Source organism: Primulina tabacum, chromosome 6 (genome assembly GCF_025594145.1).
Source record: "Primulina tabacum isolate GXHZ01 chromosome 6, ASM2559414v2, whole genome shotgun sequence".
In the NCBI taxonomy this organism is placed as follows: Eukaryota; Viridiplantae; Streptophyta; class Magnoliopsida; order Lamiales; family Gesneriaceae; genus Primulina; species Primulina tabacum.
Window position 1 is genome coordinate 24,916,141 of NC_134555.1, and position 72,089 is coordinate 24,988,229.

The window sequence follows — 72,089 nt, forward strand, 5'->3', positions numbered from 1 at the left end:
ATATATATTGTATTGATTGTAGGTGAATCATTGAGCTGATTGGAGGTATTAAAATAATTTTTTGAATTTAATTCAAAAACACAAAATTAAATATATGGGAATTTATGATTTTTGAATTGTTAAATCGTGTTGGGATGTGTTAATAGCATTAGAAATAGAAAATGATAATTTTTGGTAATTCCTATTAAATATCAAAAATTTCAGATTCGATATGATTGAATTTTTGAAATTTCAAGTTGTAGTATTGATAGATTTAAGTCAAATAAATCGCTATATTTGACTTTGCGATGAGTTTTAGAAATTGTAAAGCTTAAATTAAGGATTTTTGGAATTTTAGGCTAAATTGTCAAATATTGGAAAAATAAATGGAACTTGATATGAAATGCATTATTTGCCAAATGGTCGGGTTCTTCGAGAAATCGTTAGGATATTTCAGTGGTAAATTAAGTATCAGTTGAGGTACGTATGAACTATTTCATTATGACGTCTATAATGCTGTGGAATGACATTAAGTATTTTGGTAATGAATTTTGGCGTGCTTCATGTGCTTCTGTGAATAACATGATTGAATTCATGCATTTATTTGAGTTGATACTATTAGTGCATAGCATTTCGAGCCTTGACTCCATTGATTGCTATCATTATTGATCCGTTGAGTCATCTATGAAGCGAGTAATATCATTAGATCAGTATTGACATCTCATCGATGGAGCGAGTGGTAGGATTAGCACACTCCTAATGACTGTACGAGGACTGACCGGGTAGCTACCGGACCCTCGATGCTACGTGCATGGATGAGCGGCGGCTTGATGTTTCGTTGCTGCATTCTAGACACAGGTGGCCACTATTCCTGTTGCTGATGTATTTCATTTGGACTTTGTTTTGGTACTCGTTATTTTGTTGTTACCGACATGCATTGCATTGCATTGTATTTCATTGCATTTTACTTGATTTTATTTCATGTCAGTTATAATTTCATAATTTTACTGGTTCGTCGTACTGGGGCCTGACACTCTTTTTTTTGTATGTTGTGGTTGTTTTGGATGCCATAGGAGGTTATCCACGAGGCTTTGAAGCGTCTGGTGAATCGTCAGATAGCGGTGCCCAGTAGTTGGTTGTCGATTGAGAGTTCCCAAATTATATATGTGTGTATTATATCATCGAGTCATACTTTTTCTAAGGAATGTCCTGTGTAGCAGTACTATTTTTTTTACGATGTTTTGGATTGATAGTTGTGTGATCAAGCCTTGTCGGCTCTGCATGTGTTAGTCCTGACCAGTGTGGTTGTAGGTTGGTGAATTTATGTTATGACTTTATTTCGAGTATATAAATGTTGTTTGCGTTGTTTGGAAATTTTTGGGATGTCCCACTTATGGGGAGATAATGCCGAAATTTCTATTGGCCCAAAAAAGAAAAATTTTAGTTGCTGTCGCAGTTTACATTAACGAATCTTGTTTGTTTGGTCAATAAACTCTAATCAGGAGCACGGGCCCCCACATAGTGTCTGGCTCATATTATTGGAGAGGCCTGGATGCCAGAAATTTGTGACTTCCACCTGACATATGATGTGAATTGAGTGAAACTCCCATGACTTCGGCTCATATTATTAGAGGAACTCATGACGACCATCCACTATAATTCAATATTGATGGGTCGGTTTTACACGTAAAAATAAACGGCGTCATATTATTGGGTCTTTATTAAAGTTGGGCAAAACATGGAGATGTTGCATAGGAATGAAACTGGATTCTACCTTTTAAAAGTTATGATTGGCTGATATCATTCGGGATCATAATTGTCTAATTGAGCTCTACCCGCCCACTAAGAAACTACAATTTATCTTTTTCATCAGAGGGAGGTGGTGAAAATGTTAAAATAGTGGGAGAGAAATTTATATAATAAAATCCATATTTTATATCTAAAAATTATTTTAAAATAATTATTAACCATTATTCTATTTTCATATCAGTATATTTTTGATTTCGTCATGTTATCCATTTTTTTATTAACAAGCTAACTGAATCTCATTTTCAAGACTGGCTGGAAAAATTGTAAAATGATCGCTTCTATTGGAAATGTAGCTAAAGTGTAATATGATCGCTTCTATGTCAAATGAACTGTAGAGACAGTTTGAGGAAATATTGAATGCTGCTGACATTCGAATACACAGTGGTGTACATATGATTAGGCTTATTGAGAAATTGGTGGGCCTAGAATAGGTGATTCCTAACGAGTTACTTCATTACATCAATTTGTTGTCATTCTCTTCCTCATTCGACGGGTTTATGGTGAACTTCAATTTGAATAAGATTAATGATAGCCTTGAAGAGATAGTCAATATGCTTATGACTTACGAAGCCACCATAAAGCTGGAAAATGTTGTTTCCTAGAGGGCTTCTAGTCACGGATGAAAAATGGCCCACAAGGTAAAGAAAAGAAACATTCCGACTCTTACAAGAAAAACAAGCCCAATAAGAAGCAAACTCCGAAGAACACTTAAAGGGCCCACAAAGCTCGATAAGTCAGAACATATTTGTTTCACTGCAAAAATCTGAATATAAGAAATTATACAGGCCAAAAATATTTTGGAAATGATAAGGGAATGTCCAAGTAAATAAGATTTCAACAACAAACAAAATAAAATTAGATGATCTAAATCCCGCATAAATATGGCATGCTAGACTAGGTCACATTTCCCAAAGAAATATGTACAAACTAATGGGAGAATGCATGTTTGACTTGTCGGACATAAATTCTCTACCTACTTGTAGCCCTGTCTAAAAGGAAAATGACCAAGGCTCCCTTTAAGGGAAATGTGGAACGTGCACATGGTCTACTGAATTTGATCCACACAGACGTTTGTGGCCCGCTAAGTGTTAGCACAAAATATGGACAATCCTACTTCATTACCTTTAATGATGACTATTCGAGGTATGGGTATGTCTACCTGATGAGACCCAAATCTGAAGCTTTTGAAAAGTTCAAAGAATTCATATCAGAAGTATAAAAACAATTAGAAAGAAGTATTAAGACACTTCGATCTGATCGAGGTAGAGAATATTTATGTACTGAATTCTTTGATTATCTAAAAGAGAATGAGATTATCTCACAATGGGTTCCACCAGCGACACCACAATTGAATGGTGTTTCTGAACGTTGTAATCGGACTTCGATGGACATGTTCGATCTATGATGAGATTCACTGAATTGCCTACATCGTTTTGGGGCTTTGAGCTTGAAACTGCACCAATGTTGTTGAATAATATCCATAAAAAAGCAGTGGATAAAACACCATATGAGATATGGATGGGAAAAACTCTCAAATATTCTTACTTAAAATATGGGAATGTCCTGCTTATATAAAGCAGATAGTGGGACACCAACTGGATAGTCGATCTATTTTGTTCTACTTTGTGGGGTATCCAAAGAATTCTATTGAATACCATTTCTATCATCCCAATGAAGCAAAAGAAAAAGTGTTTGTTTCAAGAAATACCATCTTCTTAGAGAAAGAGTTTCTATTAGATAGAAAAGTTGAGATGATAGAACTTGAAGAAATTCAATGCACTCCCTCAACAGTAGAAGTTGAACATGATCCCCATCAACCAGTAGTTGAAGTACACACACCTAGGAGATTTGATAGGATTATTAGACCACCTGCTAGATATACGCTTCTTCATGAACAAGGCCGTGATGAGCATTGTGTTGGATGTGATCCAATGAACTTTAAAGAAGAAATATCTGATACTGATTCATCCAAATGGCTTGAAGCCTTGCAGTCTGAGATAGACTCTATGTATTCAAACCAAGTCTGGACATTGGTGGATCCACACAAGGGAGTCGTTCTCATAGGATGCAAATAAATCTACAAAAGAAAGCTTGGGACGGATGGGAAGGTATTGACCTTCAAAGCAAAACTGGTTGAAAAATGTTATACTCAAAGGCAAGGAATTGACAATGAGGCAAACTTTTTCATCAGTAGCTATGAATTAATCCATTAGAATACTATTACCCATAGCTGAATGGTATGATTATGAGATATGACAAATGGATGTAAAGACTGCATTCCTCAATAGAGACATTAAAGAAATATTTATATATCTCAACCTGAATGTTACACATTAGTAGGAAGTGAACATAAGGTATGCAAACTTTAGTGATCAATATATGGTCTCAAGCAGGCGTCAAGAAGTTGGAACATCAGATTCGACAACACTATCAAGGAATTTGGTTTTCGCTAAGAATCCCGAGGAACTATGTGTGTAAAAGAAAGTTAGTGGGAGTGCAGTGACATTCCTAGTACTTTATGTTGATGATATCCTTCCTACTCATTGGGAATGATGTAGGATTACTGCAATAAACTAAAGTATGGTTAGCAAGAAAATTCTCCATGAAAGACATGGGTGAAGCATCCGATGTATTGGGAATACAAATCTATAGAGATAGATCAAAAAATATGCTGGGACTCACCCAAGTGACTTATATCGATACCATTCTAAAGAGATACTCTATGGAAGAGTCCAAGAGAGGATACTTGCCAATGTGTCACGATGTTACTCTATTTAAAGCAATGTGCCCCAAGACTGATGAAGAGATAGAGATGATGACATGTATTCCATATGCGTCAACCATTGGTAGTATCATGTATGGTATGATATCAACACGTCCCTGATGTTTCTTACGCTCTGAGTGTTACAAGTCGATATCAGGAAAACCCTTGTCCAATGCATTGGAAGGCCGTGAAAGATATTCTTAAGTACCTAAGGAGGACTAAGAACTTTTCCATGGTTTATGGGGGTGGAAAATTAAATTGTACGTAGATGATCCAAAATCGACTTCTAGCTTTGTATTCATAATCAACGGTGCGACTGTCTCTTGGAATAGTTCATAAAATGACACCGTTGCGGATTCCACCACTGAAGCTGAATAAATTGTTGCATCTGCTTCATCAAAAGAGGCAGTTTGGATGAGGAATTTCGTCCAAGAGGGCGTTATTTCTAATGGTAGTTGATCCAGTCCCAATGTACTGTGATAACACTGGTACCGTTGCCCAAGCAAAGGAACCAAGGTCTCATCAGCAATCCAAACATATACTGAGGAGATTCTACATCATCCGGGAGATTTTGAGAAGAAGAGATATTTCAGTCGAGAGAGTCACCTCTGCAGATAACGTTGCTGATCTACTTACAAATCTTTTTCCAGGACCATTGTTTGAAAAGCATCGCGAAACGATGAGATTAAAGTTTATGGGTAGTTGGCTCTAGGACAAGTGGGAGATTGTTAGACTAGAAGCCCTGCAAACCAACTTGGCTAGAGAATTTATTGACTCTAGTGTAATTAACAATCTTTACTTTATTATATGTTAACTTTTCATGGTTTTATTTTAATTTATATGTATACCTATGCAATCAGCATAGATAAAGTCCTTGATTATACTTTAATACAAATTAATATAATTCGATCTTGAAACTAATTTGTAAACATTGTATATTCTAAATTTGTTCCAAGTCGATTCACCCGCCTAAAACAAGGATAAAGGTCGCTTGAGATTGAGACTAGCTTCTGTGATGTTATGTACCGTGTTTCATGGTAAGGGCATAAAGATGTCCAATCATACAGATGGGTAATCACACGATGATTGTACCGAACAACCCTTCTTCGGACTTTCAAAGTGGTTATCATTCATTGAAAGGAAAAGTCTGTGTTTGTGATTGTACATGATTAGTCCTTACGAACCCGGACAGCACTGAGGCTCTGTATACTAGGATTGTGTTTTGACTCGTTTACCAACTCCGCGAGGGTTGCAAGGTGGCGAGGTTGGGTACAATTGTGATATATGTAGGAGCTAGTGCATTGTAGTTCAGAATTCACCGCTCACTTACGGGTGTGGATATCCTTTGTGATCTAACGAAACAATAGTGCATGAAATCTCTGTCCAGAGTATGGGATGTACATTAGTGAAAGAGTTCTCTAGTTGTACATTTAATGACACTATGAATATTTCATGATTGTATCACATTGCTATCGAATTTAATATGCAACCCTCGATGAACCAATGGTTGCATATTCAATTGGGATATATGAGATGAAGGGACCGTGTTGTACGTTAATCATAATCGAATGGTTCTTGCAGGCAGTATCAGTGATAGCTAGGGAATCATGGGGCGATGCTACTGGACGCTCTTACCATGATTCGATGGGTTTAATCAGAAAATTATTTCTGACATTCTTATGAATAAATGTTGGTGCGTGGAATGAGGCAAATTAGGGTAAGCCCGAATGAAGGAAAATATGCTGAATCACAATTAGTTGTGAACTAACGGCTAGCTGTATCCCTGAACCATTGAGGGTCACACAAGCACTGGATCATTTGTTCTTATTGAGAGAGAATAAATTCAAAAAGTTGAATTTATTAAAATTATGATATATTAAATTCAAGGAGTTGAATTTATGAGATAGTAAATTAAAGAAGTTGAATTTAAGATATTTAAAATTTGGAGAGAATAAAATCTAGGAGTTGAATTTATAAAATTTGAGGATTTAAATTATTAAACTCAAAAGTTAGGTTTATTAAATATTGAATTAATTATAGTTGGAAGTATGTTTAATGGGCTTGTAGTAGTACAAGTCCAACATACTAAATAATCAAACACCTAAAAGATAGAATTGTTAGAATTATAGATTTATGAGTTTGAAAAATAAAGAATTGATATTTGCTAACTTATCAAGCTAAACTGGAATTACATATAATTGATCATATAAGATGGAAAACTGAAGTACTTCGAACTGAAGATTAATTAGATAAATGGTTGGATGCAATCGAACTGAACAAAGTTAACTGAATCAGTGAAGTCAACTGAATAATCAGTTAGAACTGACCAAGACTTTTAAAATCAGTCCAATTGATCAGTGGAATAGTCTAACTTTATATCAGTTCGACACATATTCAGTTAAGACAGCTTTAAACAGACAAGTCATACTAAGCAGACTGCAACTAACATAAGGAGTGTCGCACTGCAGATTGAAACATCTTACTATTATCAGAAGAATGTTGACACACTCAGAAAAGACGAATCAATGGATATGTATTAATTAATGCATTCAATGTTACCGTTGGAAGCAAAACTTATAAATAGTTGATGAGTTCAGTAAGAAGAAGTGATTGAGAATTTTTGAAAGAGAGAACACTTGAAAGATCCAATTACTCAAGATCAGTTGCTATATTTACACAGACAAAAGGCTCACATCTCAAAGTCATATTCATAGCAGTAAGGCTATTATTTGAGCAAAAAAACATTTGCACATTGCATTGTTGTATTCGATCTTTTTAAATCAGTTGTGCTACGAAAGATAATCAATTTTGTGTACTGATAATTTGTTAGAAACTAAAAGTTTCAGTTTGACAGTGTTTAAGTCTAAAATGAAGTAGATTATTACATTTTTTTTTAATCAATCAAAGTTTTTTAGTGAAAATCTATCCTTCTGATAGAAATGGTGAGATAGGAGCATTTGAAGTATCCAAACATCCATAAAAATTGTTGTGTTCAGTGTTTCATTTATTCCTTGAGTATTCAATCTATCGTTAGTTTATTTCCACACTTTCAGTACATTTAATTGCATGTCCAATTAACTTGCTTCATAATTGATTACACCCTTAAATCTGATCATTTCATCCTCATTCGAACACCATCTTTACGAGCATAGTCTTGTCGATGCTTGATCAACCCTGGAATTATTATTCAAATGAAAGAAACAAACATAAATAAATATGATTATCAACATGAAATACGAAAAACAGAATATCATACTATTAATTGTTGTGAGAAAATGAGCGGGAGTCATCACAAAATTTTGATTAGATGGTTGTGATAGACTTAATTTAATTGTGGTGATGATAGTCAAAACCAGTAGATCGCGTGAATAAAAACCTGAAGATAGTTTAAAGCAGTTGTTAGTATTAAACCAGTAGTTCCCCTATCATTTTTACAAAAGCAGTACTCTTCGAGTACTTATCCGCTTAGAGGAACAGAAGCTGAACTTGAATTTTACTGAAATCAAAACTTAAAGGATCAAGTCAGTAAGTTTGCTTGCTTGCAAGATAATAGCTGCAATGATTTAAAAGTTGAGATGAGTAAGTTAAGAACTGAGAATGACAGGGTTAATGCAGATTACCAGACGATGAAGTCTGAGAATCATAAGTTATCTATTCTGGTAAATGCATGGAACTAGTCTTCTGTTTCTTTAGAGAAGATGCAAGAGTTGCAGAAGCAATCCGGTGACAGAAGTGGTCTCGGATTCAGCAATAATGAAAGCACTTCTGAAATGAGTACTAAGCCAGAACTGGATAAAGGCAAAGGGAAATTCATTCACTTTTTTAAATCCAGTATGGTATATGAACCTGAAGTACCAACCGTTAGAGTTGAAAGGACTGTAAATCAGACGAATAGAAGGAAGCATTATGGTATGAGTTATGTTGAACCTAAGGGAAGAGTTCACCAGAGCTCTGGATCCAGCAGAGGATTCAACTCAGGAGGACAACCCCCTATGAAGGTTAAAAACTACCAGCACTATAATTCTAGACCTGCTCAGAAGAGATACAGACCAGACAACAAAAACAAAAGGGAAGAACAACATTCTAAGATGCATTCTATTAGAAATATCATACATTCTGTTGCACACACCGCTTTGGATACCCGAAGTACAAGGTCACCTAGAATTGTACAAATGTGGGTTCATAAAGGACTGATAAGGATTGGACCTAAATAGATTGGGTACAAGATACTAAAATTTGTGTTTGGAGGAACAGGAGAGGAAAGCATAAATCAGCAGCTCCACATGGTATCTGGACAGTGGATGTTCCAGACACATGACTGGACAGAAAAATCTACTATCGGAAGTAATGAGTTGTACTGGACCAAAGATAACATTTGGGATTAACTCAAAAAGGTAAAACCGTGGGTAAGGGTAAGATTATCCATGGTAACATTACTATCAATGATGTATTATTGGTTGAAAATCTTTACTACAACTTGATTAGCATTAGTCAACTGTGTGATAATGGTTATTCTGTAGCTTTTCAGAAGCACACATGCACAGTTAAAAATGCTGATGAATCTACTATATTAACTGGAAAAAAAGAAGGCAACACATACAAAGTTTCATGGAATACAAATCCTATTAATGTTCCTACGTTTTTAGTTGCTTTTCTTAGTGATAGACATTGGCTATGGCACAAGAGATTGAATCACCTGAACTTCAAGTCAATCAAAAATCTCAAGAAGCAGAATATAGTTGACGGTTTGCGTGATATTAACTTTGTTAAGAATCAGAATTACTGCTCCGATCTTCAGACCGACTTCTGGAGTTGTCATTTGGGAATCTACCGCTAGGTCTTATGCATTTAGACCAGTGATGCCTATATCATCTTCTGATAAAGACAAAGAAAAGCTTGTTATAGAATCACAATCTCATGACACCACATCTGTTTTCACTGGTGTTGATCTTCACATAGAGGAAATTGAGAGAACTGCCAATGAAGGCATGAAGTTCTTCGATGAATGGTATAAAGTTCGGGTTTTTCATCCTCTCTCATATTTCAGGACAAAAAGTACCTTTGGAAGAATGATGAAGTATGAGGAGAATGTTTTGAATTTGCCAAAACTGATAATGTGATTGAAGCCATGAGCATGCGAAGCTTTATTCTTGAGCAACTGAAGCAACAGAAGCTGGAATCTGTCTTAAAGACTCTTCAGTCTAATTTCAACTCTATGATTCATACTTCTGCTCAAGATCAGCATGTCATTCGCATTCTGACTGATCGATTGAGAATAATGAATGAGCAACTTCTTCCTCAAGAACAGGCCTTTGGAGAGCCTGTACAATATTCAGTAGGTTTCGTTCCAATCTTTACTCAGACTAAGCCAGTTGAGGAACGGACTACAGCTTCACCAAAAGCTAAGGTCTCCAGTACTCCTGCATCACCTAAGTGGCCTAGTCAATCTTCGTCTCTTATTTCTGTTCGAGAATTGGCTTCGATGGATGAAGTCATTGAATCCATTGTTCTTACTGTCTCCGCTGCACCAAAAGTAGTTCAGGCTGAAGATGTAGTCCAACCAGCAGTCCAACCAAGAGTTCAACCAGCAGACCTACCCATGGCAGTATCAGATGCTACTCAATCTCAATCATTGCCAAATCTAGAGATTTTCTCTGCTGAACATCGAGTGGCAATGGAAGCTATTTTGAATGATCCATCTATATCCATTCCAGCCACCAAACAACTAGAAGCCTTGGAAGCTGCAGAACCCCAAGGAAGTGCAGCGCCTGAACTATCTACTGCTGCTGGAGGAACCTCTTATGAACAGCCCGTTGCTATTTCTATTGCTCCTACAGAACTTGTCCCTTCTACTGCACTAATAGTCCATCCTGCTGACTCCCCGACTCATATTGCTCACGTTGCTCATCTTGCTGAAATCCAGCAACGTATGTTGGCCAGAAGCCCCTCCCCAGAAGAAGAGCACTTCAATCTTGTGTTTGAGATCGATACACTGAGGCGATCTATTGATAGAATTTCCGAAATCGTCAAGTAGTTATCTTTTGATCATGCTGGTGAGGTCATTGCAACCGACTCTTTCCGCAAACGCATAATAAATTATGTCCTTAACACGGCAGAATCATTGTCAAAACTTGAAGTTGAATCTGATCTCTTCCGGAAAAATGTCTTGGCAAGTCATGCTGACCTCGTGCTCGGTTCAACTGATGTTCTTCGTACTATCTCTGCTCATGACTCGTCTCTTCAATCCATCTCAACTCAAATTGCGGCTACTGACTCCAAAATCGAAACTATCAACGACAAGATTGAGTCCCAATCTCAATCAATTCAAGCTCTAAATGAACATGTTTCAAATCAAACGCCAATTCTGGAGATACTACATACTGGCCTTATTACTCTTACTGGACGAGTGGATTTCTTACTTACTCAAGTTCAGGAGTTTGATGCCAAAAAGGGGAAAACAGAAAGCAGACCAGAAGCAGAAGGAAGAATGACAGAAGGAGGACATCACGCAGAATCATCTTTAAGAAGCCAAGATCCTCAGGATGAGCATACCTTGTTCCGAGACATTGGAACAGATGATTAAATCTCCTTAACGCTTTTTGAACTCTGATTTACTGTTTATTTTCTTATCAATTGCTTTTAAAGGCTATCTTCTTTTATATTCATCTTTGCTAACCTCTAGGTTTTGGCATCACCGCAAAGGGGGAAATTGATAGACTTAATTTAATTGTGGTGATGATAGTCAAAACTAGTAAATCGCGTGAATAAAAACCTGAAGATAGTTTAAAGCAGTAGTTAGTATAAAACCAGTAGTTCCCCTATCGCTTTTACAAAAGAAGTACTCTTCGAGTACTTATCCGCTTAGAGGAACAGGAGCAGAACTTGAATTTTATTGAATCAGAACAAATCGATCTTATATTAAATGTTACCATTACTCTACCAAGTACGAGTATTAAATGCCTCATTAATGCTGAACAAAGTCATTTAATACGCCTTACCTATTTTGGTATAAAACAAGACTGATTGTTTTGGAGTCTTTTTGCAGGAACTCTTTTATGCAATAAAGCTGATTTTATCAGAAGTCAAGGAAGCCGTTTTGTTTATAGACGTTGGATTCAAGACTTCTATATAAACGCAAGATCAACGACGTTTACAAGTTACCAAAAACTACGAGCTTATTCTCTAGCATACGAACATTGATTTGAGCAATCAGATTTTCTTATTATCTTTAAAGCTCAATATAGAGAAAAGCAGCACACGCTTCATAATAGTTATCTGATATTTTGAAATCATATTGTGCTGACTGTTTCTTACTCTCTCTACAATCATTATCGCGTTATTACATATTTGAGAAGAGTTTGTAAACTGGAAAAGAGCTTTTCCATAACCTTGTTGTATCGGTTTTATTGTGTTGAGAAACTAAGAGTTTCAGTAGGCAAAGGATAAGTCCTACTGAAGTGGGTGTGTACAAGTGGTGTACTGTAAAAACCAAATTCTTTTAATGACACCTCCTGGAAACAGAAGAAGGGGAGACGTAGAAGAATTCATCTTCGAACTTCCATAAACAATTATTGTCTACTACTTACTGTTTTATCATTATACACCCTTAAACCATCAGATGAACAAGATTTGCTATAATCTCTAATAGGATTCTAGCACCCCTTTGCAAAAACGACCGTCAAAGAAAAAGAGTTTATTCATCTCCCCCTCTAAATTCCATATTGATCCCCAAAAGGTTGAATAAATATATTACCGTATTCAATATATTCTTGTTGGGAGTTTTTTTTAAATTCGCATGATTTCACTGATATCAATGAAACAAACACGTGTATGGATATAATGCAAGCTATTGATACTATTTAATTAGAGAAGTATTATGAATATGTTGTACCTTTGATTTCTTACAACACTTCTCTAATGGACCTTTCTTTCGAAGCTTCTTAGGGGCTCCTTTTGTTTTAGTGTACTTTGGGTCAAGAACTTTGCAAGTAGAAGCTTGGGTTGTATCATCAATATGATCATATGGTACTTGCTTGCTCAATATTGATACCAAATGACCCCTTCATCACTGGATTTAATGTCAAAGTACATTTTTCGTGTCAATACTTGTTGAATTTTTTTTATATTTTTTACAATTGTAAAAGAACTTTGAAATTGCTTTCCAGATTGAATCGAGTAAAGCAATGGATCATCTAGGATAAGGCTTTTAATCGGCTTGAAAATATTTGGTGTGCTGTCGTTTCGTTGAGCCACCAAACTTAAATTTCTACTTCCAAATATAACGAGTGTAATGGTGAGTTGGGTCGAATCCACAGTAGACCGGATATTTATTTCTTTCGAGAAAATACAATAAAAAATAGGATTTATTTTTGAATAAGAGCTAATTAAATATTAAAACTAAAATTAGCTAGCAAGAAGAAATAATAAATCTAAACAAAAATTAAAGAACAACTATGAATGATTAACGAAGAGAAATTCAATATTACCATATTCTGATTCAAGGGGGCTTCACTATTCAATTGTATCACTTGTCATTGACTAAAAAATTATTTATTCAAGAAGTTTCAAGTAATTAACCTTAGAATTATAAGGATATCAGCTAAAATTCTTGTGTTCTCCTAATTTAATTGACCAAACCAATCATCCAGTCAAAACTTATAAGTAATCAACTTGGCACGTTAGCGTTCCATATTAATTAAAAATAACATTTTTGTTTTTTGAAAACCGTTAATTCTAAAATCAAACAACCGAGATAGCTGCAATTGATAAATTTACTTTCGTCAATTTATTTGGACTAAATATGCAATGATAGCATAACACATCTAATCTATCGCTACTCATGTATCAACAGTTCATGACAATTATGAATCACTGAATTCATTGATAGCAGTAGAAAATTATATATCGAATAAAATTGTGAGATTAATCAATATACAAGTTTCATAAAAATAAACCATAAACCAACAAATATTTGAACAAATCAAGAATTTTTAATTAAAGCGCAAAAAGTCTCACAATGATGAAATTAAAATAGTAGTAATATCTCTTGAATCAGAAATAAAACTTAGCTTAAAGTTATTGAGAAGAGATGAAAAATTCCTACGTCTCCTTGTGTTTCACATTGAAGAGAGCGAGAGAGAATAAAGAATTCTATCTATTTTGTGTGTTTCCTTCACTTCTTTATGTATAGATGGTTAATTAGGCCTAAGGGAAAAGCCTATTAACCAAAAGAAAATATGTGGAAAATATCTATAAAAAAAAGAATATAGAGTTTTTATGCCATACAAATCTATCTAGTATTCTTTCTCCCAAAAACAACTTCTCTCTCTAAAGAATTATTTTTAAGTCAAATACATAATTATGATTCTAAATTTTGGCATAATTTTCAAAAGTTCCAAGATTCATTCTTTTAAATTATGACAGCTTCAGTTTCACATACAATAGCAAAAACAATCACAAGGCATGGTCACGCCTTGTTCCAAGACTTCTTCTGTTTTTTTTTCACAACTTTATCTTGGTTACTTCAAATATAATAAAAATATCTCTTTAGCTCAAATTTTCTCCAAGACCATAAAATTTCTTTTTACAAAAAAATAACACCAAAGTTTATCAATTAAGCATGTTGGAAGTGAAAATAATGAGAAATATGATAACAAAAATATAAGCTACTATGAGCCTATCAATCTTTCTAACTTTACTCCTCAGAGATCGCTCATAGTGCACCACATACTATTTTAAAGCTGTTTTTTAATGGAGATACCCGTAAAAAAAGGTGTTCATACCCTTACTCCCTTGGGTTGTTGACATTCCTATCCGAAATGAAGTTATTAGAAAACATTGAACCCAATTACTTATCTCCCTAAATATCCCGATCAACCAATCATTATTTTGCAATTCACACATATCAAGCATAGAAAACCAACCATGTCCGTAATCATAAGCACTTTGTGATTCATACAACATTTCATGTACAGACGAGAGTATGGAAGACTTTCGACAATGGTATCCAAAATTTTCAATTCTATGGAATTTTTCATAGCCCTGTCTTGATCAATGATTATCCCCCGAGGTGCCTGAAATTCTGTGCACTCTAACCATGTCCTAAACAACTAGACAAACGTTTCTGTATCCTCGTTAGAAAGTAGACAACACCTAAGTAGTGTATAGTGTCAATGATGATTTACACCTACGAAACGAGCAAAGTACATGTCGTAATTATTAATTATGTATGTTGTACCAAAGTTACTACATCCCCAAATTCTTTATAAGCTTACCTACACCTATTATCTGCCAAAAATAAATTCTTTAATCGACCGTCATCATCCAAATCCAAGCTAAGGAAAAAACCAGGAGAAAGTTACTGCATTTTGGAGAAAAAATCTTGAATAGCAGCGGCATCTCCCTCTCCAAGTCTTAATTTCGTGATCTTATCAATATAATTTCAACATCTTTTTCAATAAAAGTCATCTTCTCATTGTTTGGCTAGGGAATTTATTGACTCAAATGTAATAAACAATCTTTATTTTTTCATGATTTGTTATTTCTTTATCTGTATACTCATGTGATCAACATAGATAAAGACCTTAATTATACTTTAATACAAATGAATCGTAATTCGATGTTGAAACTCATTTGTAAACACTGTATAATCTAAATTTGTTCCTAGTCGATTCAGCCGCCTAAAACATGGATAAAAGTCGCTTGAGCTCGAGACTAGCATCTGTGATGTTGTGTACCGCGTTTCTTAGTAAGGGCATAGAGATGTCTAAACATACAGATGGGTAGTCATATGATGATTATACCGAACTACCCTCCCTCAAACTATCCAAGTGGTTATCATTCATCGAGAGGATAAGTCTGTGGTTATGATTGTACATCATTAGTTCTTACGATCCGGGACAACACTGAGGCTCTATATGCTAGGACTGTGCTTTGACTCGTTTATCGACTCCAAGAGAGTCATCAGGTGGTCAGATTGGGTACACTTGCAACACATGTAGGAGCCAGTGCATTGTAGTCGGGAATTGACCGCTCACCTATGGGTGTGGATATCCTATGTGATCTGATGAAATAATAGTGCATGGAATCTCTGGCCAGAGTATGGGATGTACGTTAGAGAAAGAGTTCTCCAATTGTACATGCGATGCCACTATTTATTCTCAAATATGTGTCACATAGTTATCGAATTATTATGCAACCCTCGATGAACCAATGGTTGCTGATTCGATCAGGATATATGAGATTAAGGGATAGTACTGTACGTTAATCATAATCGACTGGTTCTTGCAGGCACTATTAGTCATACCTAGGGAATCATGGGGCGATGGTAGAGGCTCTTACCATGATTCGATGGGTTTAGTTAGAAATATGATTTCTGACTGATAAAGATAAAAAATTATATATTAATTAAATATTTTATAATATAAATTTATAGTTTTTGTTTTATTAAATGTTTAAATATTATATGTTTTATAATAAATTGTATAAAATATAAGTTGTTGTGTAATTATAGATTTTTACTATTTTTACAGGTTCGATAAAACAAGAATAACCTTGGTGTTGCAAATGAGATTAAGATGATTCTTGGACTTATAGAAAGTTGATGTTAATATCTACAATATTGGTGGAGAGATAAAAATCTTCTCACAAGTGGAATCAAATTAAGCAACAAATAAAGTTACCAAATAAGTGGCAGTTTTACCATGCTCTAGAATTTTGACCATATCTCTCAAAGTAGTTGGTCAAATGGTTAAAAAAATACCACAATTCAAACAACTCAATTATCTACATGTTTTGTTTTATGTGAAAAAGAAAATTCGGATTGAAGATTTTCAAAAGTGATGTGTATTAAAATATAATTTGTTGGAACACTAATGAAGACTTATGTGTAAAAAAATAATATTTTATTTGTAGTTGTCTCCCCAAATTTGGCTATAAATAGGGGTGCATTGTAATGAATTGAGATATCCCACATTTTATGAACAAACGTTTATGTTCATAATATTTCTCTCTTTATTTCTTCATTTAAATATAATTAGCATGTTAATTTAATATTCAAAGTTTTACACTTTGAATAATGAGTAGCTAACTTCCCAAAGTTGAGATGAAAAGGTGAAACTCTTGGCATGATAATAAGGTTACTAAAAGGTTAGAATCTATGTTTTATATTATTTAATCATTATTTATTATTTATGTTATATTTATTTCTTTAAGCATTATTATACCCTACTTATAAGTGAGAGTTTTGATTTATTGTTGCTATATGTTACACTAAATTCTTGGAGCCATTTAAATGATAGTTTGGTATTACCAACGATTTAAGCTAGATGTCTAGATTTATTATATATGAATATATCATAATATTAATATATTGGTACCATTTAACTGATTGTTTGGTATTACCAACCATTTAAAATGGATGTCTTGATTTATTATATATCAATATATCATAATATTAATTTTTTGGTACCATTTAAATGTTAGTTTGGTTTTACCAATCATTTAAAGTGGAAACCTTGATTTAGTGTTTACAAATATATATATAGCACAATAAATACTTGACAACATTTATAAGTTTTGGTATATATACTTATAAGATAATAATATATAACATAATATAAATATGAGTATTTAATATATTGGAACCATTTTATTAAGTGGATTTCAATAATGTTTATTAATGTTAACTTTATTAAAACACCAAGAGTGGATCCTTTAATCTCAACTACTTAAATTAAAATTTGAACAATTAAAAATTACCAATTAAAGATTTAAACAATTAAACGAAAACAAAAAGACATTGTAGTGGACTTGTAATTACCTTAGCTTCCATGTGGATACGATATTCGGACTCACCGAATTATACTACCTGTGGACAACCTGCTCTTGAGAGTGCAACAATCAAAGTCGTATCAAGTTTTTGGCGTTGTTGCCGGGGAAGTATAATTTAATTTCAAGTTTATTTAATTTTGTTTATAGTTTATTTTTCTTTATTTGAATTTTTTTTGCTTTTCTGTGTTTTTATTCTTTTTCTTTTGTATTTGCATGAGCATTTGGTCACGTACACTTAGTGGTCGACTTATTCGAAATAACCTTTTATTTTTACAAAACACGGCGGAAGAACCCATCTAAAAAAATAAAGATGAAATTCAATCTCAACATGATCATGATAGACGAAGAACACTTAGAGATCACATGAATCATACACGTACTAGTTCACCTTCATGTCTAATTTTTCCCCCTGATGCATCTCATTTCAATTTTAAGCTTGATATTATCCAAATTTTACCCAACTTCATGGCTTAGATTCTGAAAATTCATACATGCATTTACGAGAGTTTGAAGAAGTGTGCAACACATATAATGATCTAAATTGTAGCATGAACATCATTCAACTTAAGCTTTTTCCTTTTTCTTTAACAGATAAAGCTAAAACTTGGCTACAAAATCTTAGATCGGGATCCATTCGAACTTGGGATGAATTGCAACAACAATTTTTGAAAAAGTTTTTTCCATATCATAGAAAAAAAAATTTCAAAAGGAAAATAATCACTTTCACTAAAAAACAAGGAGAAACTTTTTATCAGTTTTGGGATAGATACAAAGAATTGCTTAATCTTAGTCCACATCATGATTTTGAAATTTGGAGAGTTGTTTCTCAATTTTATGAAGGCTTAACACCTAAAGATAGGCAAATGGTTGAATTTATGTGTAATGGAACATTTGATGATAAAGATCCAAACGAGGCAATTGAGTATCTCGATTCATTAGCTGAAAATGCTCAAAATTGGGACACTGTAGGTACAATCGAACCATCAAACAAGATTCAATCTCCCACATCTGGTGGAGGTATGTACACCCTTAAAGATGAACATGATCTTCAAGCTAGATTTACATCTTTGGCAAAAAAAGTTGAGGCACTTGAATTGAAAAAGAATGGCCAATTAAAATCTGTTCAAGAAATTGTGTGTCACATCTGTGATACAAGTGATCATTCTACAAAAGATTGTCCCACTTTGCCTCCTTTTAAAGAATGTCTCCATGAACAAGCCAATGTTTTGAGCAATTTCAAAATGCCAAATTTTGAACCATTTTCTCAAAATTACAATCCAGGTTGGCGAAATCATCCAAATTTTAGTTGGAGGAATGATAATGCTGCACAATTTTCACAACCACATTTCCAAAATCAACAAAATTTTCAAAATTATGCACCTTATGTTCCTCCACCGAAAAGAAATTTGGAAGATACATTGAATTCTTTCATTGCAAAGCAAGAGTCTATCAATAATCAAACTGCTCAAACCATGACAGATTTGAAAGATACTCTTGCTAAATTTGCATCTGCATTTAATGTTCATGAAAAAGGTAAATTTTCTTCACAACTACATCCTAATCCTAAGGATCATCATTCACAAACTGGAACTTCTGGAACTCAACCAACGGATCAGGTAAAATCTGTTATTACCCTTCGCAGTGATAAGGTTGTGGATAAATCAATTCTTGAACCTTGTGAAGATAATGATAAATTAACTCCAAAGGGTAAGGAAGTCGAACCCATAACTTGCGAAGAGGAGGATCAACAGATAATGTCACCACCATTCCCTCATGCATTGAAAAATACAAAAAAAATCAAATTTGAATTCTGATATATATAATATTTTTAAACAAGTAAAAGTTAATATTCCTTTATTCGATGCAATAAAGTAGGTGACATCATATGCCAAATTTTTAAAAGACTTATGCACTGTGTAAAGAAAATTGAATGTGATAAAGAAAGCATTTTTATCCGAACAAGTAAGTGCAATCATTCAAAATAATAATACTTTGAAAAAAAAAAGACCCTGGTTGTCCTACTATTTCATGTATTATTGGAGAATGAAAGATTTAAAAAGCCTTGCTTGATCTTGGAGCTAGTGTGAATTTACTTCCATATTCAGTTTATCAAGAACTCAATCTAGGTGAGTTAAAACCTACTTCGGTAACACTTTTACTTGCCGATAGATCTGTTAAAGTGCCAAGAGGTATGGTAGAAGACGTGTTGGTCCAAGTTGATAACTTTGTATATGCTGTCGATTTATTGTTTTAGATACACAACCTATCGAAGCTTGTAACGCAATTTCTGTAATTTTGGGTAGTCCATTTTTAGCAACTTCTAATGCTCTTATAAATTGAAGGAATAGAATAATGAGGTTGTCATTTGGTAACATAACCTTGGAGCTTAATGTTTTTAATCTTTGTAATCAACCACATAACAAAGGAGATGAAAGTGAAGATGAAAATCTTATTGAAACCCTTGTGGAAGAAAACATTCAAGAAATGAGTACTCGTGACCAATTAGATATTTGTTCAATTGATACTGTTAAAGAAAATATTGAAATTGATCTTGATGATTTATCATGTATCACTCGTTACCAGGATCAGAGAAAGAATTTGAGGCAAAATATGAGAACAAAGACGAACCATCCATATTGGAGTTAAAACCCTTACCAGAAGAATTGAAGTATACATTTCTTGGAGAAGATGAAATATATCCGGTGGTAATTTCTTCCAAACTAGCAAGTGATCAAGAAGGTAAATTAGTTGATATGCTTAAAAGACATAATAATGAAATTGGTTGGACACTAAAAGATCTCAAGGGCATTAATCCACTAATTTGCACTCACAAAATTCACTTAGAAGAAAATGCTAAAACATCTCAACAACCACAAAAGAGATTAAATCCACAGATGAAAGATGTTGTGAAAACTGAAGTTCTCAAACTACTTGATGTTGGAATTATCTACCCTATTTCTGATAGTAAGTGGGTAAGCCCAACACAAGTAGTTCAAAAAAATCTGGCATCACAGTGATAAAAAATGAAAAAGATGAATTGTTAACAAGTCGAGTCCTATCTAGTTGGCGGATGTGTGTTGATTATAGAAAATTAAATGAAGCCACTAGAAAATATCATTTCCCATTACCATTTTTGGATCAAATTTTAGAAAGAGTAGCAGGTCATCCCTACAATTGTTTTCTTGATGGATATTCAGGCTATTATCAAATTCTCATTGCGCTCGAAGATCAAGATAAAACTACATTCACATGTCCTTTTGGAACATTTGCATTCAGAAGGATGCCATTTGGATTATGCAATGCCCGAGCAACATTTCAAAAATGTATGCTAAGCATTTTTAGCGACATGGTTGAAAATTGTTTGGAGATTTTCATGGATGATTTAACTGTTTTTGGGAACACATTTGATAATTTTCTTGAAAATTTGGAAAAAGTTTTAAAAAGATGCGAAGAAAAAGGTCTTATTTTAAATTGGGAAAAATATCATTACATGATTACTTCTGGGATTGTTTTGGGACATGTAGTGTCATCTCATGGAATTGAAGTTGATAAAGCCAAAGTTGATGTCATTGCCAATTTACACCCTCCCAAAACCATTAAAGAAATTCGCTCATTTTTGGGACATGCTGGATTTTATAGGAGGTTTATAAAGGACTTTAGTTCAATCTCTAAACCCATTTGTAACCTCTTAACAAAAGACACTGCATTTGAGTGAACTCAAGAATGTCAAAATGTTTTTGATAAAATCATTTAACATTTAACATCTGCTCCTATCATGCAACCACCTGATTGGTCTTTACCATTTGAAATCATGTGCGACGCGAGTGATTATGCAGTCGGTGCAGTATTGGGTCAAAGAAGAAACGATAAGCCTTATGTAATACATTATGCAAGTAGAACTTTAAACAATGCTCAAACGAATTACTCCATAACTGAAAAAGAACTACTTGCTGTAATATTTGCATTAGATAAATTTTGTTCTTATTTGATTGGATCAACGACTATTGTGTTTACTGATCATTCTGCTATTAGATATTTTTTGACCAAATAGGATGCAAAGCCACGTCTGATACGATGGATTTTGTTGCTCTAAGAATTTGACATTGTGATCAAAAATAAAAAAGGAACCGAGAATGTCGTAGCCGATCATTTATCGAGACTAGTAACATGATCATCTTGTGAAATGGCACCAATTAACGATAATTTTCCTAATGAACATCTATTTTCAGTTACTACTACACCATGGTTTGCTAACATAGTAAATTTTCTTTTGACAGGAAAAATGTCACCGCAATGGAGTTCCCAAAATAAAAGAAAATTTTTGAATGAGATAAAAAACTTTTATTGGGATGATCCATATCTGTTCAAATATTGTTCAGATCAAATTTTTCGACGTTGCATACCGGATAATGAGGTAAGTAGTGTCATTAAATTTTGTCATTCAGAAGCATTCGGAGGACATTTTTCTTCAAAGAAAACGGCTGCAAAAATCTTGCAGTGTGGATTTTATTGGCCCACTTTTTTGAAAGACACCCCCAAAATCTATAAGATCTGTGAAAATTGTCAAAAATTGGGTGCGATTTCAAAAAAAAACATGATGCCTTTGAATCCTATCATTGAAATTGAAATCTTTGAATGTTGGGGAATTGATTTTATTATACCTTTTTCACCGTCGTATGGATACTTATATATTTTAGTTGTAGTTGATTATGTTTCCAAATGGATAGAGGCAATTCCATGTCGAACAAATGATCATAAAATCGTCATCAAATTTTTGAAAGAAAATATTTTTAGTTGATTTGGATTTCATCGAGCCGTGATAAGTGATGGGGGAACTCACTTTGTTAATAAACAATTTGCTTCATTAATGAAAAATATGGTATTACTCACAAAGTAATTACTTCTTATCATCCTCAAACAAATGGACAAGTTGAATTAGCTAATAGGGAGATAAAGCAAATTTTGGAAAAAACTGTTAACCCAAATAGAAAAGATTGGTTTCTGCGACTTAATGATGCACTTTGGGCATATCGAACAGCTTTTAAAACATCATTGAATATGTCTCCTATAGGTTGGTTTACAGAAAACATTATTTGCCTGTGGAATTGGAACATAAAGCTTATTGGGCGATCAAAACTTTTAATTCAAGTATGGATGATGCCAACAAATTGCGCAAATTGCAACTTAATGAACTTGATAAACTCAGAAATGACGCATATGAGAATTCAAGGATTTATAAAGCAAAAATCAAATCATTTCATGATAAAATAATTCTTAGAAAATCTTTTGAGATTGGTAAAAAAATTTTGCTTTATAATTCTCAACTTCACATATTCCCAGGAAAATTACGATCAAGATAGACAGGCCCATATGTTGTAAAGCATGTGTATCCTTATGGAGCTGTGGACATTGAAAATCCTAAAAATGGTGATGTTTTTAAAGTTAATGGACAAAGGCTTAAACATTTTTAGAAATGAAATCTTTCAAGAAGAGTTTATTTCCCTTTCTGATCCTTGATTTTTTTTTTTGTTGTATTTAATTTTTTTTGTTTTTATTTGAAGTTTCCTTAATCTTTTTATTTTCCCGGTTAAATGGCGGATAACGGTATTCCGTGACTCTCATAGTCGGTTAAATCAGTTTTTCACAATTGCTGATACAAAAATAAAAATAATAATAATAATTTCTTTTCTTTTCAAAATGGATGAAATTCTCTCAAAAATTTGTAAATATTTTCCCTCTGTTTTCGAAAATGTTCTAAGACAAATTATGCAGGTAGGTGTGAAAGATTGAGATTGCTAATGCAAAAAAGAATTTCAGAAGATATTGGTCTTGTAATAGAAGCTAAGACTCGATTAGGAGGAGAAGTTCCACAATCATTGCTCATTCGATATTTGCCTGAATTAGGAAAAAGCACTTATGCGAAAAAACGAAGGGTCAAAAGGTTAGGGGTTTGTCATAAATGTGCAAGATGAACTTGTGACAAACGATGCATATCTTTGGGATGTGTTTCTAATAACAGAGAAGATAAAATTAGTTTAATTAAAAATAGGCTGAGTAAGGAGTCTTTAGATAACGTCTTATTGACTCTTGAGACGCATTCTAATGGACACGTGCATATTGAACTTCTTCGTTTATGGAAACAATTCCAAGATGAGAGTCATCTTAATAGTCTTGGAAATCTGACTAAAAAAGACCATGTTTGCCAATTTATAAGAAAATTGGATGGGAAGCATATTCTCGACTCATAGAAGGCGTTGAAGCCGTTTCTGGACGTAAAACCAGAGGAAAATTGTGAGCCACAATCACACTACTGTTTATATGCATGTGTGTCATTATTGTTTTTATTGTTTATTCTGCTTATAGCTATGACCCATAGTTTTGTCATGATAACATATTACCCCGATAAAATCTCTCATATTTCTATCTATTTTCGCAGAAAAAAAAGAAAGTAAAATCATGGCTGGATCCTCTGCACAAACATTGAAAAATATTTGTGTATTTTGTGGGTCGAGTCCTAGAAAAAATGAAGTGTTTGTAGAAGCAGCGAATAATCTTGGAAAGATATTGGCTGAGAGAAAAATTCACTTGGTATGTGGGAGAGGTAATATTGGGTTAATGAGATCTGTTTCAACATCTGCTCATCTTGGAGGTAATCAGGTTTTGGGTATTATTCCTACAGCTTTAGCTGATGGAAATATTACAGGAGTTACGATTGGGGAGGAATTAAAAGTTTATTCTATGTTTGAAAGAATCACCAAAATGATTGAAAATTCTGATGCTTTTATCGCACTACCTGGTGGTTTTGGTACATTAGAAGGAATTTTTCACACTGTTTCTTTGGCACAACTGAATATCAATAATAATCCTGTGGGCTTGTTGAATATCAATAATTATTATGACAGTTTGTTGACATTTCTTGATAAAGCTGTGGAACAGAATTTCATTTCAGAAAATTCACGAAGGATGCTCATCTCTGCTTCGACTGCTAACCAATTAATTGATGATTTGGAAGCTTTTGTTTATAAGCCTGATCCAATGATAACAAAGATCAATTGGTCGCAATCAAGCAGTAAGAAAAGAAAGTTAGATCATTGATTCAAAAGTCGTGGATTGTTTGCGTTTGTTTCAGTTTGTTATCTTCAATAAAATTCTAGGTGATATATCTTTCATTATGCACTCTTTATTAATAGTTATTTTGACATTAGGGACAATGTCATATTCTGATTAGGGGGAGAAGAAACTTATTTAAAAAAAATTTAATTTAAAAATATTATTTTAAAATAAAACCATATTTATTGTTTGTATCTTAGTAATTTTTGCTAAAATATCATTACATCACATGTTTGAAATGTTTAAATTAGAAAATGTATTAATCTATCAAAGGCTGTTTAAATTTTTATTTGAAAAAAAAGTCAATTTTAATATTCTGATCACTATAAAAATATGATTTATGAAATCTTTTTGAATGATTAACCATTGTGATATAATCAGTTATTAAAGTATAAGGCCCAAGATATACCTGATAAGAGTGCCTAAAATTTTTAAATTCACACATATTTTGAAAGTGAGTGGAGAGAATTGAGAAAACAGCTTGTGAGCCTTTATTGATCATTAGAGAGGCTATCTATTGTTTAGATCTTGAGTTCTTATTTTGAAAAAAAATGATATTTCCTGGAAAAAAAAGAGAAAAATAAAAGATGTTGATGATCTATGTAATTTTTAAGTTATATGCTACGACCCATTTATCTCTCATAAAAATTTTTTTAATAAAAAAGAAAGAAAATATTTTATATATATATATATATATATATATATATATATATTGTACAAATTAAATAAAAATGAGGTCAAGAAGCATAAACTTAGTCTGATTCCATGATGATTAAAAAAAGATCACGAAAAAATATATAATAAGAACAACTAGATTTTGAATTAATGGATTTCCTATCTTTTGATTAGTTTGGCTCGTTTGTCTGTCTGCATTCTGTAAACCATTTTCCCGAGCATTTATCTGTATTCCAACTCTATGAGAAAAATCGTTCCCATAAATTGAAACATTTAGTAACCTGTGAGGATATGGAGTTGAGACTCTTACTAGGAATTTTTGAAGGCCATGTACATTTATCTACCTGAAAATAAGCTTTGAATTGATCAGTTCAGATTATTTCATAAATTATAATTATAATGATCTTGATATAACTTTGACAGTTTTCAAATTTAATTTAAACACTTGGATAGTTCCGATTACATTTCTATTTAAATTAATCAATATGTTTTGTGTTGCTATTAACGCTTAACTTGTTAGGGACTAGCAATAAGCTGGTTGGGGAGTGTGATAAAGATAAAAAAATTGTATATTAATTAAATGTTTTATAATATAAATTTATAGTTTTTGTTTTATTAAATTTTTAAATATTATATGTTTTATAATAAATTGTATAAAATATAAGTTGTTGTGTAATTATAAGTTTTTACTATTTTTACAGGTTCGATAAAACAAGAAGAACATTGGCGTTGCAAATGGGATTAAGATGATTCTTGAACCTGTAGAAAGTTGATGTTAATATCTACAATATTGATGGCAAGCATGAGATAAAAATCTTCTCACAAGTGGGATCAAATTAAGCAACAATTAAAGTTTCCAAAGAAGTGGCAGTTTTACCATGCTCTAGCATTTTGACCATATCTCTCAAAGTAGTTGGTCAAAAGGTTAAAAAAAATACCAAAATCAAACAACTCAATTATCTACATGTTTTGTTTTATGTGGAAAAGAAAATTCGGATGGGAAGATTTTCAAAAGTGATGTGTATTAAATTATAAATTCTTGGAACACTAATGAAGACTTATGTGTAAAAAAATAATATTTTATTTGTGGTTGTCTCCCCAAATTTGGCTATAAATAGGGGTGCATTGTAATGAATTGAGATATATCTCATTTTATGAACAAACCTTTGAGTTCATAATATTTCTCTCTTTGTTTTTTCTTTATTTCTTCATTTAAATATAATTAACAGGTTAATTTCATAGTCAAAGTTTTACACTTTGAATAATGAATAGCTAACATCCCGAAGTTGAAATGAAAAGGTGAAACTCTTGGCATGATAATAAGGTTATTCAAAGGTAAGAATCAATGTTTTATATTATTTAATAATTATTTATTATTTATGTTATATTTAATTCTTTAAGCATTATTATACCCTACTTATAAGTGTGAGTTTTGATTTATTGTTGTTATATGTTACACTAAATTCTTGGAACCATTTAAATGTTAGTTTGGTATTACCAACCATTTAAATTGGATGCCTTGATTTATTATATATGAATATATCATAATATTAATATCTTGGTACCATTTAACTGATTGTTTGTTATTACCAACCATTTAAACTGGATACCTTGATTTATTATATATTATAATATTAATTTTTTGGTATCATTTAAATGTTAGTTTGGTTTTACCAACCATTTAAAGTGGAAACCTTGATTTAGTGTTTACAAATATAAATATAGCATAATAAATACTTGATAATATTTATAAGTTTTGGTATATATACTTATAAGATAATAATATATAACATAATATAAATATGATTATTTAATATATTGGAACCATTTTATTAAGTGGATTTCAATAATGTTCATTAATGTTAACTTTATTAAAATAACAAGATAGGATCCTTTAATATAAACTACTTAAATTAAAATTTGAACAATTAAAAATTACCAATTAAAGATTCAAACAATTAAATGAAAACAAAAAACAAAAAAACAAAAAGATATTGTAGTGGACTTGTAATTACCTTAGCTTCCCCGTGGATACGATATTCGGACTCACCGAATTATATTACTTGTGGACAACCTGCTCTTGGGAGTGCAACAATCAAATTCGCATCACTGACATTCTCAAGATCATCAATAGTTGATACATAGAATGGGACAAATTAGGGTAAGCGCGAATAAAGGATTATGTCCTGAATCACAAAGAATTGTGAACCCACGGCTAGCTGTATCCCTGAACCATTGAATGTCACAGAAGTACTGGTTTACTTGTTCCCGTTGAGATAATGAATTCAATGAGTTGAATTTATAAGAAATAAGTTTGATATGATCAATCGATAAACTTATAAATAAAGTTTATAAAAGCTTATAGAAATTTTGAGAGCAAGACTGTTAAAGACAGTTAAAGGAGTACACCTGCCTTATTTGGACATTGGTGATCTCGAAATTAAAGTTTGCATCATAATAACAAATAAGTTGAAATTGTCACATCGATGATATTGGATCGTCGATCGGGATTATGATAATATTAATGTAATGGGAGCATGGAACATGAGCTTGTAAGAGTATAAACTCATCATGCTAATTTATTAAAGTTCAAAGGAGCTTTAATGATTAAATTATATTTTAATTGAGTTATAATATAGCTCATTAAGTTTTTATAAAATATGGTATTGATTTATGTAATATGAAAATATTCATGATACCATAATTTTGAAACTTGCACACAAAATAAAATAATTTTGATGCATTATATTATCAAAAATATATGCATTAATCGAGATTTGCCATGATATGAGATGCATTTAGAATCCTTAATAACTTGATTAATTAAGTAAATTAAGGACTAGAAATAAAATAATGATTTTGATTATTATTTAAAAAGGGCATCCGAAAGTTTCAAAAACGAGACTGGCTAGAATGTGGAATAAATTTAGAATCTTTAATTAACTTAATTAATTAGATTAATTAAGTAAATTATGGGTTAGAAATAAAATAATGATTTTGATTATTATTTAACATATACTGCATCCGAAACTTTGGCAAGAGCAATTGAATTTTCGGTTCTTCTCAATTTCAAGTGATGCTCTCGAAATCCTTTTTTTCTTTTGCAAGAAAAATTCGGCTTGAGTCGATTTCTTCTTCGTGTTCTATCTCTACGCAAAATATCTTCTAATTTTCTAGTGCAAGTTAGAAGAAGAACAAATATTCCAGGTGTGGACCGGATTAGTAGATCGAAGAAAATTCGTATGGCTTTGAAGAGCTAGTCAATATGCTTATAACTTATGAGATCACCATAAAATAAGAAAAATCGTTGTTTTTCTAATGGGCCTCTCGTCAGACGAAAATGGCCCACAAGGTAAGGGAAAGAAATGTTCGGCCCCTCACAAAAAAAACAATCCCAATAAGAGGCAAACTCTGAAAGAAACTTAAAAGGCCTACAAATCCCGATAAGTTAGAACATATTTATTTCACTGCAAGAAGTCCGGACATAAGAAATTATATGTGCCAGAAATGTTCTGGAAATGATAAGTGAATGTCCGAGTAAACATGATTTATACAACAAACAAAAGAAAGTTAGATGATCCAAATCCCACACAAATATGGCACGCTAGACTAGGTCATATTTCCCAAAGAAGGATGCACAAGCTAGTGGGAGAAGACATGTTTGACTTGTCAGACATAAATTCTCTACATGCTTGTAAGTCTTGTCTAAAAGGAAAAATGACTAAGACTCCATTCAATGGAAACGTGGAACGTGCACATGATCTACTGGATTTGATCCACACAGACGTTTGTGACCCGCTAAGTGTTAGCACAAAATATGGGCAATCCTACTTCATGACCTTTACTGATGACCATTCGAGGTATGGATGTGTTTATTTGATAAAACACAAATTTGAAGCATTTGAAAGGTTCAAAGAATTCAGATCTGAAGTAGAAAACCAGCTGGAAAGAGTATTAAGACATTTCGATCTGATCGAAGTGAAAAATACTTGAGTGCTGAATTTTTGGGTTATCTAAAAGAGAATGCGATTCTCTCACAGTGGACTCCACCAGCAACACCACAACTGAATGGTGTTTCTGAACATTGTAAGCGAACCTTGTTGGACATGGTTTGATCAATGATGAGATTCACTGAATTTCCTACATCGTTTTGGGGCTTTGCGCTTAAAACTGCGGCAATGTTGTTGAATAATGTCTATACTAAGGCAGTGGATAAAAACCCATATGAGATATGGATAGGAAAAACTCCCAAATATTCTTACATGAGCATATGGGGATGTCCTGCTTAAGTGAAGCAGACAGTGGGAGACAAATTGGATAGTAGATCCACTTTGTGCTACTTTGTAGGATATCCAAAGAACTCTGTTGGATATTATTTCTATCATCCCTATGAAGCAAAAGTGTTTGTTTCAAGAAATGCCACTTTTTGAAAAAAATAATTTCTATTAGATAGAAAAGGCAAGATGATAGAACTTGAAGAAATTCAAGATACTCCCTCAACTATAGTAGTTGAACCTAATCTCCAACAACCAGTAGTTGAAGTACAAGCTCCTAGGAGGTCTGATAGTGTTATTAGACCACCTGCTAGATATATGCTTCTTCATGAACAAGACCATGATGAGTCTTGTGTTGGATATGATCCAATGAACTTTAAGGAAGCAATATCTGATACTGATTCAACCAAATGGCTTGAAGCCATGCAGTCAAAAATGGACTCTATGTATTCAAACCAAGTCTGGACATTGGTGGATCAACCTGAGGGAATCGTTCCTACAGGGTGCAAATGGATCTACAAAAGAAAGCTTGGGGCGGATGGGAAGATAGTGACCTTCAAAGCAAGACTGGCTGCAAAAGGATATACTCAAAGGCAAGGAGTTGACTATGAGGAAACCTTTTCACAAGTTGCTATGTTTAAGTCCATTAGAATACTACTAGCCGTAGCAGCATAGTACGACTATGAGATATGGCAAATGGATGTAAAGACTGCATTCCTCAATGGAGACATCAAAGAAAAAATTTATATGTCTTAACCCGAGGGATACACATCAGTAGGAAGTGAGCATAAGATATGCAAACTTCAGAGATCAATATATGGTCTCAAGCAGGCATCAAAGAGTTGGAACCTCAGATTTGATAGCACTATCAAAGAGTTTGGTTTTGCTAAGAATCCTGAGGATCCGTGTGTGTACAAGAAAGTTAGTGGGAGTGCAGTGACATTCCTAATACTTTATGTTGATGATATCATGCTCATTGGGAATGATGTAGGATTACTGCAATCAACTAAAGTATGGTTAGCCAGTAAATTCTCCATGAAAGACATGGGTGAAGCATCCTACGTATTGGGAATACAAATCTATAAAGATATGTCAAGAGGATGCTGGGGCTCACACAAGCCACTTATATCGATACCATTCTGAAGCAATTCTCTATGGAAGAGTCCAAGAGAGGATACTTACCAATGTGTCATGGTGTTACTCTATCTAAAGCTTTGTGTCCCAAAACAGATGAAGAGATAGAGATGATGACACGTATTCCATATGCGTCAGCTATTGGTAGTATCATATATGGTATGATATCGACACGTCCTGATGTTGCTTACGCTCTGAGTGTTACAAGCAGATATCAGGCAAACCCTGGTCCAATGTATTGGAAGGCCGTGAAAGATATTCTTAAGTACTTGAGAAGGACTAAGAACTTGTTCATGGTCTATGGGGTGGAGAATTGAAATTGGAAGGCTACACTGATTCTAGCTTCCAATGTTACGTAGATGATTCGAAATCGACCTCTGGCTTTGTATTCATGCTTAATGGTGCGGCTGTCTCTTGGAAAGGTTCCAAGCAAGACACCGTTGCGGATTCCACCACGGAAGCTGAATACATTGTTGCATCTGATGCAGCCAAAGAGGCAGTTTGGATGAGGAATTTTGTCCAAGAGTTGGGCGTTATTCCTAATGGAGTTGATCCAGTCCCGTCGTACTGCGACAACACTGGTGCCGTTGTGCAAGCAAAGGAACCAAGGTCTCATCAGCGATCCAAACATGTAGTGAGGAAGTTCCACATCATACGAGAGATTGTGGGAATAGGAGACATATCGGTCGAAAGAGTCCCCTCTGCAGATAATGTTGCTGATCCACTTACAAAGCCCTTGCCAGGACCATTGTTTGAAAAGCATCGCAAAGCAATGAGATTAAGGGTAGTTGGCTCTAGGGCAAGTGAGAGATTGTTAGAGTAGATGCCCTGCAAGCCAACGGTTGTCTAGGAAATTTATTGACTCAAGTGAAATAAGCAATCTTTATTTTAATATAATTTAACTTTTTATGGTATTGTTATACTTTATCTGTATACCCCATGCAAACAGCATAGATAAAGTCCTTGATTATGCTTTAATACAAATGAATCGTAATTCGATGTTGAAACTCATTTGTAAACACTGCATATTCCAAATTCGTTCCTAGTCGATTCAGCCGCCTAAAACAGGGATAAAGGTCGCTTGAGCTTGAGACTAGCATATGTGATGTTGTGTACTGCGTTTCTTGGTAAGGGCATGGAGATGTCCAAACATGCAGATGGGTAGTCATATGATGATTATACCGAACAACCCTCCCTCGGACTTTCCAAGTGGTTATCATTCATCGAGAGGATAAGTCCGTGGTTATGATTGTACACCATTAGTCCTTACGACCCGGGACAACACTGAGGCTCTATATGCTAGGGCTGTGCTTTGACTCGTTTACCGGTTCCACGAGTCATCAGGTGGCGAGGTTGGGTACAGTTGCGACACATATAGGAGCCAGTGCATTGTAGTCGGGGATTCACCGCTCACCTACGGGTGTGGATATCCTATGTGATCTGATGAAATAATAGTGCATGGAATCTCTGACCAGAGTATGAGATGTACGTTAGAGAAGGAGTTCTCAAATAGTACACGCGATGCCACTATTATAGTTATCACATAGTTATCGAATTTATATGCAACCCTCGATGAACCAATGATTGCAGATTCGATCGGGATATATGAGATGAAGGGACCGTACTGTACGTTAATCATAATCGACTGGTTCTTGCAGGCACTATCAGTGATACCTAGGGGATCATGGGGCGATGCTACTAGACGCTCTTACCATGATCCGATGGGTGATATCAGAAATGAGTTCTGACATTCTTGATCAAGGTGTGGATAAAAAGAATGGGGCTAACTAGGGTAAGCCCGAATAAAGGATTATGTCCTGAATCACAAAGAGTTGTGAACCCACGGCTAGCTGTATCCCTGAACCATTGAGGGTCACACAAGTACTGGATTGTTTGTTCCCGTTGAGAGAGTAAAATTCAAGGAGTTGGATTTATATAGTAAATTCAAAATAGTTGAATTTATGATAACTAAATTTTGAGAAAATAAATTCAAGGAGTTGAATTTATAATATAGTAAATTCAAGAAGTTGAATTTATGAAATTTGGAGAGAATAAATTCAAGGAGTTGAATTTATAAAATTTGATAATTTAATTTATTAAACTCAAAAGTTGGGTTTATTAAATATTAAATTTTGGAGGTGATAAAATTCAAGGAGTTGAATTTATAATTTAAATGATAAATTCAAATGTTGAATTTATAATGTATTTAATTTATTAAGCTGAAAAGTTGAGTTTATTAAATATTAAATTTTGGAGGTAATAAATTCAAGGAGTTGAATTTATAATTTAAATATTAAATTCAAATGTTGAATTTATAAGGGATTTAAATTAAATGTAATGAGTATATGTGTAATAGCTTGTAGGAGTACAAGACCAACATACATATTATTAAGGTTCTTAATTGGACTTTAAAAGATTAATTAATTAAACTAGTTGGACTAGAATAATTAATTGATTAATCTCATTAAGTATTTAATTTAATTAATGGTCCCTAAGCTTATATATGTGTGTATTAATCTTAGGGTTAAATACAATTCATTAACAATTTTGAAAACCCCTAGCCTCCACCACCTTGATTCTTATTTAGAAACTTGCATCCAAGAGTTTCATGATTTGGCATGAAAATATTTGTAGAATCTTTAATTGATTTAATTATCTAATTAATTAGGTAAATTAAAGATTAGACACAATCATAAGGATTTGCTCCTTGTTTTACGTGAAGGGTATTCCAAAATCTTTTGGCAAGTTTTAAAAAAAAACATTCGGGTCTTCCAATTGGGATTCACGAGACTTTCAAAAATCCTTCAAATATTTTGGCCACTCTTCAAGAAAAGAGATTTTGAGTCATCTCTCAAAATATTTTTTTCCTACAACGTTAAAAGTTCTTCCAAATATTCTAGTGTTATTTGGAAGAGGAACAAATCATCTAGTCATGGACCTGATTAGAAGAAAGGAGTCTCTTGAAGAAAGTTCGTAGGGATTCATCAAGAGCTAATCCGTTTATACCGGATTAGTTGGAGCCACGTGATCTAATTCACAAAGGTATAACATTTCAACACCCTATGAATGTTTATATTTAAATCATACAAGCGTCCAAAGCAAAATATATTTTGATTGTCAAAATAAATAAAAAATTTTAAAACTTCCGCTGCGTTTGGACGTGTAGAAAACCGAGATCCAACAATTTCCAATGCCATCAAAACCTACATCTACATCAAGTCGAAGTTGGGTTTATACCGAGCAATCCAACCTCTCTCACAGGCTTGTTTCGGTCTGATGTACATATTTTCACATCCAAATGATAACCCAATGTGTCAATCCTCTCAACAACCATATACGAACAAATATAACACGGAGCTAGCTTCCCTATATGACCAAATCTCATGATACCATGGAAAGGTGATACTTTCAAGAAAACATAATCTCCAACCTGGAAATCTTGAGGCTGGTGCCTTTTATTAGCATAATTTGTTTCACGAACCTGCGCTGCTTTGATGTTTTTTTATCAATTCAAATATATCTGTCATTTCTTGCACAAACTCGGGTTTAGACATATGCTGTTCCCCTACGTTTTCTCAACAAATCGGAGATCTGCAATTTTTTCCATGTAAAGATTCAAATGGTGTCGTACCATTGTTGCCTGAAAACTATTGTTGTAAGAGAATTTGATTGGAGACAATGATTCTTGCCAACAACCACTGAAATGCATTACAACTGCTCGTAACATATCATCTAGATTCTAGATTATTCTTACTTACTGACCATCTGTTTGAGGGTAATAAGCAGTGCTCATGGCAAACTTTGAACTCAAAGTTGATTGCAAACTATCCAAGAACTTCGAAGTGAACCTTGGATCAAGGTCTAAAACTACGGTTATTGTCACACCATTCAATCTCATCACGTGATCAATGTAAAATTTCACCAATTTATTATAAGTACAAGTACTATTATAATGAATAAAATGGACTGATTTAGAAAATCTATCCACAATAACCCAAATTGCATCACAACCACAATTGGAACAAGGTAGAGGCATCAAGAAGTCCATAGCAACGTGCTCTCAATTCCATTGTGGCACTTCAAGAATATGTAACAAACCATCATGTTTCAATCGCTCGGCTTTAATCTGTTGGCATGTTAAACATTTAACCAAAAAATCAGAAATTTCCTTCTTCATACCTTTTCATCAATAATGAGCTCTCAAGGTTATTTCCATCAGAAATTTCCTTCTCCACTGTGGCACTTAGTTCATATCTTCCATGTGTCATTCTACAAGAAACAAAGATTACTCCACGAGCAGAAATAATAAATAACACCGAAAAGTTTCAAGAAAAGCTAAAAGTTAGTCCACTAAGAAATAATAAACTAAGTGTCAATTTACTTAGCTACCAACTCTAATTCACATAAGTAAAATAAACTTAACAAGTAAAGCAAATAAGAGCAAGTATTCAATGACATGCAATTATATTATTTATGTTTAGACTTTAGTGTCCTAAACTCTAATTTGAACATACCCTAGTTACGATTTGATACCAACTTTGAGGCCCGTGCACTGATTATCATTTAATTACTAAACAACCAGGATTTCTTAGTACAAACGTCGAAAACGAGTAGTCATTTTCCATTTAGGGTCTATAAAAATTTTGGTATGACATCCTCGTAAATATGATATACTAAAAAATAAAAACAACACTACAACAAATTTATACTCGAAAATAGAGTCCAATAGATCGAACTATTTACCAATCGCATGCAGAGCAACTAGACTCGATCACACCAAATAAAATCCAATATTAAAGTATATGAACATACAAATATACGAGACATCTCTTCAGCAAATGATTCTATACATAGTATAAATATTTGGGTACTCAAAATCCAATACGACTCAAATTGATATGCTCCACTGGTAGATGCTCTGCCAGCTGCATCAGAACCACCTATATAACCTGGTATAGAATCACACAAAAACCCACAGCAGCCCCAAGGGATAGGAGTCAAACCCCATTATGAAAATCAAATAAATTACAACATATATAAATGACATATAATGTAATCAGTGCAATACATATAGGGTATCAAATAATCTCAGGTATAAAAATGGATCCAACGAATTGATAATTACAATTATGTCCACATGTGACAGGAATGTGGAGTGTCAATATACCATTGGCCCTGCACATCTGTGTTAGGGGTGATATTATGCAGAACATCTCGGCCCTTCCGTTAACGATCAGAGGTGTGACGCTAACACGACTTAGGCTCTGATGTTTAAATAACTCATTCAAGAGTAAACAAAAATCTCGAAAACGATGGAGTCATAGCTCAATATGAATGTGTGTTTAACTAAGAATATAAATCCACTGATAATTCCAATATATTTAAGTTTATTTTATGAAATGAAGATTGATCCTAAAATGATTTCAGTAACATAAAGAACATATAAAAGTTTATTATTTGCAACTTGTACCTAGGATCAGTTTTCAGGTCATAACGCATCTCATACATATCCAAAATATACTTACATACATGGTTGTAATCCTTACTCGAATTCCCATATTTCATCTAAAGATCAAAGTAGGATTCAATCATTTCAACACACTCATACACCCAAAAATAAAAACCATGTGCAGCTCAGCTGGTTCTGATACAGTTTGCTGATTCGGCATAAAATAATATAAAATTCATATCTAGCTCATTATTGACTTAAATAAATATCCATCAATTTGAAATGAAATTAACCCAATTTGTAATCATATTCAAAATCTTAATAGTTTGTGTCCATAAATTTACAGAATACCAACCCGCAAATAGAATTCTATAACAGAGCAGTTTCATCAAAATATGGATAACTATTTCGATTCTCAATGAAAATAAAGGATTTTGGCTTCATTTCAAAGATAACACATGCCCTTACAACTTTCATTTGAATCATACTTCGAGAATCCTAGTGCAAAAGCTCATGTCTCCGAACAAAACCTGAGGTTTTCTAGCTACCTTAAATACATGATACGTTTTCGACACATTTTAGTAGAAACTTCATATTTAATCCATAACGTAATAAAATTATATGATTCTATCAACCAATAAAATTTAACACAAAACACTACAAGTTTTATTTGAGCCATAACTACAAATCTTTGTTGTACAAATATCAACAACTCGAAAAAAAGACCTATTATACAAAAAATGTCAACATTGAACCAAAAAATCCAATTTCATGAATAAATTTGAAAACCTCCCTGGGCTCAGGGAATACCTTCAACAACTTATTATATACAGAAATGAAAGATACAATTAGCCTCTACACACTCTAAGGAACAAGAAAAATGGCGAGGAAGAAGTTGGAAAATGATGCAGCAACTTGTGCAGCAGCAGGGGCTCAACAAAGAGTTTGGTTCTCACTTGTTCTTGCTTCAATCAAAAGTTGAGCTGCTGGACTAGATTCATGGAAGGTGGTGCAGTGGTTTCCGGTGGTGAGGAGCTGGGCAGCTATGGAGGAAAAGCTGGGTGCAGGAGAGGTGACAGGTTGGGCTTGGGGGAGAGGAGTTTCTTCTCTGGCAAGCTGAAATGAACATATATGTGTATGTATTTTGTGTTGTGTATAATTAATATGTGTAGCAAATACTATAATGTGATCCGGTCCGATTTATTTCAACTCCCATGTGCTATTAAACTTCAATATATATTTTAATATCGTCTATAATTCTGATATTTTCTAATACATATTTTTAACAAACAACTAAAATTATTTGGCTTAATTAAATTCAATTTCTCACATATACCTTTGTGCTAGTTGACGACTTTACAAGATCTATTTGGGTAATCTTTACGAGTTCAAAAGATCAGGCCGTTGGATAGCTTATCAAGCTCTTAAAAATATTAAAAAATGAAAATTCATCGTTGATTGATAAGATAAGAAGTACAGAGGAAATAAGTTCATTAGCAAACTTTTCTCAACCTATCTGGATGATAATGTGATAGGATCAGTTAAGTGAGTTTAAGTATTTAGAAGGGGTTGAATAAACACTTAGGATTTTTGTTTTCTTTTCCAAATATGAATCAGTTCTTTGATGAATTGATCCTAAAATCTTTTTTATCGATATAAATCACTCAACTAATTGTAGAACCCAAAAATCAGTACACGTAAACCCATGCACTTATTAAATTGTTAAATTATTTATTTAGTTTTTTAAAATGATTTTTTTTATCGATGCATGATATATGATTTGCATTATTTTAAATTATTACAGGTTTATTTGATGCACATTAAAACGTTTTCTTGAGTTTTATTTTTCAGACGAATATTCGATATGGGATCAGGATAGGAGACCAGAGACGATTTAGGAAATATATGAATAATGTGGTATTTTATTTCAAGTCAAGAAAATTGGTATTTTAAATAATTTATGAAATTTTAAACATTTTAAAGCCTAATTTAATATATTAGGTGATTTTAAGATTTTAAATTTTTCAAAAATACTAATTTGAATTTGAGAATTTTAATCTTGAAAATTTGGTACTTAATTATTTTATTAAATCTTTGAGTTAGATTAAATAATTAGATTAATATTATTCTATCACAAATTATTTAACTAAGCATGTCTTTAGCCCCCTAATTAGTTAATTAAGCAATTTTTTTTACCTAAACTATTACACACTCACGCACACACACAACACACGCGCGCGTTGAATTTGAAGGGGCAAGGCTAGGGTTCTTGAGCCTTCTTTCACCAGCCACCATTCCTTGCAATTCCTGAAGATTCACGTTCTGTTTCGAGCAAAAAAACATGCAGCGAGCGTCTCCCGGTCATTCCCCGTAAATCCACTGCGTCGATATTAGTTATCTTCGTGCGTTTTAACACAAAGACGTGTATATTCTTTATTTTCTGCATCGATCTTGTCATAGTAAATATTTGAATACGTATTGTGTGTAAAAATCCGTTTATGTTATGCTAAGTTTGAGCAATGATGTTTGAAACGATTTTGGAACAACTTTTAGATCTCAAAAATCAAATCTGCTATCATTTCGAATCCTGAAAATTTTCGTTCAGTCTTCTGGAAAAACATTCAACATATAAAACTACTTTTTGATATCTTCGATCTGACAGTAAATTCGTAATTTTTGGACAATAAACGGGTGAGTTATGATTTTTCTCATGTGGCTGCTCAAATTGTTATAAAATGTATTCTTCTGTTTCTTGAAGATTTCGAATTGCAGGCTTCGTTGGAACTAGGCGATGCCCGAGCGCCAGGCCTTCTGGACAGGCGCGCCCGAGCGGTAAAATGTAACAGCTCGAGCGCCAGGAATTCTGAAAAGAAAAAAAGTTTTAGTATGTGCCGCAGAAGCCTGAACGAGATCCAAAGAATCCCTCAACGCTATATAAGTAAGTTCGACTTGCAAAAGAAACTTTTTTTATATTTTTGAGGTATGGGAAATGTCTTGTGACCAATTATGTTACGGGTTCGAAAGCCGGAGAACGTGCCTGGGGATCTCTCCACCCCATTAAAGCTTGACCAGGTTTTGATCAGGATTAGGAAGCGGTAAAGCATGACCAGGGACCAATCCACCCAATAAAACATGACCGGGGATCTTATGTATGTGAGAGTGGACGTTCGATCGAAAAGCTGTGATGATCCCTGCCAGCCCAGTACTTGGTTTAGTCTGACCAGGCGCATTATGTTATGGGTCACTTTCTTTAAAATATATATCTACGCAAAATGATGATGATTATGCATGTTTAAGTATGTACAATGCAACATGTTTATGAAAAAGTTTATTAAATGATGGCACACCTATGTTTAAGTAAGTATATTCAGAGTTTAAGTAAGTATGTGCTATTTAAAAAAATGCATGTGGATTTATTATGTATTACTTGCTATTCTCAGTTTATACATGTTGAGTCTTTAGACTCACTAGACTTGATTGATGCAGGTGAGGACGAGTATGAGGAGGCGAGAGGTGGGGACCAGTGAGTTGGCTCGGACGTTGCGGAGGCATAACCCGAATACCGCTTAAGTTTTCAAGAATTTTTACACACTTTAAATTCATTTACTCTGATTTTCATGAAATTAATTCACGTTGTTTAAACAAGTACCTGTTTCAAGCTCTTTTACATTTCAAATATTTAGACAAACATTTATTTGTATTTTATTTTGAGAGATTATTACTTATTTAAGAAAATTTTTATTTTCCGCAAATTTTAATTAGTATTAAAGTAAGGTACGTCACACTGATAATAGTGCAGAATTAGACCGAAATATTGATTGAATAGTGAAGATTGATATAGTGTAAAACTGACAGTATAACTAAAATGAACACATGAATTTTTATGAATTTTCAGAGAATTCAAATGTTTTTACGTTTCCTCTTCTATCACGAGGATATGATTTTACTAAAAAACTTTGTTAGGATCGGTTTGATGGGTCAAAGTATTTAGAAGAGGGGTTGAATAAACACTTGGTGATTTTTTGCTCTTTTCAAAATATGAATCAGTTTGGTGATAAACTGAACTAAAGAATCTTGTTGTCAATATCAATCAGTAAACTGGTTTGAACTACGGAAATAAACTAACTGATAGATTGAATACTCAAGCAACGAATAAGGTAGTAAAGAAAAAATTTTTTATGGATGTTCGGAGACTTCAAACGCTCCTACGTCGCCCCTTCTATAACATTGATAGGTTTTTCACTAAAAGGCTTTGATTGATTACAACAACTATAATAACCCACTTCAGTTTGGACTTAAAACTACCAAACTGAAACTCTTAGTCTCTACTAACTTATCGGTACTTCAAACTGATTTACTTACTCAGTAACGTAGCACAACTGATCTAAAAAGATCAAACATATCAATGCAACGTGCTAGTGTTTATGCTCAAATAATAGCCTAAATGCTATGAATATGACTATGAAGTGTGAGTTTTTTGTCTGTGCAAATATTGCAACTGATCTTGGATGAGTAACTGGATCTTTCAGTTGTTCTCTCTTTGGAAAATTCTCAATCAGTTTTCTTACTAAACTCCTCTCCTATTTATAGGTTTTGCTCCAACGGTAACATTGAATGCATTAATTAATACTATCTGTCGATTTGTCTTTTCTGAGTGTGTCAACATTCTTTTGACAACAGTATGATGATGTAGTTTGTTGTGCTCTACTTCTATCAACATTGCAGTCTTCTTAGTATGATTTGTCAGTTTAAAGTTGATTTAACTGATAGTGTGCCAAATTGATCAGTTGAACTGACTTAAATCGTCCTGTTCAGTTCCAACTGATAATCAATTCAGTTTACTTACTAATTCAGTTATCTTTGTTCAATTCTATTATATCCCATGACTTATCTCATTAATATTCAGTTCAGGTAATCTTCAGTTTGGATAATTTTGAGTTAATCTTCAGTTTGGATAATCTTCAGTCCGAATAACTTCAGTTGTATGTTTTCAGTTTAGCTAATCAGTTCTGCAAACTACAATACTTTATTTGTCAAACTCTGAAACCTTTAAGTCTAATAATTTATCCTTTTTTGGTGTTTGACAAAACTTAGACTTAAAGAACTGACGTAGCTAAAAGTAGATAAAATAACCTTTTATTGAAATGTACATATTCGTACAATAGAAGTTAATATTGATTGAATTGCTGAACTATTGAACTGCTAGTCTGCTAAACTGATAAAAGACTATACATCATTTCTTAGCTTTCTTATCAGCTGATCATTGATCAGTTAGGTGTTCAGTTCTTTTCTTCGATGATTCACCTTGACCTTGTTGTTGTTCCTCTTCCCTCTTTTTGTCAACACCCGCTCTATGAGAGAAAAGACAAAATTCTTAACTGAGTTGAGAGACTAAATCAATCATCTGTTTTTGCATTAAGTCCATTCTCTTGGTTAGACTTGTGTGCACAAAGTTAATTAGGTTGATGAGCATATCCTAGGTTTGGAACAAAGCTGGAACCGTGACTCTATTCTTTTCCAGTTTTCAATGGCGAGAAACAAGGTATTTATGTCTTTGGTGATCTTATTGAGATCCTTCATTGTATGTTCTTTGATGGAATCAAATCTCAGAGTATGCATTAATTGAGTAGATTTGACTTCCGAAACAGTAGACATAAGGTTGTGCAAGCTGGACTGAATTTCTTCAATCATAATGTCAGTTGCAAGTGGTATTTCAGGAGATAATGCTTCAATTATTGCTGGTGCTTTGCCTTTGCTCTTCTCACTGAAATTTACCATTGATAAGGCTTGGGATTCAGTCTCAGTTTGTTCTTCTAATTCAGCAATAATTTCTTCAACTGAATCCTGTTGTTGAACAGAAATTAAAGGATGATGCAGAGGAGCAGCTGAACTAGTCGGTGCATCAGTTGATTTCTTCATGTCGAGTAATTTCTTCTGAGAGGCTTCTGAGATGTAGAAGGAGTCAAAAATTTCCACTGAGGAAGTCAACCTAGGTAAAATTGATGATTCCTGAGCTGTTTTTGCAGCTTCTTCAGTGATTACTTATTCCTTCTGCAACTAAACAGCTTCATATATTTTTTCAGTAATAACAACCGACTGAACTTCTTCTTCAATGCTTTTAATCATAGCCTCCAAGGCTATTTGTTATGAGAAGCTTGGTTCTGCATCCTGCTCAGCTGGTTTGACAAGTTCAAAATTCATCTGAATATCAGTGGCAACATATCTGACCACTTCCTCAATGTTGTCCAGTGATAACTCAGCATCTGTGTAAAGATTTTGTCCAGCTGGTGAAGATTTTGGAGGTGCAGAATAAGTGGATGGTTGAATGTCCTCAGGAACAGGATCAGTCACTTGCTTGTTACCATGTTCAAGAAATGTCTCCTTGACTTGTTCGGACTGAGCTTCTGCTTGCTGATCCTACTCAGTTGATTTTTAACTGCTGGTGGTCTCAACCGGTACAAAAAACTGTTGATCCATCTCCCAGAGTTTCACTTTCATTTGAAGGGAGATAAGATCTGAATCCAGTTGCTGAAAAATTGCTCTGTCGGCATATGCAGTTGGATTGTATTTCAGTTTTAGCTCGGCATTAACTTTATTTAGCTTCTTTATTCTCATGATGACAAAGAAATAAGCTCTTCTCTCTAGAGCTTGCGCGATTGTGATGGCTTTCACTACTTTCAAAACTGCAGACTCCAAAGCAATATATTTCTGCCGAATTGATTTCTTCTTCAGGCGCTTCGCAAAGACTACAGTTCTGAATCAAACCCATACATAAAAATGCTCTAAATCTAGTTCAAAAAACTTTTTAATGTCACTCCAAATGAGATCAATTTGAGTTTGAATGGAGTTTGTTCGCCTGGGTTCTTCAATCATCTTACCCTTGCCTTTGGGATCAGTCAGAACGTGAGAAATATTCAGCCTCGAAGTAGTTGCATCTACTCTTTCGCGAATTACTACACACTTGGTTTGCGCGATTGGAAGGACAGTAGGATGGATCACTGTAGTGGTAGGTGCACAGAGATCAACTAGCTTTAACACTTCACCAGAGTCGGTAATGATCTTCGGAGGATGATCAACTGTCTTCTTTAGTTGAGGTTCTTCAAATGATTGTGCGATAGGAACTGACTGGATTGAGATGGCAGCAATGGGTGCCTCAGCTCCAGTATACACCAGTTTGATCTCTGGAATGGCAACATGTGGTTTGGTCTTCTGAGACCTCGTTTTTTCAGAATTTTTGGAGAATGTGTTTTCTCCGAATCACTGTCTTTGACAACCAGTTTCCTTTTGGTTGTCAGCTGACGAGCCACCGCTTTGGCTTCAGCAGTCTTCACAGATTTTGGAGCTGCTATTATCCCGATCTCCTGCTTGATTTTCACAAATTTGGTTAGGGAGATGTCCAGTTTTGTTATTATTGGCTGAAAAGTCTTGGCATTGAACACCTTGAATTTGGAATTTTTCTTAGCTGAATCACTGAGAATACCTGAGCTCTCCATCAAATAGCTTAGCTGCAGAGCGAATCTATTTGATTGTTTCGATGATTGAACCTATTCTTCAAGTTACTGGAGATGAATGCTGACTAGTTCAAACTTGTGCCCTTCATGATCGTAGTCATTACTTGAAATTTTTCAAGCGTAAGAGCAGCAAACGAACCTGCCTTGGCTAGAGCTTTTGGCAACAATGTCAGCTAGCAGCTGAATATATGGTTTCAGTTCCTTCTTGGGGTCAGAAACTTTGATTTTCTTGCCATCTGCTGAAAGAATAGTCTATATTTCTTTCATATAAGCTATAGTGACTTTAGAGAAGAGGGACATATACTCAGTTGGCAGTCGGAAAAAAATGTTGAAGAACTTTTTATCTATAGTCAAATTTTGGTTGTTGACGGTTATAGTGATTTTCCCGTCATCGGAGACTGTGCTGCTTTCATAGATTGCTTGAATTTCTGTTGGATAAATAACTTGAGTTGCCATTCCGAATAATTTCTTCAGACCTGTAGCTTCTATGTTCAAGAATACGCTTCGAACAGATTCATCAGAAACAGATAGAGCAGAGTCAAAATCAATTAATATAGCATTAAAAAGGAAGGCTGGGGTTTGGCTGGCCATTTGCGTAGATTTTTCAGCGAAAAATAGTTTCTCTGAGTGTTTGAGTATTTGAAAAATGAATAAAGTAAACTGAGGAAAGGCGGCGCAATTATATGTGTTTGTGACTGTTTAAGTTTTTTGGACACGCGTCAGTGAAAGGTCAAACTGTACAAATAGCATTTATTTCGATCGTAAATTTAGTATGTAAATCGATTGAACTATTTGTAATCGAATTTTTATTAATATTCATTAATTGGTATAATTAATGAAGTAATCTTAAAAGTCACAAAACTTATTACGGAATCTTAACATAATCGATAATCAGTTAAAGTATATGATAAGATCAGTTTGATCGAGAACTGATTGATCAATTAGAAACTGAGTCAGTTCAGTTTAGGACTAATTGATAATTGTCTTATTAGTTAACTAATCATAATTTAATGATCCCCCTAAATTAAGTGTTAGGATAAATCAATAAGCTCTAAAACATTTTTAAAGTAAGAAACTTAGTCTCTGGTAGTGACTTTGTGAAGATATCCGCTATTCGGTTGAGATGTATTCCAGTCTAATGTCCTTCTTGAGAGCATGATATCTGATAAAGTGATGTCTAACGTCAATATGTTTTGTCCTGGAGTGAAGAACTGGATTATATGTAATCGCAATTGTGCTAGTGTTGTCACAAAATATGGGTGAATCATCTGCGATGACACCATAGTCTTTTAGTTGCTGAATCCAGAGCAGTTGAGTAAAACAGCTTCCAGCAGCTAGATATTCTGTTTCAATTGTGGAAGTTGTGATGGATGTTTGCTTCTTGCAGAACCAGAAAATCAGTCTGTCTCCCAGAAACTGACATGATCCAATAATAATTTTTCGATCAAGTTTACATCCTGCATAACTCCATCTGAATAGCCAACTATATTGAAAAATGAGTCTTTAGCATATCATAAGCCCACATTTTGTGTGCCTTTAAAATATTTCAATATTCGTTTGGTAGCTGAAAAATGTTATTGTTTAGTATTTTTCTTGAAATCTAGCACACATGCAGACATCAAACATAATATCAGGACAACTAGCAGTTAGGTATAGTAAAGAACCTATTAAATCTCTGTAGAGTGTCATCTCAACTGATATTCCCCCTTCATCTTTATTTATTTTAATTGATGAACTCATAGGAGTATTTGCAGTTGAACATATTTCCATGCCAAACTTCTTAAGCAGTTCCTTCGTATATTTAGTTTGACTGGTAAATGTACTAGTTTCTATTTGCTTCACTTGCAGACCAAGAAAAAACGTCAGTTCAATCATACTCATCTAAAATTTATCATGGATTAACTTAGCGAATTTCTCGCTTAATATGGGGTTAGTTGACTCAAAAATAATATCATCAACATAAATTTGTACAAGTAAAGTATGATATTTTTTTGTTAATTTGAACAGAGTTTTATCAATTGTTCTAACAGTGAAATCATGATTAGTTAAAATTTTTGATAATGCCTCATACCAGGATTGGGGAGCTTGTTTGAGATCATATAACGCTTTGTTGAGATGATAAATGTGATCAGAAAATAAATGATTTACAAAACCTGGTAGTTGTTCAACGTAGACTTCTTCTTGTAACTGACCATTGAGGAATGCGCTTTTGACATCAATCTGATATACTTTTAAGTTCTTGAAGAGGCGTAGGCTAGGTATATTCTTATTGCTTCCAGTCGAGCAACTGGTGCATAAGTTTCATCATAATCGATTCTTTCCTCTTGTCTATACCCTTTTGAAACCAACCTGGCTTTGTTGCGCACAACTGAACCATCCTCGTTCGGTTTGTTTCTGTATACCCATTTTGTACCTATAATCGAATTTAAGAGTGGTCTTGGAACTAAATTCCAGACATTGTTATGGATAAATTGATTCAGCTCTTCTTGCATAGCATTTATCCAGCTCGGATCAGTTAGAGTTTCATCAGTTTTCTTAGGTTCAAACTGAGAAATTAATGCAGAATGCACAAATAAATTAAACATTTGATTTCTAGATTTTACCGGATAAGATGAATTATCTATCAGAAAGTCCTGTGGATGTGATTTACTCCATCTGAAATTTGAACTGATTGGATCAATTTGCGAAGCTAGTTCAGATTGTAACTGAACATTTCCTTCCTTTTCAATTGCAACAGTTTTAGTTTGTATTTGAATATCGTCGTGTTGTTCCACAAACTGATTATTAGGAATAACTTCATGTTCAACTGTTTGATCCACCATTTTGGGTTCAGGTGATTGAAGGATGTTTCGGTTGAAGGGAACTTCTTCTTCAATATCATCTTCCAAGCTAATTTATGTTAAGCGATCAGTCCGCTCAACTAGCTTTTGTTAAAGCGGCAAGCGCTCGGTCCTACAATTGGTATCAGAGCAAAGGTCACAAGTTCAATTCCCATTGATTGCAACTAGTGAAATTATTTGGGGGGAGATTGTTGGGTGCAATAATTGTCAATGCTTGGTAGAACAATCGAACCGTGGTGCTTGAGCTGCTGTGTGGTTCAAAAGATTTGAGTTGCACCATTACCACCAGCTATAGTTTCTGGTAAAACAGTAAGCACTGGGTCCTATAGACTTTTATATATTAAAACGGATTGTAATAATCCGCTTCAGCTGGTCTTACACACTGCCAAACTGAAACTCTTTGTCAAATAACTCTTTTACAGTGGTTAACTGAAACACTCTAATTTGTAGCCTAAATGCTACTGATAAATACAATGAATTTAGAGCTTGAGCGTGCGATCAGTAAACTGAGAAAATACTCGAGAAATGTATCGCAACTGATTGAAAATTGTAGCTTGATTGTTTCTTGTGTTTTCACTAGCCTTCTTCAACTGATTCGATTGACTATATATAGTCTTCGATCTAAACGGTCGTATTGAAAGCATTTAATGACAAATATAATTGAATCTTAGTCTAGTTACTTTATCTGACAGTAGTACGAGATATTCAGATTGTTCTGTTCTGATTCATCTGTCCTGCTTTGGTAAGACATGTCAGTCTATATGCTGATACTTCAACTGATGACGTGACCAACTGATTAGAAGTCAACTAATCAGCCGATCAGTTCAGCTGGACATTATCAGTTCTAACTAATTTCCTATCAGTTAACACTTCAGTTGATAATGTTTTTCCAGTTCAGCTCAAAAGAATTCTTCAGTTACGATTACTCGATTGTTCGATCAGTTAACACTTCAGTTGATAATGTTTTTCCAGTTCAGCTCAAAAGAAGTCTTCAGTTACGATTACTCGATTGTTCGATCAGTTAGATTCTTAGTTCTCTTACGAATTAATTTGTCAAACTCTGAAACTTATAATATTCCAACAATTTCTTCATTTTTGGTGTTTGACAAAAAATTAAATTTCTTGAACTGATGATAGAGAACAAAACTGATTGTAAATAAAATAATGTGTAGATTCGTACATATTCAAGAATAATGATTTTATTGATTTTAAAAGAGGTAAGTACATATTCGTACAAACATTTGAAAAAGAAATAAGCCCTCTTCAGGCTAACAACTGACTTAGGACACTTGAATTATTTCTTAGACTTTTTCTCAGCTGGTCCTTTATCATTTGGCTTGTCTGGTTCAGTTATCTTCTTGCTGCTTGCTACTGATACCTCTGTCTTCTATTCTTCTCCCTTTTTGTCAACACCCCCCACTCTTGTGAAGAGGAAGAATGCTGAACTAACTTGAGCAGATACCTCAGCCAGCTTATTCTGCATTGTGTCAATCTTCTTAGATAGAATTTTATGAACAAAATCAGTTTTGTTGCTAAGTAGTTCTTGGGAGAAGAGCAGTGTAGGAATTGTAACTAATTCTCTTTTAATCTTTTTGACTGTGTCGAAAGGGCAACTCCATCCTTGGTCAGCTTCTTCAAGTCCTTCATTGTATGATCTTTTAAAGTGTCCAGACTTAAAGAGTGCAACAACTGAGTAGATTTGATCTGACTGATATTTGAACCAAGGTTGTTCAGTTCTGAAATAATGGTGTCCAGCATTAAATCAGCTGCTAGTGGCATTTCAGGGGAGAATTCTTCAGTAGGAGCTTTTTATTTCCCCTTTCCCTTCATGAGAAAATTCCACTACATCAAGCTGATTTTTGGCAACATCTTGGTCTATATCAGCTGCAAGTTCTTCTACTGTTGCTTCTTGAACGGACTGACTGGGAGGCTGATCCCGTTGATAAGATGCAGAGCTAGATGCCTTAGCTGTCTTATGAGAAGTGAACAACTGAAGAGTGGCTTCTGACATAAAGAAAGTCTCAGGAAGCATCAGATTGATTGATGGAAATTCTGGTGCGGCAGATGGTTCCTGGACTGAGGGAGTAATAATTTGTTCAGTTGGTAGTTGAACGGCTTCAGTTTGAACTTCCGCCTCTGTTGTTGATATCATTTACTGATCTTCATTAGTTTCAACAACCTCATCAGCATCTGAATAGTCTTTGTATTCTATTTGAATATCCTTAGCAACTGATTACAGAAGGTCATCTACATTTTCCAATGTCAAATTGTCTTAAGTATATGTAGACGGATGTGTTATTGGTTGACAAACTAGTAGGATAATCAAAGCTGCAGATGATGAGGGTTGTTCATCGGGTGGAAAGTGGATGAGGGACTTCTGAAACCAGTACAATTGGTTGGACCACAATTGAATCGGATGCATCTGGAGCTATTAGCTGCTTTTCTGTTGTTTTAGTTGGAATGTCCTCCACAGCTGATTCAGTAGGAATTTTTTCCTCAGCTGATCTTGAATTGTTGACCTGCACTGGAACATGCAATTGATGTCACATATCTCAATTCTTCACTTTCATCTAAAGGGAGATTAGATCAGAGTCCAGTTGTTGAAAAACTGCTCTGTCTTCATAGGCAGTAGGCTAGTTGGATCATAATTTGATTTCAGTTCACCTGTCACCTCAGATAGCCTCTTGATTCTCATAAGATCAAAGAAGTATGATCTTCTCTCCATGGCTTGGGAGACTGTGGTGGCTTTCACAGCCTTATGACAGCTGATTCCAAATAGATGAACTGTAGCAGAACTTTCTAATTTTTCAGCTTCTTTGCAAGAGTGACTGTTCTGAAGTTCACCCATTCATCATAATTCTCGATCTTCAGCTCAGCATGCTCATCAATGGCTACCATTATGAGGTCGATTTGAGTCTGAATGGCATTTATGGTTTGCGATTCTTCAGTTAGCTTTGCCTTGCCCTTCGGATCAGTTAGGGCATGAGGCAAGTCCAAAGCTGAACAAGTTGTGTCCACCACTTCTGTGATGACTACACATTTTGGGCGTGCTGGAGGTAGGACTGTGGGGTGGACAACTGTTGTGAGAGGAACTGGAATCGCTGTCAGTTTCAACTTCTCACAAAATTCAATAATAATGGTAGAGGGGTAGTCAGCTGCAGTCATTTGCTTTGGTGTAGCAGCTGGCTGAACCGACTTAATTGGAACAACTGAAAGAGGTTGTTCAGCTACTGATGGCAATAATCTGAGCTCAGGAAGAGCTCTTGGAGTGGCAGCTAGCTTGGTCTTCTGTGACCTTGGTTTCTTCAGTAGTATAGGAGAAGGGGTCTTCTCCAAATAACTGGTAGACAGGACCAGCTTCCTTTTGGATTTGGGAGTTGCTGCTAGTTTGACCTTGTCAGATTTCTCGGCCTTAGTAGTTGGCTTATCAACGCCTGTCTTCTTCGACTGAAATTTGACGACTGTAAATATGTTGAACTTAATAACTAAGGAGGAAGATACTGGAAGTATACCTGAGTCCTCATGTAAGGTCTAGAAAATTCAAGTGACGTAACCTAATTTCATGCAAATCTAGGATATTATTAAAAATGCTTAATTAAATATTTTAAATTCATTTAAGGCATGGTTATGACATGATTTTATGATTTTATTGCGTGGTTTATTAGAATGTCATGTTTTAGGGCTTTTGGCAGTATTTGATGCTCGAACGAGGAACTGATACCGGGAGCAGTTTAAGGAAAAAATGTTTGTATTAAATAAATTTTTTATTATTCAATATATGATATATGTAAATTTTGAAAATGGGCCTTTTGTAGTATTTTTACACGCCTTACTATATTTTAAATCGGTAGTCGATTTTAGCAAATTGGAGGACTTTTTGAAAGTTCGGGTAATATTTTTGAAAACGTACCAAAACAAAATATTTTACGAACGGGTTATTGGGCCTAATGGTCTTATTTTGACATGTTTTTGATCCAAGCCCATTGCACCTCATTAATTTTAAATACATGCCCAATATTCACTCATTTCATTATCAAATCACACTCTCAAACCCTAGCCCCTCCCCACACCCTCTCGGCCGCACTCACACACTCGTACACCAGTAAGATTTTGGCCGTGTTTTCAAGGAAAATTCAGTAGGGGAATCGCATCGTCCCTCCGATGTTCATCTCTCGCTTCGTTGGTTCGATTTTTCGAGCGTTTAGATGCAAAGGCACGTCCGTTACCTTCATTTTTTCATCTTTCTTAGCACAACTGATCTTAGAAGATCGAACATAACAGTGTAAGATGCTACTACTCAGAAGTAGCCTCAAAGATATGAATATTTCTGTGAAGTGTTAGCTTTTCTATATGAATATCTTAACTAAACGTGTATAACTTAATTTGAAAGTCAATCAGAGTAATGATCCAAAAGTTCTTCTCTAAGCTAAACTCATTGGCTATTTATAGGCTTTGCTTCCAACGGTAACATTGAATGCATTAATTAATACTTATCTGTTGATTCGTCCTTTCTGAATATGTCAAAACTCTTCTAAAAATAGTACATTGTGGCAGTCTGCTGTGCGGCTCTCCTTCTATTAGTGGCAGTCTGTTGCATAAGAATTGTCGATTGGTAGCTGCACTCTAAATGATGATATGTCAAACTGATTATCAATTGACTATATATATCCAATCAGTTGAACTAACTGTATGACTTATCAGTTCCAACTGATAGTTCAGTTATCTTTATAGATTTAGTTAGTTTTGATCAGTTCGATTGCCTCTGATTATTTAACTCATTAATTATCAGTTCGGGCAACTTCAGTTTAGGTAGTTTCAGTTCGAATTAATTCAATTGAGCCGATCAGTTCTGCAACCTTCAAAGACATTATTTGTCAAACTCTGAAACTTTGGTTCTAACACTCTGGCTTAATTTCTTTCTTAGGATCAGACACTTTGATCTTTTCTCCAGTGTCAGACATAGAGGTCTGCATCTTCAATATCTGCAACAGAAACCTCTGAGAAACTCGAGATGCCTTCAGTTTGAAGTTGAAATAGAGCTCTGAAAAACTCTTCATCCACTATCAGAACGTGGTCGTTCACCTTCATATGAATCTTCTCGTCATCAGTGACTGAGCTAGACTCCTAGATAGACATAATCTTGGCGGAGCAGATTTCCTGGGTCCCCAATCCTAGGAAGGTACGAATTCTAGATGCTTTGATATTTTCGAATAGGCTACGAACTGATTCTTCAGAGTGTGCAAAATTTAATTGCAACAGCATTTTAGAGATATGTAGGAGTCTGAGATGGCATTTGATTGAAGTTATCTGTAAGGAAAGAAGAGTGCAAGTGAATTGCTCTAAAAATTTGAGAGTTAGAAACTTTGGAAATGGTGAGACACTTCTGAGAGGGCGGTTTCTATTTTGGACACGTGGTAGTCCGTGAAAGATTTTGACCAAATAAGTAAGATATTCAACCGTGGTCATTTAAATTTACTGAAAGTTTGCAGTTACGAAAAAAACAGATTAAAATATTGGATTTAAATTTTGAATCAAATTTAAATAAGCAGTTTATACTTAGTCACGATTTACATTAAGAAACTTAAACGAATTTAAAGTTAATCAACTTATGGGATAAGATCGGTTTATTCAGATACCAACTGATCAGTTCGAAACTGAATCAATTCATTTTATGAACAACTGACGAATGTCTTATCAGTTGACTTACTAAAATTCAATGTTCCCCATAAATTAAGCATTTAATATGAATCAGTAAGCCCTAAGATATTTTTAAAGTAAGAAAACTTAGTCTCTGGTAATGGCTTGGTGAAGATATTAGCTGTTTGTTGTTCAGTTGAGATATATTCCAGTCTGATGTCCTTCTTGAAAGCATGTTCTCTGATGAAATGATGTCTGACATCAATGTGCTTGGTTATGGAGTGGAGAACTGGATTGTATGTAATCGTAATGGAGCTGGTGTTGTCACAGAAGATTGATGACTCTTCAGCTACTACTCCATAATCTTTCTGTTGTTGTTGAATTCAAAGCAGTTGAGCACAAAAACTTCGAGCAACTAAATACTCAGCTTCAGTTGTGGAAGTGGCGATTGATGTTTTCTTTTTGCTTAACCATGAGATCAATCTGTCTCCTAGAAACTGACATGATCCACTTGTACTTTCGTGATCAAGCTTACATCCTGCATAGTCTGCATCTAAATAGACAACTAAAGTGAAAGATGAGTCCTTCGCATACCATAAGCCCACATTCTGTGTGCCTTTTACATATTTCAATATAAGTTTAGCAGCTACGAAATGCGATTGTTTAGGATTAGCCTGAAATCTAGCACATAAAAAGCCAACAAACATAATATCAGGACGGCTAAGCAGTTAGGTATAATAAGGAATCTATTAAATCTCTGTAGAGTGCCATCACAACTGATATTCCCCCTTATTATAACTAATGAGCTCATGAGAGTGCATGCAGCTGAACATGTTTCCATGCCAAATTTTTTCAGCAATTCCTTCGTGTATTTGGTTTGACAGATATAAATACCAGTTTCCAGTTGCTTCACTTGAAAGCCTAAGAAGAATGGCAGTTCACCCATCACTCTCATCTCGAATTTATAGTGCATCAGCTTAGCAAACTTACCACATAATTTGGGGTTAGTTGACCCAAATATGATATTATCAACATAAATTTGAACAATTAAAGAGTGATCTTTCTTGGTAAATTTGAACAGTGTTTTATCAACTGTTCCTACTGTAAAATCATGATCAATCAAGAATTTTAATAGGGCCTCATACCAAGCTCGTGGTGCTTGTTTTAGACCATACAAAGCTTTATTAAGATAGTAAACATGATCAGTGAGTAAGTGATTAACAAAAAATGGAGGTTGTTCTACATACACTTCTTGTAACTGGCCGTTCAGAAATGCGCTCTTTACATCCATCTGGTACACTTTGAAATTTGATTGCTTCCATTGGAGCAACTGAAGCATAAGTCTCGTCATAATCTATTCCTTCTTCTTGTCTGTAGCCTTGTGCGACCAGTCTCGCTTTGTGGCGCACAACTTAACAATTTTCGTTCAGTTTGTTCTTGTATACCCATTTGGTACCTATAATAGATTTTGAAGTGAGTCTTGGAACTAACATCCAAACATTGTTATGTGTAAACTGATTAAACTCTTCTTCCATAGCAATGATCCAATTAGGATCAGCTAGAGCTTCTTCAGTTTTCTTTGCTTCAAGTTGCAAGATAAAAGCAGAATGAATAAATAAATTCAACATCTTATTTCTAGTTTTCACCAGATCAGATGGGTTACCTAATACTAAGTTTAAAGGATGGTTCCTGCTCCATCTATAGTTAGGATCTGCTTTACACGTTTGCAAGTATGGTTCAGTTTGTAAATGACCAGTTCCTTCTACTTCTAAAACATCCATTACTCGTTTTGCTTAAAAAGTACTAAAATTTTTTTTTTACCCTAATAGTTTCTGCCGAATTAAAATATACATATGTATATACTTTAAAATACTTTTGACATCATTTTAAAAATAAACAACCAACTATATTTGAAAATTCAAAGAAAATAGTACAAGGCACAAACTCGTCAAACGTTTTACCAATCCTAAATTTATCAATATTTCAAAAATAAACTCTAAGACCCTCTCAAAAGCATAATAAAAGTCGTAAAAATCTTTAACATAAAATTTAAATCATAAAGGCGGAAAAACTAGCCATAGACCTCGGGTTATGTGCACCTTCAGTCCAGTAAGATCAACAATCAAGATCTCCACTAACATCAATCTCATGCTCACCTGCATCGATCACACCTAGTGAGTCTAAAGACTCAGCAAACCATAATTTTGATAACAAATAATACGTATACAACCACATGCAAGAGTGAAAATACTTTTACTCAAAATATCATTTCATAAACATGCATTAACTTAAACATTTTCATATCATCATAAACATATTCATTTTCATCATATACGTATAAGTTTTATTTTTCGTTGAATTCAGATCATTAATTGTAACTTTCGTATAAGCTGAAGGTCGATGGATCCATCTACGTATTACCACAGTACTTGACGGCGGGGACATCAGCTAGACTTTCACCCGTCAACTGAGCATTGGCCTTACATATCATCGTATCATCATATTTGTATCATCATATTAGTCACAATTACTTCATTTCCTTCAACATTTTATATTTCCTCACTTTATAAAAATTAAACATGCATAAATCATTTTTTATTTAAATCAAACATGCAACATATCTTTTATCATTAACGTTACATCACAAAATTCCATAAACATTTAAAATAATCATATTAACATATAATACAACATTCATGACACTGTCATGACGTTTACTATTTTTCAGGTGTAAATGACCGTTTTATCCTAGAAGTGAAATTCCTCGATTTTGACTTTTTCTTACTTTCATTGACTCTAGATCATCCCAAATAAATATTTAAGCTTAACTTAAATTTCTCATATTTTTATTTAGCAAAAATTCGAGGCTTTCTAATTATTTCTTAATTATTAATTCGTAGAGCGTTAAATTCTCGAATTAATTAAAACTTTAATAATAAATTCCCAAAGTTTAAACATAGACTTTTTTATATTTAAATTACCCTTGTGAACCATGATTCGACCCCCGTTGAACCACGGTTCAAGCCCTAACAATTTAAACCTAAAACTGAACCATCATAGAAAACCCTTGAGCCAACTCTCGGTTTCATCGAGCCCAGCCCGAGCCACCTTTTGCCAACTCGTAACCAGATCTCCCCTGGACCCTGCTGACCCACTGAACCAACCCTAACTCTCTGCAGCCCTCTGAACGAAGGACCTGAGCCGCACGACCTAGAAGAACCAACTAGGACTCTACGTAATTCCAGCTAGAACCCTTCCCTCGAGCCACAACCAAGCCTAGCCCCATGTCAACCGTCTCAGGAACCTAACCGACCTAGCCCGACCCGTGGCCCCAGCCGTGAGCCCTTCTTGCACGCTGCTTGTCTCTCGGGTAGGCTTGGGAAGAGTCCCATTGTGCATGGGCTCTTTCCTAGCCGTCGAGCTTGAGTCCTAGACCCAACCATGTCCCAGTCCAGCCCTGGTCAAGCCTAGTCCAAGCAATGCGTGGATAACCCTTATGACCGAGCCCTTGACATCAATACACACAATAATTCGTTCAGCTTGTTGTGGTTTCGTGTGCAGCCTGTACGTGCTTCATGTAGCCTTTAAACTTGTGTAAAGACGTTCCATCTCGATCCTGTAACATGGTAGCCCCCTCACGCAATTAAATATCAAGTTTTGGGACAAAAACCATACCTTATTTATCCATGAATGCATAAAAACGAAAATATTCAAAAGGGAAACATTTTTTTCATGCAAACAATAATCAAATACATATAAGGGTGTGATAGATGAGAAAAGAAAGAATTATGGCGTGCATTTGTGTATATAACGCTCGAAAATACGTTGACGATGCGAAGAACGACGACAAGAACCCTTGGCTGAATTTTTTTGAAGAAACCGATGCTTTCTCGTTTCAAAATATTGTGTGTGCCTTGTTGTTTGAGGGGAAAAGAGTTTGTGTGGTGTGTCGGGAGTGGGTGTGAGTTTATGAGGGTTTGGGGTAAGGTTTTGGGCCAAAATATTTTAAAATAAAACTTCTATGCAAGCTTGGACCCATTAGTATGCTATACTATGCCCAATAAGCCAACTAGTGCATTTAAAAATTATTTCGTTAAGGAAAATTCGTGAAATTATTAGCCGAGTTGTCAAAAAGTTCATATTTTTTATGAAAATCGAATACCGATAAAAATTACGTAACGGCATATAAAATCACCGCAAAATTTCTTATTTTCAAAAATATCATAAATCATCAATCTTATTTTAAATAATTAAACACAATTATTTAATAAAAATGTTTTCCATTTTTCAACCATCGGTCTCCGTTCCTCGATCGCATCTCGAATAACCTCTTCAAGATACAATTTTATGGATTCAAATAAAAAACTACTTTAAAACCATATAAACATATCAAACATAATCGATTTAAGCAATTAAAATAATATAATTAGCTATTTTTCTATTTTCCTATATTTGTATGCAGTTGGATTATGTCGTCTTATTTTTGGACCTTACAATTCCTCTATCCCTTAAATAAACTTTCATCCTCGAAATTAGAACTTACCGAATAACTTCGGGTAGCGACTGATCAAGTCGCTCTCGATTTCCCAAGTAGATTCTTCCTCCGAGTGACTTAGCCACTTGACCTTGACAATTGAAATGCCTTTGTTTCGCAGTTTTCTTTCTTTTCTAGCCAAGATTTGTATAGGTATTTCTTCATGAGTCATATTTGGCGTCAATTGCAGAGGTTCATGATTTAGTACATGTGAAGGGTTTGACATGTACTTTCGCAGCATCGAGATATTAAACACATTGTGTACTCCAGATAGCATTGGTGGCAGTGCCACTCTATAGGTTAGTATTCCAATCCTCTCCAAAATCTCAAATGACCCTATGAATCTTGGACTAAGTTCGTCTTTCTTGCCAAATCTCATAACACCCATCATAGGTGCTATTTTCACAAAAACGTGGTCGCCTACTCAAACTCTAGCGCTCTTTGTCGCTTGTCGGCATAGCTCTTTTGTCGGCTTTATGCAGTCTTTATTCTATCTCGAATTTTGACTAGTAGCTCCGCTGTTTTCTTGATCAAGTCCGGACCAAATTCTCCTCTTTCGCCAATCTCGTCCCAATGAATAGGTAATCTACATTTACTTCCATATAGTGGCTCATAAGGAGCCATCTATATAGATGATTGATAGCTATTATTATATGTAAACTCCATGAGAGGTAATTTCGGTTCCAAACTCCCTTGGAAATCGATTACACAAGCTCGAAGTAGGTCTTCTAAAATTTGAATAACTTTTTCAGATAGACCATCGGTTTGAGGATGGAATGTTGTACTGAATAACAATTTAGTCCACATCGTTGCATGCAGACTCTTCCAGAAAGACGACGTAAATCTCGGATCTCTGTCAGAAACAATTGATACGGGAATCCCATACAGATGAACTATCTCTCGAATATACAGATCGACATACTGAGTCATGGTGCATGGTGTCTTAATAGGTAGAAAATGTGCTGATTTCATAAGACGATCAACTATCACCCACAAAGCATTGAACCCCTTGATAGTCCTCGGTAATCCCATAACAAAGTCCATGGTGATCTTGTCCAATTTCCACTCGGGAGTAGGAAGTGGCTTAAGCTTCCTCGCTGGCCTCTGATGATCGGCTTTGACTTGTTGACATGTCAAACACTCGGTCATAAAAACAAATGATGTCTCGTTTCATGCCCGACCACCAATATAATAATTGAAAGTCTTTACACATATTCGTGCTTCCAGAATGAATGGAATATGGGGAGTCATGAGCTTCCTTCATAATGAGCTCCCTCAAAGGGTCGTCACTATGGACCCATAAACGATCTCGATAATGAACCATACCAGCCACCTCAGAATACAGCTTCCGACCCTTGGCTTCATCTCTCACTCTCCAATTTTGCAATTGCTCATCAGTAGACTGCCCTCATGGATTCTATCTCTCAAAGTCGACTGTACTGACAAGGTGGCAAGATTAGGTTCCTTGCCCATAGCATATACTGAAACGTCTGTCTTTTTTATTGTTTTAAAAGTACTAGAATTTTTTTTAAACTAATCACCCTCGGCCGAACCTCACACATGCATAAAAGTATTTTTATAAAATATTTTGCACCATTTTTTTAAAATAAACCAACCAACAAGTATCTCAAAAATTAAGTGCAATAGTCATAAAATGAAATTGTCAACTGTTTTACCAAACCTAAAAAGCAATAAATTTGAAAAGTATAGCTCATACTAAACCTCTCAAAAATCTCTCAAAAGCATAAATAAATAGTCTTAAAATCTTTAACGTAAATCATGAATCATAAATCGTAAATGAGGAAGAAGATGAAGCGCTGGTCCTCGGGTTGTGTGCACCTTCAATCCAGTCAAATCATCCATCAAGACCTCACTCAAATTCACCTGCATCCATCACACCTAGGGAGTCTAAAGACTCAACACACCATAATCTTTATAACAAATAATACGTATAAAATCGCATGCAACAGTGAAAATACTTTTACGTAAAAATAACTTTTCATGACATGCATAAATAAAGCATAGCTTTTTTCTTTTTCCTCAACATGACATAACATAAAACCTTTTAACATGATCATAAATATTTTCCTTTTCCTTTTCCTTAGTTGAATTCAGATCGTTAATTGTAACTTTCCTCAAACCTCAAAAGTCGATGGATCCATCTACATGAAACCGCAGTACTGGGCGGCGGGGGACACCAGCAACACTCTCACCGGTCAACTGGGCCCTGGCCTATCCTCTTTCGAATAGAATACGGTCATCGGGGCTCCCTCTAGGGCCTTTTCCCATAAATGGACTCCTTCTGTGGCCTTTTTCCCTCACGATATTCCCATTCTTACCTCAACCTCATATCCTCATTTCCTCATATTTGTAATAATGGAAATACGATCGTCGGGCTCCCACTGGGACCGTCGCCCTCACGATATCTCCATCATTATCGAATTAGTCACAATTACTTCACTTCCTTCAACGTTTTACATTCACATCACTTTATAAAATCATGCATAACATAACATTTTTGTTTTTGAAACCAAGCATGCAACATGTCTTTTAAATATCTTCCTTAAATCATAAAAATTCCATAGACATCTAAAAATCATAATTTAATCATGAACATTTCATAAACATTTAAACATAATCATAATATCATAAAAACAGCATTTAGAGCAGTGCCATGACGTTACCTAATTTTTTTGGTAGAAAAAGACCGTTATACCCATAGACGTAAAATTCCTCGATTATGACTTTTTCTTAAATTCATTTACTCTAACATGTCCCAAATAATTATATAAGCCTAAATTAATTTTCCCATAATTTTATTTAGCTTAAACATTAAACTTTTTCATTTATCTTTAAGTAATTGTTTTGACGATGTTTTAATCCCGAAAAATCCCGAACTTTAATATAAAATCCCAAAATTCAAATTTATTCTTTTTATATTATGTTAGGCCACATGAACCACGACTCGACACCCATGAGCCATTTTTCAATTATTTTAGTTAAGAAACCCTATTATGACACATAAATTTCGACCCCGAGCCATCCTTCGATTTTCTCGAGTCACTCCCGAACCATGTTGATCCAAACCATGACCAACATACTAGAGTACCCTACTGAACCCTTAGATCACTTAGAAACCATCCCAAACTTAAAAACGTGAGCCCCTCACTCCCCCCTATGCTGGCCGAGAGTTTTATTTTGCAAGGACTCTAAGTTGGTGAACTCAGGAACATAGCCAACGCTCCAACACCCCAACCACCCTCTAGTACACCTACCTAGGACACTAAGGACTCGCCCTAGCCCAGCCCCTGAGCCCTGGGCCGAGCCCTCACTCCCCAGCAAGCCGCGCGCCCCTGCACGATTCTGTGCAGCATCTCGGGTAGGAGTCCTTGTGTATCAGGACTCCTCTCAACCCTCAAACCCGAGTCCTAGCATGGCTAGGACTCTACCCTAGACTCAACCAAGCCCCTAGCCAGCCCTGAACCCAAGCCAAGGCCAGCCCTCCCCCTTATTCATGAAACCCGAACCCTTAACCCCTTGACAGCAACCCGTTTCCAGCAAGCTTATTTCCTTCCGTTTTGAGGTGGTTTAGGCATGAGTGTGTGACTCTAAAACAGGTGTTAACCACTCTTGATCTTATCTTACATCATGGCAGCCCCTTAATCAAATAATATACAAGTTATTTGAATCATAAATCAAGTTTTAACAACACATATGCATGAAAAACGAATTATAATCAAGTGCTCCTTGTTTATTCATGCAAAACGATTTTAAATATTTACTATGGTGTGAAAGACGAGAAAAGGAAGAATTATGGCGTGCCTTTGCGTTTTAAACGCACGAATAAACGTTGACGTCGAAGAACGGGGCAAGACCTTTGGCCAGAAATCCTCCTTGCACCTCACGATTTTTTCTCCACAAAATTTATGAAGGTGTGACCCGTGTATGTTGATGGGTTTTGGAAGAATAGTATTCAGAAAGAAGCGTGAATATGAGTAGGGTTTTAGGTGATTAACATTTTAAATAGCTAATTAAATTACTAACTAGGCTTAGACCTATTAAGCCCATAGTTTAAATTATGATTTAATAAAATATTATCAAGGTTTTTTTTTTTAAATAAATTTGTGAATTTATTAGCCAGGTTACCAAAAAGCTCGCATTTTTATTGAAAAATCCACTCCGATAAAATTTACGTCCCGGCGTATAAAATCACCTCAAAACTCCTTATTTTGAAAAACCATCAACTGTATTTTAAACAATTAAAAATAATTATTTAATAATAACATTTCTATTTTTCAGCCATCGGTCTCCGTTCCTCGATTGCAACTTGAATAACCTTTAAAATATATTTTAATGCAACAATGTAGAAAAATATAATTTAAACATGTAAATTTGCTCAACATAATTAATTGATGCGATTAAAACATTTAATTAAAATACACAAAGAATTTAATAACTTATATGGATGTGGTTCGTGTGGACTTTTAAATTTTCAGGGCGTTACAATCTTCCCCCTTTAAATTGAATTTCGTCCTCGAAATTCGCTTATCCTCGATAATCAAAAGTTTAGACTTAGTTCTAGTATCCCAAAAATCCATGCTTCCGCTGCGCTACTCTGATAAAACTTAAGTTCTAGAATGTTCTTACGTCTCCTTGATCCCAATTAATTTTATCTTTTAAATCCTCATTTTCAAATCGCAACTTAAACAAATTCCCAAATGACTTAGTGCTATTACTATTATAACCTCAAATTTCAATTTTTCTTACGATTTCCAATATTAAAAGATGGATGACCATACTTATTGTGTATTATTTTCTTTATTTTATACCTAAAATATTCATCAACTTATCATATTTCAACCTTAAAATCCCAAACGCATCCGCTAACACATAGATTTTTCAAGCTTAGTATTGATTCATCCTTAAAAACCCATGATCAACAATTCCTTATAACACTATAACAAAGATATCTCAAGGTTCCAAATATTCTTAAAAGTCTAAATCATCAAAACTCTTATCAATTAACACATTCAATCCTCACTTGTTGATAAACTAGTCCCCAAATTCCGTAATAATTGCAAAACAAATTCTTAATTTCCTCAAAAATTATCCTAATTGGTCCTTAATTTCAAAATTCAATGATTAACCCGTAAGTTCTTAACATTCTTAATTCTCCTCTACGGGTTTCCCATAACATAAATTTCGATAATTTAAACTTATTTATCCAAAATCAATTGTTATAACTAATTTTACCTTTCATCAAAACTTAAAATCACAATTTATACATTTTCTTACTCCCAAGTCATTGCAAATCATCGAATCATTATTTCTTATGAGTAATTCCCAAAAATTATTTCGACTAGTAACCATGAATCAAAAAATATTTTCTTAGAAAATATACGTGTCCCAAAAGAATTCATAATATTCACGATTAACTTATAGCCCAAAAAGTAGAACGTCAATATTAAAACCCAAAATCAACATAGTCCAATTCCACCACGAAGCCAACATGCGTTAAAATCAAATAATTTTTTATTTCATATCCTATCACGTATAAAAATTCTAAAGTATATAAATCATATATTTTAATGCCCGCGATTTTGATTCTGTTAATCTGGAATTATTGATTTTTAATTGATATGATTATAGCCGGGCCATTCCGAGATCAGATTGGACAAAGTATGGGAATTAAAAGGAAGAAGAGAAGAGTTGGGCCGAAAGTTCTGCGCCTGGGCGGAAGTTTTTGTCCGCCTGAGCGCCACATGATAAAAGAAGAGGGCCGAAGGTTTTTGTCACGGCCCAGCCCACTTGTGATATTGTCTACTTTGGCCCGAGGGTGAGAGGGCCCTTAGGCGAAATCCCACATCGCTAAACAACGGGAGAGATGCTGGGCATTTAAATGAGCGTGTAGCAACCCCTTGTGACGCGTTTTAAAGCCGTGAGGCCCTCGGGCCAAAGCGGACAATATCACAAGTGGGCTGGGCCGTGACATTTGGTATCAGAGCGACTCCGCGTGAGTTTGGGATGGTGGGGGAAACCTCAGCGAGGACGCTGAGTCCCGAAAGGGGGGGTGAGAGGGCCCTTAGGCGAAATCCCACATCGCTAAACAACGGGAGAGATGCTGGGCATTTAAATGAGCGTGTAGCAACCCCTTGTGACGCGTTTTAAAGCCGTGAGGCCCTCGGGCCAAAGCGGACAATATCACAAGTGGGCTGGGCCGTGACATTTGGTATCAGAGCGACTCCGCGTGAGTTTGGGATGGTGGGGGAAACCTCAGCGAGGACGCTGAGTCCTGAAAGGGAGGGTGAGAGGGCCCTTAGGCGAAATCCCACATCGCTAAACAACGGGAGAGATGATGGGCATTTAAATGAGCGTGTAGCAACCCCTTGTGACGCGTTTTAAAGCCGTGAGGCCCTCGGGCCAAAGCGGACAATATCACAAGTGTGCTGGGCCGTGACAGTTTTGCGCCCGGGCGGAAGTTTTTGTCCGCCCGAGCGCGATTGTCTATTAATGCAAGGGCCGAGAGTTCCGCATCCGGGCGGAACTTTATGTCCGCACGAGCGCGAGACGTGCAATTTGAAAAATAAGCCACTTGGCTTGGGCATGCACGAGATGTAAATTTATATATATATATTTATATATATATATATATATATATATATATATATACACACACACAATTCATTCCTTCAGAAAAGGAAATCGAGGCCAGGAGAGAGATTTTCAATTCTTGTTTTTAGAATTCGATTTGTGCAAGATCCGCCTGTCTGATTTTGAATTCGAGTACAACACCATGTTCCTATCGTTGACAGCTACAACTAGACGTAAGTTTTCTTAAGTTTTGTTATGTCTTGAAATTATGATATTGTCAGAATCATATATGATTCATATATGGTGTTCTCGACATGTTAGACATCGTATAATCGAAACCAGATTGAAGAACGGATACCGTATGGAATTGTCATGGTTTTTCATATTATATTGATTGATATTGGACAGATTTGGATTGTGGATTGATTACCGATTGTATTGGATATCAGTTATGGATTGTAATTATTATCTGTTGATATTATATTGACGGGGATATTCTGATTGTTCCGTTATGCCTTTGATTTTGAATTGAATTCAGATTGATCAGACTCGGTATTAATTTGAGCAGTATATTGATATTGTATTTTCGATATTGTTATTGCCAGATTGAGTATTGACAGACTTTGATTTCGAGACTTCGACAGAATCAGATTTACAAAAAGAAAGGTATAAGTCAATGTGGTACCGGGAGAACGACTCGAGTAGGATATACTTGAGTTTCCCTAAATCACATGCTTATTGTTATTATTTACAATGATTTGAATCTATATGCTTGTTCTATTGATTTATAGAAGCATGTATTAGATGAGTATTAGACGAGTGATCTTGTGACATAAGTGCCGATAGTGATGGAATCGTCACTGGCACATTGCACATTGTCACAAGATAGTGAATTGGCGATAGTGCCACAGTCTGTGACGGATAGGTCAAGACACTGGATGTTTGGTTATATCGATTGAATAGAATTGGAGTTTCTTCTATTACTGAATTCGATATAGGAATGCCAACGTCTGGAAACCGGGATCCCTAGACTAGGATTGAGTCTAGTGTGAGACGTGGAGTCACGAGTCTGATTTATCGATTTTATATTGATTATGTTTCAGATTTTGATAAATGTTACTGATATTTGTTACATGCTTTTACAATGTTTATATGATTGCATGTTCATTGATTTATACTGGGAGTTTATTCTCAACGGAGTTATCCGGCAGCTGTCGTGTTTGTATGTGTGCATGGCAACAGGTGGGACAGGATCGGGGTCGAGGATATAAAAAGAGATCGTGATTAGAGTGGAGACTACGGACTTGATTAGAGATAGGGTTTGGACACTTGATACTTAGTTGTTAAACCTTAGTTTGAATGATTGTATATAGTACAAGACTTGTACTTTAATACTGACATGTATATTAGAATGTATTCCATTACGTTCCGCATTTAATACTGTATTTTAAAAAGGAAAAAAAAATTAGACCCTGTTTATTATAATTGATTAAATTGTCCCAATGAGGATTAAGAATATGATTAGCGTCCAGGTCCCCACAACAGGTGGTATCAGAGCGATAGATCCTTTAGACTGCGATAGGAGCTAGTGAGCGGGGTAGATTGAGTTTTCTTTCCTGCTCTTGATTGCTAGCATGAATCACTGCTTTAATACATGTTTACCTGATTATCTGACTTTTATATGGTAATGTGTATTATTGAGATTCAATCAGAACCAATTCTGGATCAGCAGTAAGATGATCGGAGAAGGACTGAAACAGATTTGTTGTATTTGGTTGCTAACCCTTTTGATAATCAGATATGCCTCCTCGAAGAGTACCGGAACAGGGTAGCACTTCGAATCCTCCAATGGATGTGACAGCAACACCGATGGAGACATTGTTGAAGAGATTTCAGTCATTCCATCCACAGACTCTGAAGGGTACTGAGACTTCAGTTGATTGCAAGAGTTGGTTAGACGACATTGAGATGTTGTTTGAGTCCTTGGATTACACTGATGAGCGGAGAGTGAAACTGATCGGACACCAAGTGCATGATGTGGCAAAGAACTGGTGGATTACGACGAAAAAAGCATTGGAGCATCAAGGCACGACTATTACCTGGGATGTCTTTAGAACTGAATTTTATCAGAGGTTCTTTCCAGTGTCGTACAGGAAGGACAAAGGAGCAGAATTTGCAAACTTGAGACATGGTCAGCTGAACATCGAGGAATATGTGGCCAAGTTCTCTACACTGCTACGATTTGCTCCACATGTGGCCGGGAATGACCAAGCCGTTGCTGATCAATTCATTAATGGCCTGAATCCGGAAATATTTACACTGGTGAACACGGGACGACCGAATAATTTTACTGATGCTTTGAACAGAGCTAAGGGAGCCGAAGCCGGTCTGATGAGACAGAGAGGAGCTTCGTTTGTACCTCCAGCATCGAGACCACAGCAACCACCTCCCCGGTTTGAGAGTGGCAGCAGCAGTGGAGGAAAGAAAGACTTTCTGAAAGCTAGAGGGAAGCAGTTTAAGAGATCTCGAACCAGTTCATCTAGTTCTAGCGGCTCAAAACAGACCGATCAGGGCCAGAGTTATACACGATCTTATTGCAGCACTTGTGGAGGAAAGCATTCCACAGAGCAGTGCCGAGGAGTGTTTGGCAGTTGCCGTATCTGCAGACAGCAGGGACACTTTGCTAGAGTCTGCCCACAGAGGGATACTACGAGATCACAGAGTGCCGAGTCATCTGGATCAGCGGCACAGATTGACAGGCGATTAGCCGCTGTTCATTCATTTCAGCCAGCACCATCTCAGTCACAGCAGAGGCCATGAGGTAGCCAGACAGTGAGCCAGCCTCCTAGACAGCAGGCCCGAGTATTTGCTTTGACAAAGGAGCAGGCTCAGGAGGTACCTGACGATGTTGTTGCAGGTAAATGTTTTATTTCTGGTTATCCTGCATATGTATTGATAGATACTGGTGCATCGCATACATTCATATCTGAGCGATTTGCATTGATGCATTCTTTGCCTATTGAGTCATTATCTGCTGTAGTGTCTGTCTCTTCTCCTTTGGGGGCATGTTTGATATCAGTGAAATCTGTTAAACATTGTATACTACAGTATGATGAGCATGAGATTGAGTTACACTGTATTGTGCTTGGTTTGTCTGATTTTGACTGTATTATCGGTATCGATATGTTAACCAAGTACAGAGCTACTGTTGATTGTTTCCACAAGATTGTGAGATTCAGACCGTATATGGCTGATGAGTGGAAATTCTACGGTAAGGGTTCTCAATCTAGAATTCCTTTGATATCCGTATTGTCTATGACTCGATTGTTACAGAAAGGAGCGGTGGGATTCCTTGTCTATTCAGTTGATTTACTGAAATCGAGTCCATCATTGGCGGATTTGCCAGTGGTGTGTGAGTTTGCTGATGTCTTCCCAGATGAGATTCCTGGATTGCCTTCGATTCGAGAGATAGACTTCAGTATTGAGTTGATGCCAGGTACAGTTCCGATTTCGAGGGCTCCGTACAGAATGGCACCGATTGAATTGAAAGAGTTTAAAGAACAGTTGGAGAATATATTGGCCAAGGGGTATATTAGACCGAGTGTGTCTCTTTGGGGTGCTCCGGTACTGTTTGTGAGAAAGAAAGACGGTTCGATGAGACTCTGTATCGATTACCGGCAACTGAATAAAGCAACGGTAAAGAATAAATATCCCTTGCCTCGCATTGATGATTTGTTTGACTAGTTGCAGGGTTCATCTGTATATTCCAAGATCGATATGAGATCAGGATACCATCAGCTGAGAGTCAGGGATTCTGATATCTCGAAGACAGCGTTCAGAACCAGGTATGAACACTCTGAATTTATTGTCATGCCATTTGGTTTGACCAATGCTCCAGCTGTATTTATGGTATTGATGAATCGTGTTTTTCAGAGATACCTCGATGAGTTTGTAATTATATTCATCGATGACATATTGATTTATTCGAAGAATATGATTGAACATGCCGAGCATTTGAGAACTGTATTGAAAATCCTGAGGGCTGAGAAGTTATATGCTAAACTATCGAAATGTGAGTTTTGGTTGAGACAGGTTGTATTTCTGGGGCATATTATATCCGGAGATGGTATATCAGTTGATCCCAGTAAGGTTGAGGCAGTGATTTCTTGGCCGAGACCGACTTCAGTACTTGAGATTCGCAGTTTTATGGGTTTGGCAGGATATTACCGGCGATTTATTAAAGATTTTTCTAGCATTGCCAAGCCAATTACTCAATTGACTCAGAAGAATGCTCCGTTTATATGGTCTGAAGACTGTGAGTCCAGTTTTCTTGAGCTGAAGAAAAGACTGACCAGTGAACCGATATTGACTATTCCATCAGGTACTGGTGATTTTGTGGTTTATTGTGATGCATCTCACCGAGGATTGGGTTGTATTTTGATGCAGCGAGGGCATGTTATTGCTTATGCCTCGAGACAGCTAAAGCCACATGAGACTCGTTACCCAATTCATGATCTTGAATTGGCTGCCATTGTATTTGCTTTGAAGATATGGCGACACTACCTTTACGGTGAGAAGTTTGAAATCTATTCTGATCATAAAAGCTTGAAATATCTCTTTTCACAGTCAGAGTTGAATATGAGACAGCGAAGATGGCTTGATTTGCTTAAAGACTTCGATTGTGAAATCAAGTACTATCCGGGGAAATCTAATGCAGCAGCAGATGCACTAAGTCGAAAGGTTTGTTCTTTATCCTTATCGACAATTGGTGTTTCGAATTTGATAGAAGATTGTTGTTTGTCTGGATTAACTTTTGAAACAGATTGTCAGCCTCTAAGATTATATGCTGTTCAAGCCGAACCAGAGCTGATTTTGAAAATTAAAGCGGCTCAGAAAGTGGATCAGAATGTACAGAATTCAATTGCTATGGTCAGAGCTGGACATAAATCGGAATATCAGGTTCATGACAGTGTTTTGTATGTGAATAATCGTATTGTTGTGCCGAATGTTTCAGATTTGAGACATCGGATACTGACAGAAGCGCACATCAGTCGTTTTAGCATTCATCCTTGTGGCAAGAAGATGTACAATGATTTGAAGACATGATACTGGTGGAAGCAAATGAAAGCTGATGTTGCTACATTTGTATCCAAATGTTTGAATTGCCAACAGGTGAAAGCCGAGAGGAAGAAACCAGGAAGTTTACTGCAGAGTTTATCTATTCCTGTGACGCAGTTACCACGTTCCTCCAGAGGTTGTGGTGCGATTTGGGTTGTGATTGACAGATTGACCAAATCCGCATGTTTATTCCATAAAAGATGACGTACAGATATGACCAGATGGCCGATATTTATATTAGAGAAGTGGTCAGATTGCACGGAGTGTCAAAGTCGATTGTTTCAGACCGTGATCCTCGATTCACTTTGCTCTTCTGGCAGAGTTTGCAGCAAGCTCTAGGTACGAAATTACATCTTAGTACCGCATATCATCCACAGACCGACGGACAGTCAGAGCGAACGATTCAAACATTGGAAGATATGCTGAGAGCTGTAGTGCTTGATTTTATCACTAATTGGCAAGATGCATTGCCTCTCTGTGAGTTTTCGTACAACAATAGCTATCAAACGAGTATTGAGATGGCGCCTTTCGAAGCGTTGTACGGAAAGAAGTGTCGATCCCCTCTGTATTGGGATGATATCTCTGAGATTCCTGAGATTGGACCTGATATGATCAGAGATATGACAGAGAAAATGAAACTAATTCAGAAAAGAATGAAGGTAGCACAGGACAGACAAGCCAAATATGCAAACATTCGACGCAGGCTGTTGGTATTTGAGGCAGGAGACAGAGTATTTTTGAAGATTTCACCTTTCAGAGAAGTTTTCAGATTTGGCAAGAAAGGGAAGTTGTCTCCACGATACGTTGGTCCATATGAGATTCTCGAGAAGATAGGAGATCGTGCCTATCGACTCGCATTACCGCCTTCATTATCGGGGATACATAACGTCTTTCATGTATCTATGCTGCGGAAATATCTCCCTGATGGTTCTCACATTATTCAGCCAGATGAGGCAGAACTTGATGAAAGTCTAAGTTATGTTGAAAAACCGATCCAGATTATCGATCGCAAGGAAAATCAACTTAGAACGAAGACTATTACTCTTGTAAAAGTTCAATGGACTCGTCATGGCACTAAAGAAGCTACTTGGGAGACTGAATCAGATATGAGACAAGAATTCCCAGCATTATTTAACTGAGGTGAGTTTTCTATTTAGCTTCTGTTACATTTCTTTCTGATATGATTTGATTGCCTGTGAATTCGGGGACGAAATCGTATCTTAGGGGGGAGAAATGTAATGCCCGAGATTTTGATTCTGTTAATCTGGAATTATTGATTTTTAATTGATATGATTATAGCCGGGCCATTCCGAGACCAGATTGGACAGAGTATGGGAATTAAAAAGAAGAAGAGAAGAGTTGGGCCGAAAGTTCTGCGGCCGGGCGGAAATTTTTGGCCGCTCGAGCGCCACATGATAAAAGAAGAGGGCCGAAGGTTTTGCGCCCGGGCGGAAGTTTTTGTCCGCCCGAGCGCGATTGTCTATTAATGCAATGGCCGAGAGTTCCGCGCCCGGGCGGAACTTTATGTCCGCCCGAGCGCGAGACGTGCAGTTTGAAAAATAAGCCACTTGGCTTGGGCATGCACGAGATGTATATATTTATATATATATGTATGTACAATTCATTCCTTCAGAAAAGGAAATCGAGGCCACAAGAGAGATTTTCAATTCTTGATTTTATAATTCGATTTGTGCAAGATCCGCCTGTCTGATTTTGAATTCGAGTACAAAACCATGTTCCTATCGTTGACAGCTACAACTGGACGTAAGTTTTCTTAAGTTTTGTTATGTCTTGAAATTATGATATTGTCAGAATCAGATATGATTCATATATGGTGTTCTCGACATGTTAGACATCGTATAATCGAAACCAGATTGAAGAACGGATACCGTATGGAATTGTCATGGTTTTTCATATTATATTGATTGATATTGGACAGATTTGGATTGTGGATTGATTACCGATTGTATTGGATATCAGTTATGGATTGTAATTATTATCTGTTGATATTGTATTGACGAGGATATTCAGATTGTTCCTTTATGTCGTTGATTTTGAATTGAATTCAGATTGATCAGACTCGGTATTAATTTGAGCAGTATATTGATATTGTATTTTCGATATTGTTATTGCCAGATTGAGTATTGACAGACTTTGATTTCGAGACTTCGACATAATCAGATTTACAAAAAGAAAGGTATAAGTCAATGTGGTACCGGGAGAACGACTCGAGTAGGATATACTTGAGTTTCTCTAAATCACATACTTATTGTTATTACTAACAATGATTTGAATTGATATGCTTGTTCTATTGATTTATAGAAGCATGTATTAGATGAGTATTAGACGAGTCATGTTGTGAAGTGCCGATAGTGATGGAATCGTCACTGGCACATTGCACATTGTCACAAGATAGTGAATTGGAGATAGTGCCACAGTCTGTGACGGATAGGTCAAGACACTGGATGTTTGGTTATATCGATTGAATAGAATTGGAGTTTCTTCTATTACTGAATTCGATATAGGAATGCCAACGTCTGGAAATCGGGATCCCTAGACTAGGATTGAGTCTAGTGTGAGACGTGGAGTCACGAGTCTGATTTACGATTTTATATTGATTATGTTTCAGATTTTGATACATGTTACTGATATTTGTTACATGCTTTTAAATTGTTTATATGATTGCATGTTCGTTGATTTATACTGGGAGTTTATTCTCACCGGAGTTATCCGGCTGTTGTCGTGTTTGTATGTGTGCATGGCAACAGGTGGGACAGGATCGGGGTCGAGGAGATAAAGAGAGATCGTGATTAGAGTGGAGACTACGGACTTGATTAGAGATAGGGTTATGACACTTGATATTTAGTTGTTAAACATTTGTTTGAATGATTGTATATAGTACAAGACTTGTACTTTAATACTGACATGTATATTAGAATGTATTCCATTACATTCCGCATTTAATACTGTATTTTAAAAAGGAAAAAAAAAATTAGACCCTGTTTATTATAATTGATTAAATTGTCTCAATGAGGATTAAGAATATGATTAGCGTCTGGGTCCCCACATATATCCTCATAAAGAAATTAAACATGTGACGTGAACATATAATTCATATAATTATGCAGGTAACAATATATAGATCATAAGCATGAAAACTTACAAGTTGAGGCTTGACGACTGATCTTTCCGACGCTGATGGTGGCACAACCCTTTACAAAACCTTTGATCTGATGCCAACTGAAACATCTGCCATTTTTATTGCTTTAAAAGTAATAGAATTTTTTTTTTAAAACTAAGCACCCTCCGCCGAACCTCACACATGCATAAAAATATTTTTATAAAATATTTTGCACCCTTTTTATAAATTAAACCAACCAACAAGTATTTTAAAAATCAAGTGCAATAGTCATAAAATGAAATAGCCAACTGTTTTATCAAACCTAAAAAGCAATAAATTTGAAAAATATAACTCATACTAAACCTCTCAAAAATCTCTTAAAAGCATAAATAAATAGTCTTAAAATCTTTAAAGTAAATCAGGAATCATAAATCGTACATGCGAAAGAAGTAGAAGCGTTGGTCCTCGGGTTGTGTACACCTTCAGTCCAGTCAAATCATCCATCAAGACCTCCCTCAAATTCACATGCATCCATCACACCTAGGGAGTCTAAATACTCAACACACCATAATCTTTATAACAAATAATACGTATAAAATCGCATGCAACAGTGAAAATAATTTTACGTAAAAATAACATTTCATGACATGCATAAATAAACCTTAGCTTTTTCCTTTTTCCTCAACATGACATAACATAAAACCTTTTAACA